At 40.9% G+C, this 60,948-nt stretch overlaps 5 protein-coding genes across 10 annotated transcripts in view; 4 read left to right on the top strand and 1 right to left on the bottom strand.

Moving 5' to 3' along the window:
• Positions 1 to 8,007: 8,007 nt before the first annotated feature.
• On the bottom strand, positions 8,008 to 19,996 carry LOC124149437. 4 transcript variants are annotated; one of them, XM_046521035.2, is made up of 5 exons: positions 19,806 to 19,996; positions 13,472 to 13,583; positions 12,424 to 12,479; positions 11,400 to 11,561; positions 8,008 to 9,670 (listed from the first exon to the last, which is right to left on the bottom strand). In XM_046521035.2, exons 2-5 carry the CDS (start codon positions 13,578 to 13,580, stop codon positions 8,546 to 8,548), a joined length of 1,452 nt encoding a protein of 483 aa, XP_046376991.2. In that variant the 5' UTR covers positions 13,581 to 13,583; positions 19,806 to 19,996; the 3' UTR covers positions 8,008 to 8,545. The 4 variants fall into 4 exon arrangements, with proteins under 4 accessions (XP_046376991.2, XP_046376999.2, XP_046376984.2 ...); XM_046521043.2 differs by lacking the exon at positions 19,806 to 19,996 and adding an exon at positions 19,604 to 19,766; XM_046521028.2 differs by lacking the exon at positions 19,806 to 19,996 and adding an exon at positions 15,605 to 15,900.
• A 3,166-nt stretch (positions 19,997 to 23,162) lies between these two features.
• LOC124149409 lies at positions 23,163 to 30,865 on the top strand. Of its 2 annotated transcripts, none has more exons than XM_046521001.2 (3): positions 23,163 to 23,339; positions 27,469 to 27,517; positions 30,616 to 30,865. In XM_046521001.2, the coding sequence occupies exons 1-3, from the start codon at positions 23,195 to 23,197 to the stop codon at positions 30,824 to 30,826; spliced, it is 405 nt and encodes a 134-aa protein (XP_046376957.2). In that variant the 5' UTR covers positions 23,163 to 23,194; the 3' UTR covers positions 30,827 to 30,865. The 2 variants fall into 2 exon arrangements, with proteins under 2 accessions (XP_046376957.2, XP_046376939.2); XM_046520983.2 differs by having other exon boundaries at positions 23,182 to 23,339; positions 27,466 to 27,517.
• Positions 30,866 to 36,018: 5,153 nt separating this feature from the next.
• Positions 36,019 to 41,325, top strand: LOC125371581. Of its 2 annotated transcripts, none has more exons than XM_046521017.2 (3): positions 36,019 to 36,203; positions 40,144 to 40,195; positions 41,081 to 41,325. In XM_046521017.2, the coding sequence occupies exons 1-3, from the start codon at positions 36,140 to 36,142 to the stop codon at positions 41,289 to 41,291; spliced, it is 327 nt and encodes a 108-aa protein (XP_046376973.2). In that variant the 5' UTR covers positions 36,019 to 36,139; the 3' UTR covers positions 41,292 to 41,325. The 2 variants fall into 2 exon arrangements, with proteins under 2 accessions (XP_046376973.2, XP_046376966.2); XM_046521010.2 differs by having other exon boundaries at positions 36,035 to 36,203; positions 40,141 to 40,195.
• A 3,392-nt stretch (positions 41,326 to 44,717) lies between these two features.
• On the top strand, positions 44,718 to 48,711 carry LOC124149404. Its single transcript, XM_046520962.2, has 3 exons — positions 44,718 to 44,875; positions 48,075 to 48,174; positions 48,326 to 48,711. Exons 1-3 carry the CDS (start codon positions 44,824 to 44,826, stop codon positions 48,543 to 48,545), a joined length of 372 nt encoding a protein of 123 aa, XP_046376918.2. The 5' UTR covers positions 44,718 to 44,823; the 3' UTR covers positions 48,546 to 48,711.
• Positions 48,712 to 59,280: 10,569 nt separating this feature from the next.
• The window catches only part of LOC124149399, a 3,982-nt gene continuing 2,314 nt past the window's right edge, over positions 59,281 to 60,948 (top strand). Inside the window, exons 1-2 of the mRNA XM_046520947.1 lie at positions 59,281 to 59,437; positions 60,616 to 60,742. Of these exons, the coding sequence (XP_046376903.1) occupies positions 59,371 to 59,437; positions 60,616 to 60,742 (194 nt within the window). The 5' untranslated portion in view covers positions 59,281 to 59,370. The remainder of the gene's footprint in view (positions 59,438 to 60,615; positions 60,743 to 60,948) is intronic.

The raw sequence follows: 60,948 nt of genomic DNA, 5'->3' as shown, positions 1-60,948 counted from the left end.
TTTCTGATACAGATGTGTGTGAGGTAATCAGATGAATATTATGACAGGTGTATTCGCATTAAACATCAAGAAAAGGTTATCAATAATAAATTCAATTATTTATTATAGTTTAACAGACATACTGAAACTTGCTGGCATCTCCTATTTTAACCCTTGGACATTTTTTGTAGTTCTCCCGCCTATACTTTTATACCCCTTGGAACGAGTTCGCTATGCTAGCACATGGGCATCTTATGCTCTACTCTTGATTTGACTTTTCAGATGAGGATGTTTGTATTGTGAACGCCTGGTAACAATGCCTGAACTAAACCTTAGGCGTCTTCATGATACCTTTTCGGTGTCTTCTGAAATCATTACGTCACATCTGCAAAATGTACATATTGAGTGTATCTACCTACCCAGGGTGTAATCTATTCATCTATCACACTGGTTATCGTGATTACGTTATTGCTTGGGTCACAATAGCCAAATCCGTGTCACCATTACACCTTCATTGTACTTATCATCTTCTGTTAATCTCACTATAATTCGTCATTATACTGTTATATGCACTTACTTGGCCCGTGTACGGATTACGTATCATGTCGGAAAGCGCACGTAAAATCTCCAATTACTTACTAGGCATTCACCTGATGAAGGCGCATGAAGTAAATCCGAAACGTAGTATAAAAAATAAAAGAAGTTGATCTGTAACAAAATGTTATTTGTTCATATTCTTCCATCTTCTAAATGCCTATCTAAGACTTCATATTTATAATAAACATATTATCATAGAGAACATATCTAAATAGTACAGTATACACTAAAATTACCAATTTTTATATTGAATTCGTCTTATTGTTTCACCTATTTCAAGTCATTTTAACGTACAATTATATATTTACTTATAAAGTCTTTCGGGCATATGTTTTTGAAATGTAGAAGCATTACACAACTTTGGGGATCTTCTCTAAAACAGACTATACACCGGAAAGACAGGTGCTCTAAGGGGGGTAACTCTGAATTGTTTACGTTTAGACGCATGCTGAACGATCTCCGCAGCGCAAGCACGTTACGTTTTATTTCCGCCCATAGTTATAAGAAGTTACACGCGCATACTATCTAAAGTGGCATCAAAGTTTAACATAGTGACCAGTCTAAGGTTTGTCTCTATTACTGCATACCGGTAACTTAAAGGGAAACAACACCAGCCGGAGCCATTTTAATTAGCCCGCGTCGTCACCAAAAGCGTCAGAAGCCAGAAGCGACCCAACAAACTGGGTTCCTGAGCGGCGTGGGGCCAACTGGAAATCCTTGTTGACAGCGAGGGGAAATCCCCGTGAATCCACGCATTTGAGTCTATGATGCTTACTCTACCCTTATGTATAATGTAGTTTGGTATACAGAAAATGGAAAGACTTACGCTCGTACCTGTCGCCCAATGTCATATGCATTGGCGCCCAATCTTTTTAATTTTATATGTTTTTAAAGGGGGGGGGGGGGGGGGGGGGGGGGGGGGGGGTACAGGTGGAAGTTTTACCTAATCCTCCACCTGTGTATTTGTCGTCATTCACTTGATGCTCAATTAATAACTTTATTACTGGTATAATTTGTTGTAGAACTGCAATATTAATGATTATTTATCTGGATTTAACAGTTTTATGATCAAGTTTTTTATCACCTGTTCTTTACCTGAATTCTTTGAAGGATACTATGTAGTTTTTGTAGTATATAATTTGATGTTGACCGATAGCTTCACCCTTTCAAGTACATGCATTAATCAGCAACAAAACACCTGTCTGTTTGGCTGTGCAGCTCTTTATTGTATACCTTTGTTATGATCATGATGCTATACGGTTTCTCATTCTTCGTTGCTCCGATACGTGTCATGCAGCACAGCAAGAACACAAGCCAAACCTGTTGAAATTATAGTATATAATATGCAAATTTTGGATCTGTGAAGATAAAGCCCATCCATATTTTAATACTTTCAAACTTGGAGTGTTGTTTCCCTTTAAGACCAAAATTATTAGACTGTGTACTTGTCGAGGCCACTCAATCCCCACACTCAACCATGCCTTGGTTTTGCCTGGTTATGTGTGGCAAGGATACCAAAGCCTGGTAATATGCACTGTAGTATTTTCAGCACTAAACTACACCTGTGAAGATATAAACAGTGAATGGTTTGGGGTGGTCAGCATTTCTTGTGATCCAAATCAAGGATATTGTTAACCACACTAGCCCAAATAACACTGTGTGAGAGAGCTATGTAACCACCTGAATCACATTAGTCAATTTAGGTAAAGGATGGCCAAGCTGTCTTGGAACCGCTATTTGCTGTGCAGAGTTCCATGCATTAGGTGTACCAGTGATTATAATGGTGATTTCAAATCCCAAATTGTTTCTACAGGTTTCTCTGATCATTGAAGGGGCGGTCGGGTAGCCTAGTGGTTAAAGCGTTCGCTCGTCCCGCCGAAGACCCGGGTTTGATTCCCCACCTGGGTATAATGTGTGAAGCCCATTTCTGGTGTCCCCCGCCGTGATATTGCTGGAATATTGCTAAAAGCGTAAAACCATACTCACTCACTCACTCACTCACTCTGATCATTGAAAGATACAGGTCTCTGTGGGTTTCCCCAATTACCAGGTAGTAAAAGATTAAGACATCTGTCATTTTGGTCTTTCCTCCTCATCAAGGTATCATGCAGTTATACAACTGCAATACTTTTTAAATTTGCATTAAGCCTAACTCAATCGCTCACTCATTCATAGGAAGTCAGTGCCATGGCAATCATAGGGAACTGCAGTGGGGACCTATTCTGCATCTGAATTCACATTGGGAAATCAAGATCATAACCTGATCTGTTATGAAGTCATAATTTGGGTTGTTTATCTTTAATCTTTGTATATTCGTGTTGTTGTTTTTAACAGAATAAAAATGGACAGTGACCAGGTCAAGCAAGAACAGCGTACATTCCTTCGGGAACGATTCCTGCGTATGCTTGGCGCCATCTCGGGGAAGAAGGCAGAAGTAACGATGGTGCAAAAATCTCAAGTTTCTGCCACCTTAGGACCATCAGACATCGAGTTTGAAAGTATGCAAGTGTCTGACCTGTACACGCCCCTAGGCCTGATGCCAGCTGCTGTACTCCGAACATCCGATATCGTGTCGATAAGAATGGAAAACTACCTCCCACATGACTCTACCTGAAGCAATCTGTTCACAAAGACTGATTTTAAAACGTACCTTCAATTACTGCTGAGGCCAGAGAAGTTTATTTTTGGTTGTTTTTTTATAAGTCAACCCTGAAATTTAAATTTCACAAATTAAGTAGACATGCTGTTTATTGAAATGTTTGTTTATGTATTGTTGTATCTTTTGTGAAGTTAAGTTTAAATTTTGGCAAGGAAATCCGTATCATATCAACTCTGACAATGTTTTCTTGCATCCTTTTCTTGGAATATACTTACTTAGAAAACTGGTAAAAAAAATGAAACAATATTGTCTGGCCGTGATGTCCGATTCCAGACTTGGACAAATCCAACCCAAACCATTCATACAGATTGTGTGACTTGTGGTGATGGTCATGTGATGATGAAGAGATGAAGCAGGAGGTGCAGCAACTGTCCTCCTCACCCCGTCCCTTATATTTAAACAAATAACCACTGTAAATAAGGGCCTTTCCAACTCAAGTTTTGTTTTCGTGCTGGAATCCGACATTTTGTGATGTGGAAAGAAATCTGACTGATGGATGACACAGAATACCCCATGAAACTTGAGATCATCAGTGTGGCTGGATCATTCATATTGTGTGGAAACCTGGGGTATTTCTTTTTTTATAACAGCTTTTATGCAAGTTTTATGATTTGAATTTATGCTTTGTCACTCAGTTTTTAATGTAATTTTTTCATATTCTCTTTTAAGATTTCTTGAATGATGGAAATTTAGGCCATTTAGTGTTTGCATTGATTTTCTGGAACATTTTACCCTTGTCTTTTACCTTTCACAGTGAAATTGAACATGTTTTGAAATTACAGCCATGATAGACACTGCTGGGACCTTATTATGTGTTCACCATAGTGAACCGTTATAATATATTCAGACTGTCATTTCCCGAATATGTCTTATAAAGTTTTCTGAATAAAGATAATGTGAAATAAAACCATTGTTTGATGTCATTCACATCTATAAAATACATGATTATAATTTGACCCCATTGAGATCCTAGGTGAAAGGACTGTCTCCGTGGTCTAGTGGTAGAGCGTCCACCCATAGAGCGGAAGGTCCGGAGTTCAATCCCCGGCTGCGTCATACCAAAAGACGTTAAAAGATGGTACTTGTTGTTACCCTGTCTGGCGCTCGGCATTAAGGGGCTAAAACAAGGACTGGTCGGCTCGGAGTCAGTATACTGTGTCTGAGTGGGGTATTCATGTTAAAGTGGGGCATGGTATCTCAGTGGGCTAGCACTATAAATCGGCATCAGTTGGGACTAGTACAAGCAGCCACACACACACACACACACACACACACACACACACACACACAATGTGTGCTCTGCTAGATGGTGTCAACTGATGCTCATTCTATCACCCACTGGTCTGCCTGGTCAGAACTTGAATATTAACAGGCCTTTGTGATATAGGTTCAAATATTACGGACTGTATTATAACCGCCCCCGTCCCAGAACACTCACACTTAAAATGAGTGAGTGAGCTGTGTTTTTCCTCTTTGTGTGGAACTATATGTATATGATATCAGGGTTGCAGTGATACAGCCACTTCTGTAATTCAAGCATCTCAGTTAACTGGGCCACCCAGTCTCCAGTCGTAGTAGGTAAAATGAATTTGATGTAGTCGGCATGTACATTTACTGGGACAAAAATAGTCAAAACATTCTCCCAAGGCATATCAACATTACTTAAATCCGTTTCTTGAGTTACCAATTTTTTAATGAATCTGTAATAAATGTTATTTTTCTGAATTCTTAAGATTGTATGCTGCCTAAATGATCTTAAAGAAACAAAGTGTGTTTTCGTGTGAATTTGCAAATATAAATACATGCATTTCGATTTTTTCAAAATGTGTGAAATGGGGATAAAATGGCAGCCCATTTGTGTAAAGTGACTGCAGTCTGGGACAATTGGACCTGTCATTGATTTGTTCATGCTCCTCTACGTCTACAACAGCTTGCTTGTGTTTGCTTTGCACATGTGTATATCGGCATTTTATTCATACTGAGATAAATGCGCAGAGCCGTGAAAACTCAGACCTGTAATGTCCTTATACATTCCTGATCAAAACCAGGGACAGGCTATGTGGTATTGATAGGGGAGAATGTGTAATGCATTTGGGATAACTGACAAGAGCGTGATTTAAGGTCTTAACATCTGTCCCCTGTGGAATTTGGGTCCCAAATATCTCACATTTTGTCGATTACAATGTGGATTGGGTGGGTTGGTTGGGTGGGTTGCCCCTGTGGCTGCAGTTGTCCGCATATGCCACAATCGATGTGCCTGCTTCACAGTCGATTAATCACAGACTGCCATTGTGAAGCTGTAACATTCAATGCTTACTGGTCCCGTGGGATTCTGTGTTAGAATAGGGCCCCAGCAAGCTGTACAGGACTTAATAGACGACTGATGAAGCTGGTCAATGCAAGCTCTGTAATTTTGTTGATGATTTGTTGACAACATACCCAGAAAGCGTGGATTGTTCATGTCAATATCTGTGAGGTGAGATGACATGGGGTTTAATGTCGCTAGCCCACTGAGATACCATGGCGCAGTTTAACATGACCACACTACTCAGACACAGGATATACAGTCTTCGAGCCAACCAGTCATTGCTTTTGCCCCTTAATGCCGAGCGCCAGACAGGGTAACAACAAGTTCCACCTTTCAACGTTTTTTTGTTTGATGCGGTTGGGCATTGAACCCCGGACCTTGTGCTCTCCGGGCGGACGCTAGCGGCGTTAGACCCAACTCACTCGCTACTAACATAAATATATATTCTTAATCGCGCGATCCACGTGAGATTAGCTTCGTCATTCCTTACATATTTATAAACTGTAAAACATTACATTGTGACATTGTGTTAAGTTTGAAAGTGGGTATACAGCCTTTTCCCAAATTAAATCCTACATTCAGCTGTTAAACAAATATCTTAAACATGATTAGATCTTAACTTGTTTAGACCCTAAACCCGTCAAAATCATCGACCAAGGAACGGGCTTTTGTTTGTTTTTTGGATCGAGACACAATTTATTATACACCTGGAAAAAAACACTTTCTATATATTTCTATATAGCCATTGTCAGAAATCCTACCCTGCATTAATTTTCTAACGAAATACTTTCAACTAACATTCTCAAATAGAAAAACTAAAATCGACAATCTAATGACGTGTTTCACTACCCTTTTATTTACTCCCAGTTAGCACTACGATAAACAGTGACATTGTAGCCACTTCTCTTAACTAGATGAATGTCATGTATATAGTTAGAGATGTATGGTTATAAATAACTGGTGATGCTTAACCTTTTTTCAAGTGTATAGTTCCTATACCCGGACGAATCTGTCAGTAGTAATCATCACTTGGAGACGATATCTCAATGTTCTCTGTATTACAGTTATTGTGCATCTTCCCGAGGCAAGAGAGTTAACTCACTAAAAACAGTTCAGTTTCCACGTGGAAACTGGTTGACGATTGATTGATCATTTAAAGTTTTATAGGTGTTCGGGCAACTAGGCCCATTTACACCTTGCCCATAATAACGGTTTGCTAAGTACCTGGATATTTATAAACTAGTAAAACTGCCACACGCCTTAAATTAAGCGAGATAACGTTCTGAACGTCATGACGAACAATATTCCTAGAACATAAAAGTCGAGCCAATGAGAAGTCAGTATTGAGAACTATGAGAGACTCCACCATTGCCTTACGCTGATTGACATACTTGTGGCAATGCAGTAAATAATGAGCCATATTATCAAGCTGATTGCACACTGTGCAATGTGCAGAAATGTCTTTATCAATAACACTGAGATATGCACCAAGACCACAATGCCCAAGACGAAGTCTGGTTAAGAATACCTACTCTGTCCAGTTATTTCTAGATATGTGTAATTTAGCAATAAAATAATCGATGCCATAGAGATGGCGTACTTTTAAGGATGATGCCCATCTCTGCTGCCATTTTGTTTTAGCATGTATCATACTGACGGTGCCATCTCTGCAGGGGAAGGTAAAATTGTATCATCCTGTTCTGATTCATCACATTCTAATGCAGTTTTTGCCAATTTATCAGCTTTCTCATTTCCAAGTATTCCAACTGGACTTTTACAGTTAGTTATCTCCCTTGCAACGGGAAGATGGTTATTATGATAACCCGTTCCACAAAAAAGTGAATGTCGATCACAGTTGCTGTGGGGGCGGTGGGGTAGCCTAGTGGTTAAAGCGTTCGCTCGTCACGCCGAAAACCCGGGTTCGATTCCCCTCATGGGTACAATGTGTAAAGCCCATTTCTGGTGTTGCGGGAATATTGATAAAGCGGCGTAAATCCATACTCACTCACTCACTCTACGTTGCTGTGAACAACATCACAACTATTTATCCCACCGGGTCTGTAAATAACCGAACTTGGACAGGTCAACCAGCGGCGAACAGCATGAATAACGATCCACACTGTTTGGAGGAGACGACACAAGTTTTGGTCACACTGTAGGGGAGTCCATACTGTCTCCCCGACCCTAGAGAATAATCTAAAACAGCCCAGATTCATTATATTAAGCATTGTTCTGGGCTCCATTCGGATTTTCCTTTTTATTTTGTAGATATATATTTATAAATAAGCTAACTTTGTTTCTGGAACTAAACGTTGGTCTAGGGAATCCACATGTAACGTCGAATCAGCTATAGCTCTGTCATCTTTGCCATCCTGGTTTGTCGCCTCCTAGTACTGGCGACATGATTCACTATTAATCTCCATGGCTTTATCTCTATTGAGAGTATATCAAACATCACACAATCTTTACATAAAATAATTTATTTCGCTTACAATATTTCCACAAAAGAATACAAGTTAAAAATATAAAAGCAATTAACTAAATGAAAGTCGCAAACTTCCTCGCTATAAAAGTAGGACTCCTCACTTAACCCTGATTTTCCAAAAACCGAAATTAAAGAAAACATCTGCAATATTTTGTAATTGATGTAAATGAATTGCCAGTTTAGTAAAATAAAGACAAATAAAGAATGTTGGTACGTTTGTTAAAACAAAACCAGTTGACCCTGATTTTCCCCAAAACCCAAAGCTGTGATGGAAATTAAAGAAAACATCAGCAATATATTGATATTGATGTAAATGAATTGCCAGTATAGTAAAATAAAGAATTGTGGAACGTTTGTGAAAACAAAACCAACGGGCTACTATATTGACCTAATTGTTAAGTAAATCAAATTGGAAATAACTGAAGTAAACTGATATTGTATTCAACATGTGTAAATTTGGGCCGTTTGGTCCTTAAACAGTGTACTTTAAGTAAACAATATATATTATCAAAGGTGATTACTCTTTCAAGACATCAAAATAATTGAATGCTAGGGGCGGTTGTAAGGTTTTGTCAAAAAGTTCTTTTGGTCTGTCGTCATAATCAAATAACAGAAAGTCCTTTGAATACTTCTGCCGTATCCGTTCCAGATCACCCAACGGAACTTGCTGGTAGGCTTGTAAGAAAGCCTCCTTCTTGTTTGACCTTGACTCCGAGGATGTTCGCTTGTATGCTCCAAGCATTATATTTATCAACTTAACTTCAGTTATCGAGTCGCTCTCAGCCGGTGTTAACAGATACTGTTCCTCCTTGGAAATAGATCCGGCTATCTGCATCTGTCTCCACAAGCGACGAATGGCCGCATGGAACGTTAAACAGTTGGCAAAAGCACCTCTATGTAAAAATGTCCTTGTGACATAGTCCACGAACGAGTCCGCGGTGTATTCTATTCCAAAGTCTTTAACCTCAACATGCTTACCTAAAATGTCCGCTTTATTCATGAGATACAGCGAGTCAGCCTTGAAGGTTTCCATCTTGGCGATGACGTCATACTTGAGACTGCATACATCGCACCACTCTGAGACTGGGATGAAGTGAGCGTCAAGTGATGCAGTGGGCGTAGAAATGATGGACTTGACAAATTCGCCAAATGTGACGTCATGACCACAAGAACGACTTTTCTCAGAAGAACCATTCCTGAATTCCGATAAGATTTTTTTGCCAAGCCCCCATAGGTATGTATTGGGAGCCAGTACTTTATCAACATATGCCGAGAAAATACGGCTGTACGGGTCACGGGTGTACATGAATTTCAACGAGGAATTAACGAGATGTTCAAGGGTGTCGTCCCTGTCTGTGAATTTATTTTGACGTTTTAACAGAAAGGGGCCTGAATGAAAATCTTCGTATGAATACTCATATGGGGAGTGTATGATGTCACCCCTTTGACTAATCACTGCCTTCCAAGTCCGTCGCCAGAAGCTGGACCCTGCCTTAGCAACAGAGCAGTACAACATGTTAGTTTGATCCATGTACCAGAGGGTACGGATGGTGGAGCGCACACCTTTGTTGCTTCCAGGAATGGTGTCACATGCTTTCTGGGCATGTTGGCGTCGTTTCTCGTATATCGTCTCAGACGGTTCCTTTATTAAAAACGGAAAATATTTCGTAACGTCATATATGAATGCATTTGAATACAATTTATACAACTTATATAGGTTTCCTTAATACATTTACATTTGTATACCAAAATCATGTTCAGTGTACGATTCATTGTTTCCTCAAATTCCTCAGGTTTTAATTACCACCCATCCCACCTACCCTTAAATAAATGAATGAATGAATGAATAAATAAATAAATAAATAAATAAATAAATAAATAAATAAATAAATAAATAAATAAATGTAAATGTACATACAGGATGCTCTGAGAAATAAAGTTGAAATTTTGATCTTGGATTTGTCCCCCAAATAAATCGTACACTGGGTGTATAAAATGCTTGACACAAAATTGGCTCCTCCGTCTGGCTGGCATACACCGACATAGGCACATGAATGAGATTCAAAAGGTAATATGCATATTCATAAAGCGTTGATCGGCTAATTACATTAGTTGTGCATCAATCTATTGCATTGATAGTAGTAGGTTCGGGCCAACATGCAGAACCAGCAGGTTTACATTCGTGTTAGTCTGCTTGGTCGCAAATGGTTTTGTTATAATGCGTAAGTATCGAGCATATCATTATTGCTCTCATTACACAACAACAATGTCTTACCTTACCAAGGTAGTTATAGCATTGTCTAGACCTACACAGGCAATGGGGGTTAACTCTCTTCCTTGAGCATCAGTATAGTGTTTATTGCTCGGATTAACCAGTTTCCGGAATAACCACTTTTGGTTATGTTCATTTCATAACGTATGATGATTCCCAACGGTGTCAGCTGGATTCCTAATGATTCAGCGTATGCACCATCCCCAAATATCTAGTGCATTGTATATCTTCTATCTCTTTTACATCATTCTTTAATGACAGGGCGATCGGGTAGTTGAAGCGTTCGCCCGTCACGCCGACGACCCAGGTTCGATTCCCGACATGGGAACAATATGTGAAGCCCATTTCTGGTGTCCTTCGCCGTGATATTGCTGGAATATTGCTGAAAGCGGCGTAAAACCATACTCACTCTAAAATGAAGAACACCCTGTACCCAGTGTCTGTTTCAGCTTCATTTCGGAAGTGACGTCACATCTCCATCCCTCAATTAGAAACGTCACACAAAATAGCTGTCGCTGTTTCTGACTCTAATGTCATTGGCGCCATATCATTTAAATCGGGCACCATACGAAGATCAAGCGGAGAATGGGTTCGGGGTATTTATCACAATAAAATGGAGATATAATAGCTTCGAAAACGTATGCATACATGTATTAATCGTGAAATGAGTACTATGTTACCTGATGTACCTATCTCTAGGCTGCTCACTATAAACTGACACGTGAAAATCCGGATTAGAATAGGTCTTCAGCAACCCATGCTTTCCGTAAAAGTGACTATGCTTGTCGTGAAAGGCGACTAACGACATCGGATGGTCAAGCTCGCTGACTTTGTTGATGCATGTCATCGAATCACAATTGCGTTGATCGATGCTCATGATGTCGATCACTGGATTGTCTGGCCCAGACTCGATTTATTTACATACCGCCGTCATATACCTGGATTTATTGCTGAGTGCGGCGTTAAACACCAAACAAACAGAAACAAACCCTATAATCTATTTTGAAACTGACTTGTCGCTACACAGTGCTACAGGCTGGTCCACAGTGTTCTAGCAGCACAGAGATGGGTTACCTCAGCGAGGCTTACGTGCACTTACTTTATACACTTCCTGCACGTCACCAAGGGCCTTGTCGAGAATGGTGTGATACAGTTTCATCAAATGCCCCCTGTCTCCCTTGTACGTCCAGTTATATGCTAGATCGAGGGTCTGATGGCGGTCTTTCGACAGAGCTTTTTCAATAACACCTGGACCATTAGCCTAATAACAAAAACAAAATTAAACAGCAAAAGTGGTAGTATAAAATGTTCGTTTGCGTGCTGACATGAGACGCTATTTCCTGTTTCACTTTCCTTTGTCGTGTCAGGAAACGCTGGTCTTCGGATCAGATACGAATTAGCTCCGATTCTTATTTTTTATAATACGTATCATTATTAGTTTGTCAAGACCATACAGGTTCATGTGTGGTTCTGCACTGCGTCACTTTGGGCTCTCCTCCCACATTACAGCAAACACGACTTGATATATATATATATAAAGTCACTTATATTTGAAGCCATAAAAAGACTTAGTATTTTATCATTTGGACTTCTCAAGGAAATATTATTGAAATATCATGATCAGTTCTTGCAACCTAGTCAGTTACTTAACTTGCATGGAAATTACTGTTGAGAACTTCTATACCCGAATAAAGGGACATTACTCCGTGACCTGATTCGTTAATCCGGACACCTGATTTGTTCTCCCTGGTGATTTGAACTGTGTACGATTCAGTCCATATTAACGAGGTTTGACTGTATATCAACTTTGGTATCGTAGAAAGTGTCAACCCCCGTTAATCCAGACGGTCCCTGTTAGATCGCCCGGACTAACGCCTATTGTTCAAACGTGGACGTTTCCAACCAAAATAGCCGGAAAAGCGAACTTTCCGAACGAACGGGCTTCAGTATCCATAACTGAGGAGGTATAAAAATATCTACAACCCTCATTGTGCGAACATTCATATGATTTCGTGTGACCGAAAGAACATCATGAGTCATGTGCGGGGCCAGTTACATCTGAGTGTGAAACCTTGACATACAAATTAACATTTTATACACGAAGTCGCTATTGCAGTACTTACTAGGAAGTCTGGAATAAGATGTTTGTCATTTGCAATACTCCAGACCGAGACGTAACCTGCAAAACAAATCAATGCATCTTCTTGATCACCAGATCATGCCTGTTCATTCAAACAATAAGAAAAAGATGTAAAGAAATCTACGGTGGCCCATTAGGGACATGAAGTCTGTTTTTCAATATTTTGATATTTCAATTACTTTTATCGTATCCTTTTGCAAATTAACACGATTTGTCATACAAATATGTGATAAATCATGTAGAAAAACAACCGAAAACATAGAAAATGTACTTTCAAGTAGCTATTGAATCGCTGAAATGTGAAGCGAAAAAGTCCAAAACTAAAATAGAAATGTCAAAAACAAAAACGAAAAGGTCAAAAACTAAAATGAAAAAAAAACAGAAACGTATTTCCAAAGCGGTGAAAAGTATTTCCACCAGTTTCCGCGGTGGAAATACTTTTCTGTATTTTCATTTTAGTTTTTTACATTTTCGCTTTTGTTTTTGACACTTTCGGTTTTGTTTTTGACAGTTTCGTTTTTGTTTTTGATATTTTCATTTTAGTTTTTGACATTTTCGCTTCACTTTTCAGCGATTCAATATCTTCTTTATGCATGATTTATCACATATTTGTATGACAAATCGTGTTAATTTGCAAAAGGTTACGATAACAGTAAGTGAAATATCAAAATATTGAAAAACAGACTCCATGTCCCTTATGGGCCACCGTAGAAATCACCAAGTTTTTATATTTACATATTTAGGAGTAGATTATGTTATTTTCCTGACACTGGTTACGTGTGTTCAGTTCTATGTACAATGGAATCTATTTTAACCGATACCCGAGTATTCCGATCAATACATGTATGATGTTTGAACCTCGGAATAAAAATAACTCAACACTGAGCTGGAGTTAGTGGGCCACCCCTGCACTTTCAGGAAGGTGGCGGATGGAGGATGTGAATCTTTTTCGTATATAATACTACATACATACATATATACACACACATATATTACTTTCTAACTGGAATATACAATATCTTTCTACTTACGGTTAGTCGAAATATGCACAATGACAGCGACTGCCAGTAAAACTACAATCAACCTCGTCACTGTAGGTCCGCGCTGCCTCCAAAATCTACATCGTCGCAGACAAACCATCTTCTGAAATAGGAAATAGTTGTCAAAAGTTAATCCGTTGTGCGTGAAACATTATAGGCTAAGCGTTCCCTCGCGTAATGAGGTATATATAATCTCAGAGAACACGCTGTGCCATGAATTGAACTACCAGTTACTCTCGAAAAAATCGAAAACGCTCCTTTGTTTATGCCCGTCACACTCAGCGCTTCGTGAGCAAATATGAGTAAGTTTGTGGAGTTAATGCAACACTTAAAACCTACAGTAACATCCTTTCACTGTACCCCCGAACGCAGGAATATATTGTGGTTTTGCAATGTAGGTATGTCCGTCATGCTTCTTGCACGCAATGTATGTGTTCAAAATGGTGGTGGGTAAATGTCGAGTGGTGATCTTTTGGACTGCCCTGCTTGTGTCAACATCGACAGCTGTTTCTACACTGGGGACGTTTTCGATTTCATGAGTGAGATGTAACCGGCGTTTACGCCGCTTTAAACACTACTTCAGTTATAAACTACCGGGCAAAAGAAAGTATACACTTGAAGGTTAGATTTTCTACACTGGTGACGTTTTCGATTTCATGAGTGAGATGTAGCCGGCGTTAACGCCGCTTTAAACACTACTTCAGTTATAAACTACCGGGCAAAGAAAGTATACACTTGATGGTTAGATTTTCTACACTAGTGACGTTTTCGATTTCATGAGTGAGATGTAACCGGCGTTTACGCCGCTTTAAACACTACTTCAGTTATAAACTACCGGGCAAAGAAAGTATACACTTGATGGTTAGATTTTCTACACTAGTGACGTTTTCGATTTCATGAGTGAGATGTAACCGGCGTTTACGCCGCTTTAAACACTACTTCAGTTATAAACTACCGGGCAAAAGAAAGTATACACTTGATGGTTAGATTTGACCAAGACATTATCAAAGTTATCGAAACGTTACTAGGTTGATACCGGTCGCCGAAACACTGCACACTAAACATCTAAAACACAACGATGATACCCGTATCTAATAGACCATTATCAAATAACCATTTCCTGTTTGTTTTATTTAGCTACCATCAAACATGGATGTATACTTTCTTTTGCCCGGCAGGCCATCACGGCGTGTCAGCTAAGTGATGCAGGTCCCACGGAGCCGCATCTCATGCCTAAAACCACGGATCATAATCGAACCCACTATCAGCGGATCCTGATCTATGGGACGCTATTCTGCATATTACATTTATATATCAGTTATATAGATATAGTTTAGTTATATATCATGCCGGTAATTGAGTATCATAAATGTTCCACTCGGCTCCACGCAGCCCTGGAATCTGGCAGGAATCCATATTTGAAATGGTGTCGTGAATCTTATATATTTTACTACTCAAATAGTGTCCTTTTGCTTTTGTCTTCAAACCAAAGGGTATTCCTTGTTTCTGTTCACAGAATAATCTGTTTTCAGAGAGGACCTGACGGGATATATCAAAGTATTGATTTCATTTTGTTTTTCATTTTATTTTCACAGATACTGATACCTTTGGCAACAATGCTCACACTCATGCCTCCATTGAACGTAAAGTGCTAAGGGTCTGGCTTAGACACCAGTTTTATAACTTCCTTCCATCGTATATTAGGTTCTCGAGGCTAGAGTGATGTTGTGGAACACCGCAATACAAAGACCAGAAAATAAATGTCGTTCATGTTAAATCTCAACCGAGATCGTTGTATAATTAACGGACTAAGAGTTGAACATGTGGAATCAGATAGATATCTTGAGCTATTGTTAAATCAACACTTAGATAACTATGAAAAAGACTTATAGAAAGCTTTGCAAAGGTGGTGCTCTGAAATCGATTTTAAATTCCATGTTGCAGGAGGCATAACTTGTCATGTTTAAGAAATTGTATGAAAATCTTTAATGGTTGTTTCAACTTCACCAAAATCAACAAAATCATAATAAACACCGCACAAGAATCACGAATCGTTCAAATAAATCAACTTTTCTTAATAAAATAAAAACAAAAGTAACTAAATTTCAGTATTTATGTACATACCCGATGTCCTCCTTACACCAATAACGCCTTCTTTACTTCTGTGCAATCTGTTCATACATGTATTAGGCTATGTCACAAGTAGTATCAACAGCAAGCACAGTTTTGAAGTGCTGTCTCTGAATGCTGGTCACACGTCACGACTGACAATCACACTATGCAACATGAATCCATGACTTATTGACTGTATAACCAAGCTGTGTCCCTCAATTGATTTGAACACGCCCCCCGTTGCTTCGTGATGTCCGTGACCCACAGCCACAACCGACATGCTTTCCTGGTGTCTTGTTTGTTGTTTAACGCCATACTCGGCAATATTCCAGCTGTATGGCGGCGGTCTGTAAGTAATCGAGTCGAGTCCAGTGATTGATAGATCATGAGCATCGATCCACGCAAATGGGATACGGTGACATGCATCAACCAAGTTTAACGAGGATGACCATCCGAGCCCCTTAGTCGACTCTTACGACAAGTATCGTCGCCTTTTACGGAAAGCATTTGTTGCTGAAGACCTATTCTACCCCGGATCTTCACGAACATGACCATATGTAACGACCAAGTCAGATCATACCGATATAACGATATGGTAAATATCGCATAAAATGCAGAATGGGGACACACTTCAGCGATCAGCATACGGATATCCTGTCCGTTTTTTGTCTATGTCGTTTGAATTGCATCTTCCCGAGGCAAAGGAGTTAACTGACTATAAAAGTCCAGTTTTCACCCTTGCCGAACGAGGATGGAAGTCCGTTGCTCGATCGTAGCGCCACCAGTGGCTATTACGAGTTATGTCCCTTCTACAATGAATGTCCCTCCCACTGACCAATGAGATTCCACCATATTACTTGAATTTGCTTCAAACAAAATGGCGGCGACCAGTAAATCCGGTCTGATGGATCTATATTGTTATAAAACGCGTCTTGCCCCGCGAAATGCATCAACTTACTTGAGTGAGCACCTTGATTTAAAACGTGCAAAGATTTTTAAAAAATATCTGAAGACGCCCAGTTAACGGTACAAATGCTTTGCAATTCCTGCAATCGACCGAAATCTGCAAGGCAGTTTACCGGATGTCGATTTCGTTACACGATTTTGTTGACTCTACATAGACTCGTTAGTCCAGCCGAAACAGAACTCCGAAATTCCAGCCTCGTTCGGCAAGGATGGAAACAGGACTTTTATAGTCAGTTAACTCCCTTGCCTCCGTAAGAAGTTTGAATTGAGTCAAAGAGCAGCAACAACAGAGTATTCTTCTTGACCAATCCGAAGCCAGCAGACCCTACCTCTGGATAATTAATCATGATAAGGCCTCACTTGACGTGTTACCATCAAGCATCTGCCTAATGAAGCAATGAAAAGAAGAAAATAATAAATTGCGTCAATATCACCACATGCCATCACCAACCTCTTTTCTTTATCAACAATTGAACGCCTCCGTGGCCAAGGTGACAAAGTTGGTGGTTCGATCCCCCGGCCGTGCCATACCAAAAGACGTTAAAAGATGGTACTTGTTGTAACCTGTTTGGCGCTTGTCATTAAGGGCTACAACAAGGACTGGACAGCTCTATGTCAGTATACTGTGTCTGATTTGGTTTCCCTGTTAACCTGCGGCACGGTAGTCCTACGCCATGACTGTGGAATTTATATATATGTAGATATTCTTTTTTACAAAATCCTAGGCATGTCTACATAAAACTAAGCCAAGTCTAGTTTCCCTGAGTCCACATTGAAACAGCAGAAGAGGAAAGGTTATTTTGAAGGGAAAAAAATATAATTATTTTAAAGAAATGTTTTCATTGAATAAGTGTTAGTCTGGCGGCATGGTATCTCAGCGGGCTAGTACACGAAATCTTACTTATCACTTATCACTGAGGGAAATGCGGGCTGGAATTGGCCCTAGCAGCCAATGTTTGGCGTATGAGGCGACATATGGAACGGATTGTACAAGACGTAGGCGGTTTGATTACTCAAATGAGGATCAGTATGTCGATGTGACCCGTCCTTAACACACTGGTATAATTTATGTCAATACGTTGTCATAAATCATTCAAAATTTGCAATATGACAAATAGAAGTTCGCAATATTCGCAGAACTTTTTTCATGACAGCAGGTGTCCTGGCGCTCAAAGTTTCATATATATGTACATTTATCATTGTTAAAAATCTTTCTTTATAAGAGTGAGCGAGTTGTGTTAAAAGCCACTTGGGACAGTTTTACAGGTTCAGCGGGTCTCGGCTTAGCCCGCTTTGGGGAATCGGTGACCTTCCAATTGTCAGACATCCCACTTGTCAGACATCCCATACCAGGATTAGTCAAGGATGGTTAGTTCAGTAATAGGTACCTGTTTACCTTTTATTAAAGTGGAACAGACCGAAAAACTGACATTTTGATGAAATTACAGGAGAGGTTTATTATGAACTTTTAATCTTCAAATCATACAGAAATAAATTATTTTGAGGTATTCACCAGAAATTTGAATTATTTACAGGATATATTTATTCAACTTTAATGTGGAACATATTTCACTATAACCATTCATACAGCGGACGGGAATGTTATCATTTTACATAAGAAATAATGTTATTACTTTATTAGAAAGACACTATATACACAATATATAATGAAACGTGTGATTTTACAGGATATATTTCATTACACTATTGCCATATATAACGTGTTATTATTCTACCTTACAATGTATTTCATGAAAATAATGAAAAACAAACTCAACGGTTAAAAGATTTTTTTATTAATTTTGACTGTGTTTCCTATATTCTATATCATTGTAAAAAACTACTCCTTGACTAACACCCGCAACCCGACACAGATCAAACGCAACTTAGAAACACAATCATAATCTGGTTAATCTGTATCACTTAACGAGCTTAATAGTTAGTGGGTAAGACCAGGCAGCAACACAGTTACACTTGGTCACACTTGACTGGTCTGTCTGATGTTTGGTTAAAGTTAAACATTTCAGTATCAGTTGAATATACAGTGCCATGTATATATGTTTCAAAATGTCAAATAATATATTTTACATGGTAAAGTGGATTCAATAACATGTAACATAATGTTTACACTAATCACATTTAGAACGCATTGTTTTGAATTAATGCTATTTTCGGAATGACTAAGTAATGCTATTTTTCGGAATGGCTGACACTTATACAACAGCCTCCGCAGCTATGACTTGCACGATTTAGCAGAGCGTCCATGTTTGGCGTTATCTCCTTTTACTTTTCCCGACGTTTAGTGTACAGGAACACCAGTCAGGTCATGCAGAACAAAGTTGTGAATATTTTATAGCTAACGTTGTTCAGCAGATACTGTGTTCTTATCTGCCTATCGTTAATGGGCCAAACATCAGCTTCATCGACTGAACTGCGTGAACCATATACACACCAGCCAAAATGTTTTAAATGTGTGAAAAGGGTGCCACCGGTGGGGCAGGATACGTTCACCTGTTCGCGGTCTCCAACAACCAATGCTTGCCGTAAAAAGGTGACTGTGCTTGTCGTAAGAGGCGACCAACGGGATCGGGTGGTCAGGCTCGCTGATTTGGTTGATGCATGTCATCGTATCCCAATAGGGTGGATCGATGCTCATGAAATCAATCACTTGACTGTCTGGTCCAAACACGATTATTTACAGACAGCCGTTATATAGCTGGAATATTGCTGAGTGCGGAGTTAAACAACAAACGAAACCAAAAAACACTATTTAATAATGGTTCATAAACACATGATATGATACAGTCGGATTCGTCTAGTGGACTCAGTTTTAGCAGACATTTCTAATGATTGGTGAGAGTTTTGTCTTTTATTACTCTTATTTCTACATTGCTACCATAGTTCCCCTATTTGAAGACAATGTAATCTGTGTCCTTTAATGTGGTGACCATAGACACGTTAGAACGGTAAACACATTGGTTAAAATAGGAGTTGTTAAAACCATTTAGACGTCACACACCACCACCCCAAAACCCCACCACTCACCTTCAACTTGTAGAACCAAAAGGTATGGACCCCTTTAGAGAAATCCTCGACCCGCCACAGCGAGTGACCACTGGAAGCGGTGATACGTCACACAGATGAACGATTACTGCTTCGGTCGGTGTAATCGTCGCAATCACTTAACGTTATTGATTACAGTCGACCTTGCGTGAATTGCTATACATTAACAAGCGCCAATACTCACCACAATGTATCTTGTCACTTGGTATACAAACGTTAGAAGGATATAGCAAAACGAGCCATTATTCTTTTATGACGCCGGAAGAGTTGGTGACGGATGGTATCGACGGAAGCTGTGCGGTGATGACATCAGACCTGAATACTTCCATGTGTGAAGTGTCACGCACAATATGTATGGCCTTCATCTTTAGCGCCTGTTTCATCCCGTTGTGTATGTTATAAATAATCAATAGAATTCCGCATGCGCCACGCGCCGTGACTGTTTCCAGATGAGCTTTCTGATTATTTATTGTTTACATTTCTAAGATCGTTGTACATATTTATTTTTTATAGGGCTTTGCGCTTTTGTAAATGTTTTTGAATAAGGATGCATAGATCCATGGGTGGATAGCGCCTGGCAGCTATATTTATATCACCTTTACATGGCCTCAGTTGATGATTACACTTGTTGTTCATAGTGCAGACACTGTGAAGCTCGTTGTACATTCAACCATCACTGTAGGGCCTCGTACAGGTGAAACGGTTTTGTTGTTGTTTTGGAAAAATTCCTACAGCTCAAACTTTGTCAGCATGGTTCACTGGGTAGGCTGCGCATGCGCTACTCTGGGCTGAAACTGTATGCGTGTACTCCTTGCCGTTGGGTGGGACAGTCAATGGAAAGACGTAATCCATGGATTTCATCTGTTGGCATCTGTTGACTGGTTGAGGTCGTTTAGGGAAATAGGTTTATATTAAGTCTGTGCTGGTTGTGTATTGTCATCTGGATACATTGCATACATCAAGGGGTCAGTTTTATTCTCTTTGGTCTTTAACTCTAAATACAGCTGAAATAAGTTTTGTAAAAGGTGAAGTTCTTTTAACTATAAGGGATGGTTATAATGATACATTAAATATGTGGGGTTTTGGGATATATTTAATTGTAACCAACACTATGGATAAATAAATTTTCATGCATTTGCGTAAAATTAGTTGATCAGATGTCCTATCAATAGTCACTAAATGAGTTAGAGAGTGGGTATGGCTTTACATCGCTTTCAGCAATGTTCCAGCAATATCACAGTGAGTGAGTGAGTTGGGTTTAACGCCGCTTTTAACAGTATTCCAATTATATCACGGCGTGTCAGCTTAATGTGGGAGTAAAGCACAAAGTGATGCAGGTCTCAGACTTTTACGGGTATGGTGCTGACAAACCTAGAAACATATTCGGGGCGAACCGGGATTCGAAACCACAATCATAGGTTCTGGCGTGTCCAAGGGACGCAACTCTGTACAGCGAATCTAGGCGCCTTAGACGACTGGGCCACCCATGCCCCCTAGCAATATCACAGCGGGGGACACTGGAAAATGGGCCCATAGGCGAATCGAACCCGATTCTTCGGCGCGACGAGCCGACGCTTTAACCACTAGGCTCCCCAACTGCCCTTCACGAAATGAATGCTTCAGGGTGGTGCTTGTCATATGCTAGTCAACGTTTGGTAGGGATACTGAGGTATTACATACTGTTACAAAACCCAAAACAGCAGCTTAGGGGAATGTCAAAAATTACCTATTATTTGTAATGATACTGAAAATGAGTCAGTTCTAGGACAATAGAGAATGCTGTTTGTACGACAACGTCACCCAGCAATCAGCCACATTCCGTCCCTGCCTTGAGTTGTGTGTTGTACCTGCTAGAACACACAGGTTCCGGTGCAGTGGTGGTAAGCATGAATTAGGTCTTCAGTTACATTTATTCAGTTAAAATATGTTGTATAATGCTGAGGTTTGTTTTAATTAAGTTGCCCAATATTGCAGGAAAACGGAATGTATTTAACACCACTGGCTATTTAATTAGTGAAATTATACAGAAAATACGTGGTTTCACAGAATCGTAACGATATGTGCATCGGAACTGTAAGAAATACGAATTCCTTCTATCGTAATGCACTTAGATACTAAACAGTTTATAACCGCCACCCCCACCACCTGTGACGTCACTCTCACCTTAAGCCAATCCTCCAGCGTTAACCCCCTCGTGCATATAAGTTCCGTTGTTTGTTTCCAAGATGCTGACAGGGAATATGATCAACATGACAAACAAGGTTTTGTCTTTAAAAGCATGGAGCGTCGCAGGCAAGGCGCGATTAACGCACAACAACGACGCACAACAATGGTACGAAATAGAGATCAGTGTTGTGACACTGTCAAGGCCAACATGCACACGGCACCCGCGTGTTTACAATATCTGTCTGTAGGCACCGATCACAGGAATGATATACCGCTAGCTTTTACCCAAAACATGATCAGTGCAATAAGACACTACTCTGTGGGCACGCAATATCTGTGGTTAACACACACCTCTGTGGGTCACTAAAAACCTTTGTAAATCTAATCTCTGAAATGAACATATTTTACAGATAAAATATCTTAAATTATCCTAATAGAATATAATAGAAAGAAACTTTTTTTATTTTCAGTAATGTAGACTTGCCAAATGATACTGACTTGCATGGGCTGTATTGGACATATATAGATAGATATGTATTACATCGTCGACAGTGAGTGAGTATGGTTTTACGTCGCTTTTAGCAATATTCCAGCAATATCACGGCGGGGGACACCAGAAATGGGCTTCACACATTGTACCCATGTCGGGAATCGAACCCGGGTCTTCGGCGTGACGAGCGAACGCTTTAACCACTAGGCTACCCGACCGCCCCAGACTTGTGGTGAACACACGACACTGTCCCGTAAGTCCCCATGATCCCCTGCGAGGTGGCCAAACTTTGGTTACTGGTGGCTTATAGTCCATGTTTAAAACTGTATAAATAATATTGTTATGCCAAGTATGTTTCATATATCTGTTTTTGAATATGTTTGTATTCATGACTAAACTGTGTATATATCAACTTGTTCTCGTCGCTATATGGCTGAAATAACGCCGATGCAACGTTAAGTTTTCACTCACTCACACGACACTGTTGGGCACGCAATTGACCGGTTTGCTGTAGCTGCAAATGTTTGCAACTTCTAACTACTTTAGCATTTGTGACCGACCGGTCGTGATTATCATTAAACGGATGCGTGTCCCGAATGATGATGTTAATCCACACAACACAGTTTGTGTCAACACAAGATCGGGGGCATGCCATACATTCACTGTCACTGTCACAGTCACGCCCTTCATTACATGTCATATCAAAGCTACTAATAAAGCCGAATAACATTTAATTTGAATGGTTCACAATTAGATACCAGCACACCTTCATAAGTGTCTTTAATTATTGAATCTCTCGTTGAATGTGACGAGGGCGACATTTTGTTGACGCGGTGAAATATCCTGGCCTCAATTGTCAGTAACGTGGAAAGGTCGTGTCTTGCACCCATTAGTCTCATGTCTGCTATAAATTGTCAATGTGTGAGCTTTGGGGCCACATACGGGAATATTCACTGAGAAGGTTCGTTTTCTGGGGTGTTGCGATTTTACAGTCAAGAATGAGCCAACTTGTGCACGTGTTCGCGTGTCTCGTTGCCCTCGCGTGCCTCGGCCATGCATTGGGTGAGTGACTTCTTTATTCCATACCTTCAGGAGTGAGTGAGTGAGTTGGGTTTAACGCCGCTTTTAACAGTATTCCAGTTATATCACGGCGTGTCAGCTTGATGTGGGAAGAAAGCCCGAAGTGATGCAGGTATCAGACGTTTACCACTTCGGTGAAACCCACGAGCACGGGTATGGTGCTGACAAACCTAGAAACATAATCGGGGCGAACCGGGATTCGAACCCACGATCATAGGATTCTGGCGTGTCCAAGGGACGCAACTCTGCACAGCGAATCGCGGCGCTTTAGACGTCTGGGCCACCCGTGCCCCCCTTACCTTCAGGAAACTGTCATGGAATTCACTCTGTGTGGGTGTCATGTTGATGGCTAGTATAAATGAATTTGGGCTTAGTTATTATTGCTCACAGGACTTGTGTGTTTAAAAAGTATATGTTCATAATATTGTGAGACCGCCTCCGTGGTCTTGTGGTAGAGCGTCCGCCCGGAGAGCGGAAGGTCCGGGGTTCGATCCCCGGCCACGTCATACCAAAAGACGTTAAATCATGGTACTTTTGTTACCCTGTCTGGCGCTCGGCATTAAGCGGCTAAAACAAGAACTGGTCGGCTCGGAGTCAGTATACTGTGTCTGAGTGGGGTATTCATGTTTAACTGCGGCATGGCATCTCAGTGGGCGAGCATATAAATCGGCATCAGTCCGGACTAGTACAAGCAGGCCAGACACACACACGTCGCTATGTAAATGCAATAACAATGCCGGACGCGACGTTAAACCCCATTTCACCTCTCCATAATATTGTGAAATAACAGGGATTTTTTTCAGACCTTCTCTCAAAACCATGTTCCGTTCAGTTGGCGTATAGAAGTACGTGAAATACGCAACTAGCTATAGACAGCAAATAATAAAAGAAATTATATAATTGATAAAATCATCAATGCGTATTAATTACATTTGAAATATGATTAATATCAAATAGAAATAGTGTAACACAAATATAATATTGTGTTTACTACTCTCATTTTCTTATGTCATTAATGAAGGGGAATTTGATGTAGAGAAATATCTGAACAATTATAAAGTGGAAGTCCCATAGGTATGTACAACTTTGCAGATCGTAACATCAAAACACAGTAAGCGGCACGTAATTTCACCACCCTCACTTAGATACTTTCTACGAATGTTATGATTATTTCTCTCGGGAACTGACTTCGTGTTTCTAGGATAATTAATTTTATATTCGCAACAAAATCGCAACCCATTATTCACATTACTTGCTCTATAGTATTTGTTAGTACCTGAGCGTTTTAGAAGCCAAGGGACACAATAGGGTCACGTCAGTGCTGTTCAAAATCGTTTCAGTTTACGAATACTAAAAGCATGTAAGGCTGTAGCCTTTCTAGTTTAAAACCTGAGAGATCTTTTTGAGACGGGAAATATTTATCGCGATGTGTCTGATATCGGACGACAAACCAAAAAGCAAACCCAGCATTATTTGTAATTTAACGGAATCTCCACGAGTCGCAATTCTAGAAGGGCTATTGTGCATATTTTCATTGAAATTAATCATGAATACTTCTGTTCGCATAATATAACGTAAGCGCATATCGGTCAATGAACCAACCTTTTTGAGAAATGGCTAATGAGTCTTCAATTGGTATAGCCAGTGGGTTATCTCTGCACTGGGCTTGAGGAAATATGTCTACACTACACGCTTAGTGTTAAGTTGTAAATGATTTGCGATCGTGAACAAAACCTATCTTGTGTTGAAATGTTCAGTGATTTGAAAATACAATCAATAAAATTGCCATCGAGTAAAATTCTTCAAGTGCAACTTGGATCTTGCTCCTTTAGTAGAATATGGGAGGGGTTCAATTACCCTTGCATATATTCGGTACCATGAACGTAATTTTGTGCTGGTGTCTTTGTGAGTTCTTTTCGCGATCTCGCATTCCCGCGATCTCGACCTTTGAAAACGAGCAAAAGATTACCAAAACACGAGACTTATGGCCAAATCCCGCGTTCTCGCCATCTCGCATTCTCGTGTTTTAGGCACATTTAGCTCGTTTCCAAAGGTCGAGATCCCGAGAATGCGTGATCGCGAAAACGTCCCTTACAGTATTCCATAAGTTCTTGAATCTGTTACAAGTATTGTCATAACAATAATAATCATAAATTATATCTATGAAAATGTTTCAGAAGAAAAATTATTTAATACATAAAAATAATATAAAAGGTTGATTAAAACACTATTTCAGTTGCAAACCGCCGGGAAAACGAAAGTATACACTTGAAGATTAGATTTTCTACACTGGGGACGTTTTCGATTTCATGAGTGAGATGTAACCGGCGTTTACGCCGCTTTAAACACTACTTCAGTTATAAACTACCGGGGAAAAGAAAGTATACACTTGATGGTTAGATTTGACCAAGACATTATCAAAGTTATCAAAACGTTACGAGGCTGTAAGCAGTCGCCGAAACGCTGCAAACTTAAGGTCCAAAACACAACTTTGGTACCTGTATCAAATACATCACCATGGAATAACCAATTCGTGTTTGTTTCATTTAGCCACCATCGAAGATGGGCGTATGCTGTCCTTTGCCCGGTAGTGTAGTTTAACGGGTGCCAGCTGTCACATTGCCTCATCTGCCGGCCTCAGCATACGTAATACCAACAGCTGTGCAGCATGCATTAGATGTGGGGAAGGTTAACAATCCACGCTGACTGTCATAATTGGTTGATTGCTGCTCGTCCTGTTACCACCAGCAATTGTATGCCCCAGACCGATTGTTAAATTGATATAAACATCCATCTATTCTAATTTCGTAAAACTTGGTAGTGATACGCCATAACGTGGGTATTGCTCTCTCTTTAATTTTTCACTGCCTGTATAAATGTGCGTAATTGTCCGCTTTCTTAAAGATTGAAGGGGTCACGGGTGGCCCAGTCGTCTAAGGCGCCGCGATTCGCTGTGCAGAGTTGGGCACGCCAGAAACTTATGATTGTGGGTTCGAATCCCGGTTCGCCCCGATTATGTTTCTAGGTTTGTCAGAACCATACCCGTGCTCGTGGGTTTCACCGAACTGGTAAACGTCTGAGACCTGCATCACTTCGGGTTTTCCTCCCACATTAGGCTGACACGTCGTGATATAACTGGAATACTGTTAAAAGCGGCGTAAAACCCAACTCACTCACTCACTCACTTAAAGATTGAATGATAGTCTCACCTGTTATATTCTGGTTGAGTGATTTGTTTATCAGCTGTTTAACGCCACACTCTGTCATTTTCTAGCTGTATGACGACCTGTAAATATTCGATTGTCGACCAGACAAACTAGTGATTGATAGCATGAGCATAGATGGCCCTTCGTCGGGGTAGGGTGACACGCAATCAACCATTATTGCCTGAATGAGTGAGTTGGGTTGAACCCCATTTTGAACAGCACAGAAGTTACGTCCCGACTACAGTAATGCCCGCTATTAAATACAGGCCTTAAAACATTAGATATCACTTTACTTAAACTCTCCTCTGTTTATCGAGCAACAAATAGGTAACGGGTGTGAGATGGCATGGGAATTAGAGGGGAAAGTGAAATGCACGAAGACCTTCTATAGTGCCTATAAAAGGCAGCGTGATTTGTATTCTCCCCACGGAGTCGAGAATAGAAACTGAATGTACATACACTTTATCCCTAATGTATTTCAGGTATATCACAGCAGGGACAAAAGAGTGGGAATCGAACCCGGATCATTTGTATGACGAGCGAAAGCTAGGCGACCCGTGAAGATTCCAGGGTAGAATAGGTCTTCAGCAACCCATACTTGCCGTAAAAGGTGATTATGCTTGTCGTAAAAGGCGACTAACGGGATCGGGTGGTCAGGCTCGCTGACTTGGTTGATGCATGTCATCGATCCCAATTGTGTAGATCGATGCTCATGATATCAATCACTGGATTGTCTGGTCCAGACTCGATTATTTACAGACCGCCGTCATAAAGCTGGAATATTGCTGAGTGCGGCGTTAACCAACAAACCAACCAACCAACCAACATCTACCCTTAGGCAATAAAGGACATATTTATCTTTGTCTTTCATTATCAGCTCCTGTTTTACGTTTCATTTGCAGCAGACGACAACTCAGAGGAGATTAATGGACACGTCCGAGAAATGATCGACAGGTAACAAATACAGTATTTGTTTTCAACCGTTGTATTTCCTTTCCTTGAAAATGTGCGATTTATTTAGACATATTTCAAGTTTATTCATTCGTTCATTGTTGATGTTTTACTAAGGTTAGAAAAGTGCCCCGGATAAAAACAATAAGAAAGCTATTCGATTGTTAGAATTCTTGAATTAGTCGTTCTTAATGTAACTTCCTTAGGGGCGGTCGGGTAGCCTGATCATGCATACACCCAAGTTGACTGTTCAACAGTTTTGTATCTTTACTCAAACATATTTAAGTTGGGAGAAATTTGTGAATGGTCTGAAAGAAATGTCAGTATTAGTGACCTGCAGTGTAACAATAGATTTTTATTGTTATTGTCATTTAACAACATATCATGTGACAAACCACAGGTCAGGATAGTGCTGTGGGTACCCCTGTCCTACTCAGGATCTACCCAAAAAGAGTTACCTGTCCCAGCCCTAACTCATTTCTCACCTGCGATACTCGCCTGGAGGGTCGGTCGGGTAGCCTAGTGGTTAAAGCGTTCCCTCGTCACGCCGAAGAACCGGGTTCGATCCCCGACATGGGTACAATGTGTGAAGCCCATTTCCGGTGCCCCCCGCCGTGATATTGCTGGAATATTGCTAAAAGCGGCGTAAAACCATACTCACTCACTCACTCTAATGTAACTTCATTAAAGGAAAATGACTTCTTGGAGCTGATTGTTCTTGAAAGAATACCCCTTGATGAGCTGTTTTACTGATGAACACCAAATGTTCATGCAGCCTAGAACTGTCCAGGTGCTTAAAGGGCAAGTAAAGTCTACACAGCAACTTTGCAGATTGTAATACTTTAGGACATACACATGCTTGACCAATATAAATTTGAAAAGCATAAACAGAGTAAAGCGGACAATAAAAAACGACAGGCGAACATTGTGTTCAACATTGATTGTTTTCGACACGAGTTTTGATTAATAGCATCTCGTGTTTAGCCACACGAAAGCGACGCCCCTAAATAGAGTTTGATTGGAAGTCGATTACGGAGTGTGTGACGTCAGGACATTTTAATACTCTCTACGAATATTTTGAATTGACTGAATGTATCTGGGAAAATACATATTCGCAACAAACATCGAAATCATTATTTTTGCAAAGAAGTATGTGCCATTGATCAGCCCAGGGCGACGTAATAAATGCAACATCTGCATGCATCCAGACTGTCGGGGCAGCGTGACGCACTGCGTGTCACATATTGTATCAATACAAGCATATATACTGGAACATATTCTGGCCCGGAATTTCTTTGGAAGGGTAGAAGGAAGTTTACATTAAAATTATATAGTTCACTAGTTCGCTTCAAGTTTACCAAGGTCTGCAAATATTGCGAAGTATATATATATATATAAAGCACAGTAAAGTTCTAACTCTCATGCACAATATGGTAATAATTAAATACGTGGAGTAAGATTGAACAGTTTTAATACATACATACATACATACATACATACATACATACATACATACATACATACATACATACATAAATACATATATAGAAAAAAGCACAGTAAAGTTCTAACTCTCAGGCACAATATAGTAATAATTAAATAAGTGGAGTAAGATTGAACACAGTTTTAATAGGCTAGCGCTTTCAACTCGTACCACCATAACTGAATAACCGACAGGAAGTAGTAACATATAGTTACGTGACGTCATAACATATCTGGAACAATGCCCATAATATCAATCACTGGCCCAGAGTCTGAAAATGTAAGGCACTGCAACTTTGAATGAATAGTTACGTCCCTTGAGCGTGCCACGATCCTATGATCATAGTTTCGAATCCTATTTTCGCTCTGATTATGGTCGTTGGTTTGTCAGCACCATATCAGAGCTCATGGATTTGACCACGAGCAAAACGACCTTTCCTCCTAAGTGAAGCTGACACCACGTGAATTAACTGAAATAATGTTTCAGCGGCCTTACGTTTCTCCTCCTGATTTACTATTGTAGTGGAATAATATTTAAAATACATCACCCAACATATTTAACGAGCTTGGATTCCACGAGGCATTCGCTATTGTTTGAATAGTTCTTTCTTACTTTCTACTCATTGCAACAACAAAATACAATCACTCTATTACTAAAAGCGGCGTAAAACCATAATCACTCACTCACCCCTATTGAGGTATGCTCCGATCTTTACGCAGAGGTATCGTGTCAGAGTAAAATACAGTTGGAATATTGTCCGAGGCGTAAAAGAGATAGCAATATGAACTATTTTTCAAAGCGGCATTAAACCCAAAATGACTTTCATATTGCTACAAGCGACATAAAATCATCCCAACAAAACTACTGGCAAGCTAGGATAAGTTGAGTTGTGACCTGACAATTAACCCCGTTTGACAATGTGTGAGGTCCCCCAACTGATATGTACCATTGTGAGGAAAGGGGTAGCGGGTGGTCCGTGACAAGTAGTACGATGGATATGTGCGTGTCCTCAGAGAGAGAGAGAGAGAGAGAGAGAGAGAGAGAGAGAGAGAGGCGGGCCAATTTTCGAGCCTGAGAATGCCCACCTAGCTTTGACATGTTTATTCGATTGTAATTAACTTCTAACAAACGATTTTTAGAGACTTCTGTTATCGCCTTGTCACACCGACCTCTGACCCGCGAAGATCCGGTGTAGAATAAGTTTTCAGCAACTCATTCTTGCTGTAAAAGGCGACTACATGTATGCTTGTCGTAAGAGACGACTAACGGGATCGGGTGGTCAGGCTCGCTGACTTGGTTGATGCATGTCATCGAATCCCAATTGGGTGGATCGATGCTCATGATGTCAATCACTGGATTGTTTGGTTCAGACTCGATTATTAACAAACCGCTGTCATATAGCTGGACATCGATCCCAAACACCCCAAACTCTTAAAGTCTTTTGAACATCACGTGTTTCTTCGGGAGCGTAGTCAATTTCATCGTCATGACCTGCACGTGTACAACATGCGAACACCCTCTCTACCTGTAACAAACCTAATATGTTTGCCCAAATTCCGTGCACGGCCATCTTGTCTTACGCGTTTTGTGAGTTACCAGTGCTAATTCCTTGTTTCAGTGTAAGCTCCGCCGCGAGACGAGCGAGTGACGGCGACGTCAGTGACGGGAGTGACGTCAAGCGGGATGGGCAGGTTCTGGGTTTCGGGGGCCGATGTGCTTGGTACAACGACAAATGTTCTGGCTGGACCACCCACTGCTGTGATCCCTGGAAGTGCAAGTACAAGAAATGGTCCCATCGCTTCTCCAGGACTGGGGGTCGCTGCCTCTAGACGCTGATGTACTGGACTTAATAAAGCTTCACAAAATTAGTACAATTATGTCTGTTATTCTATATCAAACATTAAACAATCATAATATATTCCCGGTCCGTCCGGATCATGTTCATAAGTTTGTCAAATTCGTACGAGTGAGTTTCACCAAAGTGGTAAACGTCTTAGATGTGCATCACTGTTTCCTACCATATAAGCTGAAAAGCCATGATATAGATAAAATACATTTACATCATACTCATTCACTACCCTATATGAATGAATGTGGGGGAAAAAACTATAGTTGTTGAATCCGGGCATGCCCAGCTTCTGCATTTCGTGCGCACACGTACACCACGTGCAAATAGCCAGTGTTGCGTGAGCACACGTTCTCCACGTACAAATAGCCAGTGTTGCGTGCGTATACGTACTCCACATGCAAATCGCGAGTGCTGCGTGCGTATACTCGACGTGCAAACTGGTGTTGTTGAGTGAACAATTGAATCACATGGTCGTCATTTGATCAAAATGGTTCGATGAGGAAGGTGACAATGTTTTATCTCAACTTACTGAAAATGAATTTTAAATTTGAGGACGTCGAGATTTTAAAACTCAATCTTAGTCAGGAATCTACGCGATTTGTGGAACCTCTACGCTGTACACTGGGCATATTGAAGTTGTATTTGGACTCCATACCAGCAAGCGGCCTCCTTCGGAGAACAGGCTGAGGTATTCACAAGAAGCAAGTCGGACTTCACACACATCAGAGATAGTTTTGGACCTTCAGACTGGTAAGCTGAGGAAATAATGATGTTAAGACTTATTTCGTGTCAGTGGTTGAGCATGTAGCGAAAGCAGTAACCAAGTCGGGGATAACCACCAATCGGCGTATAATAACCCAATCGACGTGTGTGAAGACAGTGTACACGAATAACACATGTTGCCTACCATTGGTACATAAATAGAACGAGGCATCTTAGTGTTTAATTGGAGAGCAAATCATGGAAGAACACCAGGAGGAGGCTAGTGGCCAAGACAAAGATACAATAGAGATGAGATAATACTATAAACTACAAACGAAATGATATATGAAACATCACCTGATAATGAAAACAAAAATACACTTTTATGAACAAGACTTACGTTGTATTGTCCAACCATCACCCTTTCACATCCGGGCTTGGGACCGGCAAAGGCGGGTTAAAAGTTAAAACCTTAGGTCATAATTGCACATCACATGCACGACACAATGAACTATATCACAGTCGATGAGCACAAAAGGAAATATTACAGATGACTCAGAGTACGCTAGTGTCACTGTCACTCCATCTTCACTGAGGAATCATGAAGGTACTTGATGTGAGTGGCGTGCAGTCAAGCAGGTGAGGAACCTGTAAATATAGAAAATGCATTTAAACAGATTCCGGAAACCTACCGATATAAAAAAAAAAACGTCGGCAAACACATGCAAAAGGACCTACATTGGTGAAAACTCATCACAAGGGACCAATGCAAAGAACATTTGTAGCAAAAAAGATCCAACACCATATGCTCCAGAAAGCGAACTCTGATGAAGAAGGTATGATTACATAATGTAAACATTTCATACGTAAAGAAACGCACATCAATATTAGTAGTAATGTAAAAGCATACATCACCTGATGTCTCAATCCATCACCTCCAGATGTAGTGCCAGTCCTGCCGTGGAGGCGAAAGTCCTGACGCAGAGTGCTGCCACATCCTTCGATCCAAGGTCTTCAATCTGTTACATTTCTGCGGTGATCATGTCAACCAGTTTGGCATTTGTCCTCCAGGTGACATCTTGAGACTTCTCACGGTCCCCTGCCAAAATAAACACACGTGGTAGCTTGTCCAGGCATCCCAGTTTGCGACCTGACAAAATGGCATTCGCATACGATTTATTGTCTGTACACCTTCCTGAGAACATACATAGTTCTGAATCGAGGGGCTGTCCTGAGGGGGACGTGTGCGGCACTGTCTTTGAAGGCTTGGTCAGATCGCCAGGCTGTCGCAGACGATGTCGCCAGTGACGGATCTCAGTGTCATGGTTCAGGTGATGTCGTCTGGGCACCTCCAGACAGATGTGAACGGATCTGTAAAAAGTTATGGATATAATGCTGATGTTTGAAAGAAAATGTAATTGCGTGAATCGATACTCATGATATTAATCACTGGACTGCCTTGTCCAGACTCGATTATTTACAGACCGCCGGCGTTAAACAACAAACCAAACAAAAAAAACTGTCGTAGTCTTATTTGATCTTCATCCAAAATGGAGGCATGATTTTCTAAAAATATTTTTCAAACAAATAATCTGCTTTACGTTGAAACATTGACATTTCATTTTGTTTTAACTGTGATTCAATCGAACCTTCGAATATACGAAGAACGCATCAAACATTTCCCGTCGCAACTTTTGAGTCAATAGTCTAAAATATAATTTCTATATGTTTATGCTGAAAAAAGTGTGAAACAAAATAAGTATCGTTACTTTGTACGATCTGCGACATTTTTCAGATAGTTTCGAAAATATGTCTTATCTTAAACTTAAGATATATTATCTTTGAACGTTGTTTAAGATTAATCTGGACCCAGAAACGGGAAAAGATGTACACAGCCAATGCAGTTACAGGGAACATGGATAACAGAACATATGGGGGAACATGTATACAGCAACACAGATGTGGGACTTACAACGGTCGAAGCTTATTCCTTGGACGAATTCGCACAGCTTCTGTTTGGAGTTATCTCCCTTTACTTACGACACCGTTCAGTGTACAAGCACATGACTCTCAGTCATGTCACGCATACAGGGAATGTGTATATTTCAGATCTTACATTGTTCAGCGGACATTGTGTTATCATCCACCTATCATTGATGGCCAAACTTCAGCTTCAGCGACTGAGCTGCACAAACCAGGCACAGACTTGGTGTACATGTGTTTGAGGCGGCTGCCATCGGTGGGCCAGGAAACGCTCACCTGTTCGCGAACACCTGCTTGTATCACTATCTGATTGTGATTTATTGATACATGCTCATAATATAAGTCGGAATAGTTCAATGGGGTGTGTTTTAACAGATTCCATATGATTGTGGAAAGGGTTTTGTCTCTTTATTTACACTTATTTCCACATTGCTACCACCGTACCCGTATTTGAAGACCATATGATCTGTCATAGACCTACTAGACCAGTGAGATGAAAGCTGACTCGTTTGTTAAAATTGAGTTGTTAAAACCATTTAGACGTCACACACCCCCACCCCAAAACCCCACCACTCACCTTAAACTTGTAGAACCAAAAGGTATCGACCCCTTTAGAGAAATCCTCGACCCGCCACAGCGAGTGACCACTGGAATCGGTGATACGTCACACAGATGAACGATTACTGTTTCGGTTGGTGGTTTTCACTCATTACCTTCGTTTGGACCACCACCTATAACCGTTTAACAATTCTAGAAATCATTGATGACTGGCATGATGGCGCCAAGTTTGATACTTTCTATACTATAAATAATCAGCACAACTACATCACCGAAAATACGCAGTGAACTACGCTGTGGTGCACGCACTATCTGTGGTGAACACAATACACTGTGGTGCACGCACTATCTGTGGTGAACACACTACACTGTGGTGCACGCAATATTTGTGGTGAACGCACTACACTGTGGTGCACGCTACATCTGTGGTGAACGCTCTACACTGTGGTGCACGCAATTTTTGTGGTGAACACACTACACTGTTCTGCACGCTATATCTGTGTTGAACACACTACACTGTGGTGCACGCTATATCTGTGGTGAACACACTACACTGTGGTGCACGCTATATCTGTGGTGAACACACTACACTGAGGTGCACGTAATATGTGTGGTGAACACACTACTCTGTGGTGCACGCTTTATCTGTGGTGAACACACTACACTGTGGTGAACGCTACATCTGTGGTGAACACACTACATTGTGGTGCACGCATTATCTGTGGTGAACACACTACACTGTGGTGCACGCACTATCTGTGGTGAACACACTACATTGTGGTGCACGCCATATCTGTGGTGAACACAATACACTGTAGCGCACGCACTATCTGTGGTGAACACACTACACTGTGGTGCACGCACTATCTGTGGTGAACACACTACACTGTGGTGCACGCACTATCTGTGGTGAACACACTACACTGTGGTGCACGCACTATCTGTGGTGAACACACTACATTGTAGTGCACGCCATATCTGTGGTGAACACACTACACTGAGGTGCACGTAATATGTGTGGTGAACACACTACTCTGTGGTGCACGCTATATCTGTGGTGAACACACTACACTGTGGTGAACGCTACATCTGTGGTGAACACACTACATTGTGGTGCACGCATTATCTGTGGTGAACACACTACACTGTGGTGCACGCACTATCTGTGGTGAACACACTACATTGTGGTGCACGCCATATCTGTGGTGAACACAATACACTGTAGCGCACGCACTATCTGTGGTGAACACACTACACTGTGGTGCACGCACTATCTGTGGTGAACACACTACACTGTGGTGCACGCACTATCTGTGGTGAACACACTACACTGTGGTGCACGCACTATCTGTGGTGAACACACTACATTGTAGTGCACGCCATATCTGTGGTGAACACCCTACACTGTGGTGCACGCAATATCCATGGTGAACACACTACACTGTTGTGCACGCACTATCTGTGGTGAACACACTACACTGTGGTGCACGCAATATCCATGGTGAACACACTACACTGTTGTGCACAGACTATCTGTGGTGAACACACTACACTGTGGTGCAAGCACTATCTGTGGTGAACACACTACATTGTGGTGCACGCACTATCTGTGGTGAACACACTACATTGTGGTGCACGCTACATCTGTGGTGAACACACTACACTGTGGTGCACACAATATCTGTGGTGAACACACTACACAGTAGGGCTCGCACTGTACTTATTGGCAGTCTAAGTACTATGATATTGATGACAGACCGGTTGTGACTATCATTAAAGGCATTTGTTTCCCTTGATGATAAAATCTTCAAAAGTGACTTCAATTATAGATATGACCTCTAGCTGAAAGTGACGAGACCGACATTTTGTTGACGCGGTAAATTATCCTGACCTCGATTTTCAATTTTCAGTAAAATGGAAAGGTCGTGGCCTGCACCTATTACTCCTACGTCTTCTATAAATTGTCCAAGTGTTGTGAGATTTAAGCCACATACGGGAATATTCACTGAGAAGATTCAGTTTCTGGGGTGTTCCGATTTTACAGTCAAGAATGAGCCAACTTGTGCACGTGTTCGCGTGTCTCGTTGCCCTGGCGTGCCTCGGCCATGCATTGGGTGAGTGACTTCTTTATTCCATACCTTCGCGAAACCGTCATGGAATTTACTCTGTTTGGGTGTCATGTTGAAAACTTAGAATGAATGTAAATTGGATTGTTGTTCGATACCGTTTGATACCTTCTTTTTAAACCATGTTGCCGTGAGAGGTACGCGAAACCAAGAACTAGAAAGCTGTATAATTGATAAAAATATGGAAACATATCATTTAAATTTGAACTGGATTAATCTAATAATGCAAACATTCTAGTCGCTAGAAGCTGCAAGTACTTCTAAATATGGGGAGCCGTCGGGTAGCCTGGTTGTTAAAGCGTTCGCTCGTCTCGCCAAAGACAATTGACAAATCCTAGAATGGGTTCAGGATGTTTAGCACAATAGATTGGATGCAGTGAAATCGAGAACGGACGTGACTGTAAACTTGCATAGTGTCCTTATCACAATAACTTGATAACTTGTGTGTGCCCACACTTCTCTGAAGTCAAGGCTATCCATAATAGTCGAGTTACCTGAAGTTTCTTCGACAAAGGCCACTATTCGACCATCATGACGATAAGGATTCTTGCAGGACAACATGTATAGTGCATGGTTAAAGCGTTCGCCCGTCACGCTGAAGACCCGGGTTCGATTCCCGACATGGGTACAATGTGTGAAACCCATGTGTGGGCCCCCGCTGTGATATTGCTGGAATATTGCTAAAAGCATCGTAAAACCATACTCACTCACTCACTCACTCACTCACTCTAAATATGGAGTTTAAATTTTCGTCATTGTGTGTCTGATATCGGCGGAGAACCAAAGAGCAAGCGTGTCGTAAACGAACGTGTACTGCGTCGTAATACTTAGTGATCAGAACATTAGAAAAGTAGAAATAATGCCATCCAATAATATAGTCTTCCAGCGCAACTCGGACCTTGCACCTGCATGTATATTACGAAATCGCAGAGATTATTTCACCCTTGCAGACAGGCTGCTATATTCGGTACTATGAACTTATTTATGTGGCTTTGATTGTTGCTCGTGTTTTTGTGTTCTCTATTCTCAAATAACTTGACAGTAAGCTCCGACGTTCATACAGTTTGGCCCTCACTCTGTGAAGGTTCATACTCCAATGAAAGTGAAAGTCAATTAGTAATTAAATACATAATTCATGAATAAAGGGGGTTGATTAAAGTTTAACCAGTGTAAGCTTTGGCTTTCATATTGTCTCATCTACGTACCTCATGACGCAAAAGCGACAGCTGTCTAGCATACATCATTAAATGTCGCGAAAGGTTCCCGCCAACAGGCATATCATAACGCCCAATCCTGTGTCACCATCCCCAATTTTGCACCCAAGATAAATTGTTATCCTCATCAACATTTTGACAGGGAATATAATTGATTGTTAAACATCCATCAATTTTATTTTTGTTATACTTGTTAGTGATAGGAGCATTGCTAATGTGGACGTGGCTCTCTCGTTAACATTTCACTTCCTGTACACTGTAAAACAATGTGTTAAGAATGTAATTGTGTAGATCTAAACATGTTTAGGAATGTTTCTAAAATCCTAATCGGAATACACACTTGGTGTGTTCTATCTAAACACGTTTAAACAATTTCAGATTTTAAACACGTTTAAACGAGTTTAAATGGATTGCATATCATTAGGCAAGAAGTCGGACATGGACAAGATGTACAAGAATATAAAATTGAAAAGTAGATGTGCAAATCAGATTCACAGGCATAAAACAAATGCCATCAGGATTTTCAACAATCTTGGTACAATGTCAACACAAGATGTTCAAATAAACCAAGCTAGCTTAAAGGTGACTAGGAAAGTTGACGTCTATGACGAATCAGTCTCCGTAGCACAACCAAGAGGTTGGCAGGTTCGTATCTCGCCGAGGTTTAAAAGTGCTGCGTCCATGAATGTGTTGTTGCTGTGTGACACATAGCATTTCTCGCAGGCAGGAAACGGAAGCTAACAATAAAAGCATATCTGATTACCTTAACTGTCCTTAACTTGTTTAGTTACCCCCCAAACGCAAAATAACTATGGAAATCGACCTTTCTAATTTCCTTCAATGAATGTATAAGTATCAAGTATCAGTAATTACCATGGCAGCGCACAATAGAGTGGTAGTAAAATATTCTCTGACAGTACATAATGTGATTGCAGTGTCCAGAATCAAATACAAAATTACATTTGTTGATAGCAGAAGTCAGTGATAATAATATATATTTCACCAAGCGGCGACAGTAGTAAAGCTTTCTAGAAAGGCTGGGCAGGGAGTCAGGGATGATGAGCGATCCTCACATGAAAGCTGGTCCCAAGTGTAATGAAAATGCGCGAGAGATACGTAAATACGTTCTTATCCCACTATATATACAGCCTAACAAGCTACTGGAAATTTATGTACAGTGCCCTCACCAGTCTAACGGTACTAGAACATTGAAGAAGTTCCAATAACATACTATAATCGTCCGAGGTATACCGGACCGGAAGTTTACACACCACACGAGCATCTACATACAGTAACTTCCTGACAACTGATCACTGTCCAAACTCAATGCAATCAGCGTCTAACGAATCCCAAAAGAAACAATGCAACACAGCTACAACCATTGTTAAACAATATAATACACTGCCATATAACACAAGGTATCAAAGGGGGCTTTCCCACATTTAGACCCAAAACACATTTACAGTATACTACGTTTATAACGAACACGCTTATAACGAACTGATGGATATAACGAACTATTTTTGGCCCCGCCCATTTGCTGTATATATTCTGTGTATGTGCTTATAACGAACTACGGTTATTACGAACTTAATTTAGTGGTCCCTTAAAGTTCGTTATAACCGTAGTTTACTGTAGCTGTACACGTTTAACACACTCCCAAACATAACAAACTTTTGGGACGACGAACGTGCTTAGTTTTGTGTGTAGGATCTGAAGACATTTTCTACAGTGCATAAATGTGTGCATTTGCCCAATTTCTTTCTTCTCTGTTCTACTTTGGTTAAGTGATTAGTTTGTTGTTTAACGCCACTCACAGCCATATGACGGCTTGTAAATAACCGAGTCTGAACCAGACAAACCAGTGATTGATATCACGAGCGACGATCAAACCCATCACCAAACCTGACCATCCGATCTATTTTGGCGACAAGCATAGGTTGTTAGGGACAAATTCTAGCCTGGAATTCCTACTGTGGTGAAAAATTGATTGAATGTAATGTTTGTTCTTTCTCCCGTCTTGCCACGAGTAGGTGTGTTGGGTTTAACGCCATTTTGAACAGCACATCGATTTCGCCACGGCATTATCGGTGGGAGGGTGAACGGTGAAATACAGATAAAATAACCTGTGATAGCTCCTTACATTGTAATTTGACTCTGTTTCCCGATGGGGGGCACGGGTGGCCGAGTCGTCTAAGGCGCCGCGATTCGCTGTGCAGAGTTGCGTCCCTTGTGCACGCCAGAAACCTATGATTGTGGGTTCGAATCCCTGTTCGCCCCGATTATGTTTCTATGTTTGTCAGCACCATACCCGTGCTCGTGGGTTTCACCGAAGTGGTACACGTCTGAGCCCTGCATCACTTCGGGCTTTCCTCCCACATTGAGCTGACACGCCGTGGTGTAACTGGAATACTGTTAAAAGCGGCGTTATACCCAACTCACTCACTCACTCACTCACTGTTTCCCGGAGGAATGAGAGGAAGATGTGAAATTCCCGCACAATCTTCTATAATGCCTAACAGGCAGTTTGGTTTCCACTCTCCTCAGGGAGGAGATAGCCACAGCACAGGCGAAGTCAAGAGTGGGATTCAAACCCTGGCTTACCGAGGGAAAATTTAACCACTAGGCTACTCCATCTACCCTTATGTAACATTGTTCATGCTTATCTTTGTCGTATTTTCATAATCCGCTCCTGTGTTTCTTTTAATTAGCAGAAGACGACAAGTCAGAGGAGATTAATGGACACGTTCGAGACATGATTCATAGGTAAGAAACAGATATGTTTTTTTTTATTCAACCACCGTGTTTCTTCCTTTGGAAAGCGCGATTAATTTAGTCACATTTCTAATAGATTAATCATAAGTTCATTACAGAATTTTTTCGAAGCTTAGATCAGTTCCTCTGAGGTTGAAAACAAATTTTCAGCAGTAAGAGAACAATATGATAGTGATACTTCTTGAATGACATGCATTAACTAACCAAATTAGCGACCCTGACCACCCGATCCCGTTAGTCGCCTCTGACGACAAGCATGGGTTCCTGAAGACCTATTCTAACCAGGATTTCTTCAATCGTATTTTGCTTTCACTAAAGGCAGTGCAATTAATTGCACAAGGTTGCCTCCCTTAATCATGCCAGGATTCTCTATCGTGGCTCCGATTCGACAATCACCCTGATTATGAATATTGGTTTTGTCAGCACCGTCCCCGTGCTTGTGGGTTTAACCAAAGTGGTACATTTCCGTACCAATGATTGACGTACGAGGCGAAGACATGAATTGTGACATTGTTGATTGCGTATTATCGTAACTCGACTGTGTGAGACGTTGCTCATAATATCAATCACTCTATAAAATACTGACATATTGTTCAAACCGGCATAAAACATCAAGTGGTTGTCAAAATGCTACAAACTACGTAAAACCACCCCAACCAATCTATCTAAAACCAGATCCTAGTTCTCGCTACCGCTGAACAAATTGTAAGGACATCCAATCTCCCGTCAGAACGACCTGCTTCCGACCAATCAGAGCGTGGCTTACCAGATCAGGAGAGTGACAGTTGGAATGGGTTCTCTAATAATGCACCCTCGAAAAAGGTTAACTGAATTAAACTGATTGCATACCAACTAACTCATAATTCCTTGTTTCAGTGTTAGTTCCGCCGCCAGACGAGCGATTGACGGCGACGTCAATGACGTCAGGTACGCCAAGCGTGATCGGCAGGTGCTGGGTTTCGGGGGCCGATGTGGAGGGTACAACGAGTGGTGTTCTTTCTGGGGCACCCACTGCTGTGATCCAATGAAGTGCAAGTACAAGAACTGGACCCATCGCTTCTCCGACACTGGGGGTCGCTGCCTGTAAACGCTGACGTCGACTTAATAAAGATTCACAAAATAAGTACAATTGTGTATATTGTTGTGTATCAAAGATTAAACAATAATAATGTATTACTCCACCTTGAAAAAAACTTGGCTTTCATAATGGAGTGTGTTTATACTTGATTCTTTTGCAAATATTATTTTATATGCTGGTTATCGCACACACATTGTACAATATAAACTGCCGGGTAAAAGAAAGTATGCCTACACGTTTGATGGTGGCTAAAAATAAACAACAAGAAAGGGTGATTTGATGGTGATTTATTTAATACGGGTATCATAGCTGTGTTTTGGACTTTAACTGTGCATTGTTTCAGCCTGGTAACGGTTTGATCACTTTTGTATTTTTTTGTTCAAATCTAATTTTGAAGTGTACATGTGTATTTATACTTTCTTTTGCCCGGCATTTTACAAGGATTTCGGGACATGTCTGGGCAGCATATGACTGTTATGTTTACCCGTTGAGTCGTCTAAGGCGCCGTAATTATCGTTAGAGTTAGAGGCCTGCCAGGAACCCATCATCGTATGTTTGAATCCCTGTTCGCCCAGATTCTGTTCATATTTTTGTCAGCACAAAACCTTTGTTTGTGGGTTTCACCAAACTGATAAACGTCTAAGATCTGCATCACTTCAGGCTTTCCTCTCACATTATACTCGCCGTGATATAAATGAAGCACTTCTAAATCATCAAACTCACTATACCAAGAAGGTCAACGGACGTCACCGTGATATACGATTTTCTGCGCGTCCCTTAAGAGTCAGAAACCATTCGTCGTTTTTCCATCTCCCCGATTCGCCCTGCTTATGATGCTTGGTCCATAACCACTGTCTACGTTCTGTTGGAATTGGGGTCGAAAGCCTAAGTGTGCACCCCTGCGGGCCTTCTTCTAACGTCAAGCTGACACACTCCTGATACAGATCAAATGGTATTCAAAGGGGCGTCAAACACAACCACGCCCTCACTCACTCACTTCATTCAACCACCCGTTGGTGTAGTTGCCACGCCCTGAACAAAGGTTGGATTCCCTTCATGACACACGATGTGAGCATTATAGATGACCACAGAGCGTATTTCCCCCGGAGAGCAACTAGCCTTGACCAAACAATGCCAGCCATCAAGGGAATCGAAAACTCGTGATTCTGAGAGTTGATTCCACGTCGGCCTGCAAGTTGAAAATTGTCATCTTTTTAAAGTTAATCATAACACGAACATAATAGGCCAAGCCGCTTTTAGCAATATTCCAACAATATCACGGCGGGGGACACCAGAAATGGGCTTCACACATTGTACCCATGTCGGGAATCGAACCCGGGAATCGAACCTCAAGGCTACCCGAACGCCCCTATTTATTTTTTATTTTTTTGAAGGACTTTACTTTAATAACATGCTGTTGCATGATTCAGACATGCATATGTTGCAAGTGTCAGAGCACAAGATGTGTTAGATTCAATATTGTGACGCCCTTCGTGGTGTATATGCCCATATATATATGAGAGGTTTAGCTTATTTACCACTGTTGGTTTAAAGAACACACGAACACATGACAAGATGCCGAACAATCAGCAAAGATATAAGGTAACCTTCAGGGACTGTCTTACCAAAATGAATCCAATACAGGTACAGGGAACATGTATAAAATACAGATAACACAAATCCGGTATAATAACACTAATTCATATACGAGTGTGGGTGTATACCGCCAAAACAGATACAGGGAACGTGTATAACAACAGAATATATACGGGGGAACATGGACGACACTGTAAAAAATATGTTTAGAATGTAAACACAGAGAAGACATGCGAAGGATTGTGTTTAAATCCTAAACGGAATGGACATTTGGTGTTGTCTTTCTGAACGCATCTAAACGCATGACATGAGCTGTCATCTCGCAGCATAAATACCACCAAAACACTACGTAATCTAAAGATGTTCAGAGTTTAAACACGTTCAAACATGATTCGAATTTATAACATTATAGCATTACAGTTACAGGAGAAAACTGAATAGCAACGATGCACATGCGGGAAATGCGAGAGAAAAACTTTGATTTGCTGTTCACCACGTGACATCCCATCCCATGCACATCCCTTTATATTACTGTACATTACATGACATCACCTGTCACCTCTTTCTAATACTGTACATCACGTGACACCACTGCACACCCTTTGTATTAATGTACATCACGTGACATCACCTGTCACCTCTGCGTAATACTGTACATCACGTGACACCACTGCACACCCTTTGTATTACTGTACATCACGTGACATCACTGCACACCCTTTGTATTACTGTACATCACGTGACACCACTGCACACCCTTTGTATTACTGTACATCACGTGACATCACTGCAGATCCGTTTCTATTACTATGCATCACGTGACATCACTGCATACCCTTTGTATTACTAAACATCACGTTACATCTCTGCACATCCCTTTGTATTACTGAACATCACGTGACATCACCACAGGCTCCTTTGTGTTACTGTCCATCACGGGACATCAATGCACTCCCTACTGTATTACTGTACATCACGTGACATCACTGCACATCCCTTTGAATTATTGTACATCATGTGACATCATTGTGTCATGGAAGACGGTCGGTTCAGGGTCGGCAGCGTTATGGTATGGGGTAGGATTACAGCAAGACAGAGAACCCGTTTGATAGTGGTAGAGGGGAATCTCAATGGACAGCGCTCTTCAACAACGTGAATGTCATCCCCTGGCCGGCTTGCTGCCCTGATCTCACCAATCGAGCACATGTGGGATGAGATGGATCGGCGCCTCCAACATCAACCACGTGTTCCAGGAACTTTGAAACAAGTTCCAGCAGATATGGACAGATATCCCACAGGACTTTGTGCGACACCTGGTCCATTCCATGAGACGAAGACGTGTTGCTTGCATCGCAACCAGAGGTGGACACGCACGCTATTGACTTGTAAATTGACATTTAGACATGTTCATGTCTTTTATGAAATCACGCATTTTCTGAAGTCAGTATGGCAAATTAAACTATTTGAACACTAACAGGAGTCTTTTATCTGTTGCAAACCGAAATTTGTTTCACATTTGGTAAATAATATAACTTTGCACTAAATCTTATCCAATGTCACCGGAACTTTTGTTGTTCAGTATAATAATATGATAATCCAAAATTACAGAATCGCCTTAGCCAATTTATTATTGTGGAATGTATTCTATTAATACATTTTAAGTTTATTTGGAGACATGAAACTATGGAAATAAATGTTTAATTCCGAAATGTATTCACATGTGTCCTTTATGGTCAAAGGAAGCTTTGAACGTTAATTAGGAAACGACTGCATACCAGCACCACGTCTAAATGTTAACATGTTTATGTTGTTCAGGCATACTTTGAAAGGTCACCTGTACTTATGAATCATGACATTATCTTCTGAATATGTATACCACACTCGCTGTATAAATCCCATTCACTGTCCAACTTGAGCTAAGAAGGTCAGCCCCACAGACAACAGGATGAACTGTATCACACTACTTGCATGGGTTGCGATCAGCTGTCTTTTGACACGTGAGTAGCACTGTACTGACTCAGTCAACGCCCATCACGATTAGGCTGTGCATTGGCAAAGTTTTGTTCTTGGCGAGTTACTTTGGCACGCTGATGGGACTACCGTTTTCAGTATTTTCTGCATTCACAGAGTAAATTGCAATTGTTTTATGAACGCAAAGGTCGTTTTCATATAATTTTTTATGGTGTTTGATATTTAAATTTCCTCATTTTATTCCGATAAATCAAATCAATAAAATAAAGAGTTGGAGTGGATGTTTATGCCATGTGTCAATTTGGTTTATCCTCCGCCTCAAAGTCCCTGTGATCATTATTTTGAATGAGGGAAAATCGCTGTTATTTCAATATTTCCTTCCATCATACTCATTAGGCAAAATAAAAAACAACCACATTGAATTTTGACCTCTGGTGGAGATCAGAGGACACTTCCTTCACCGCCTGAATTCGGAAATTTGGACCTGTGCAAAAGAAAACTGCCACAGAACGCCATGTGCCCTCCACCCAACACACTTTTGGATGGAGATGCCAAATGCTCAGAAACCACAGAATGTATGTAATGTGCACAACGATATCAAGCAGGGCTTGATATCTTTTTCTTTTCGAGATACAGAAATCATATATCGCTGCTCAGGGTCCTTGCTCACTTTCACCAAGAATTTAGGAGCCCTGACGCTGATTGTCTGATCAGAAAATTAACCTGATGCGACTTTGTCTGGAGTTGTCAGAGAAGTGTCATATCAGAGTTAAATGTCTTTTGTTAATTTTACAAAAATATTATTTTTATAAATGCTGCTATTTTTTACTTTTTGCCATATTCGCCTTCTTGGTGTGTATTTCGTTTGTGTTTCTTATCTCACTTTGATACTGTCCTGCTCAGAAATGATAAAACTCATAAGGTCCAACTGAATATGTGAGTGAGTGAGTGAGTATGGTTTTACGCCGCTTTTAGCAATATTCCAGCAATATCACGACGGGGACACCAGAAATAGGCTTCACACATTTTACCTATGTCGGGAATCGAACCCGGGTCTTCGGCGTGACGAGCAAACTGAATATGTAACATCCAGCAGTGGACCAAAATGTAGAAATTTTCCCATATAAAAAGACTGAGCATTATAGACAGTATGCCTGTAACATTTGTCTCCATTTGGACTCCATTTGTCCATTTGTGATATGACTGTTAGTTATTGATTAGTTGTGTAATGTGAAATGTCCATTTAGCACCATTTACCCTTGGATAAAAATACAGCATAAATATACTTGTATTGTCAACAGACATAATTATATTTCAACATCATTACAAGTTATGCCATGAATGAGAACACAAAAAAGGTATTGTGTCTTTGTATTTGTATTGATATTGTATATTTTTGAGGATGGGATCAGTTGTTCAGTATTTTATCAACCATTGTAACGCATCTGGGTAGCCTTGTTTGAATTATTTAAAACTCTAACCAGAGCAGAAGCGTGTTAATATTTAAGTAACTGCGACCCCAAACAAGTTATGGCTGGCAAGTTCGCAAGCTAAAATTACGTATTGAACACAAAAATATACAAACAATAAAGATTTAATTACTATACAATATCTAGCACTTCTAAACTATTGCAATGATTACAATTACAATTACTTCTAATTTACAACATTTAATACTTACCTGAAAGTGATGGAAGCTGATATCTGTAACCCTATCTGAAGTGAAAACAAACATGGATCTCTCTCTCCTTGTGCAATAACGTCATAATCAATCATCAATCTCACTAATTGGCGCCATTTCCTATTGTATCAACCATCAAGACTGAAATCAGCACATGCAACTCCTTTTAATACTTCAGAATGTCACAACTGTCAGTCAGTATTGTCAGTATGCCAGTCATGGGAATCAATGCACTTCATGAGACCAACTCATGTGATACCTCTGATCACAAGGAATAAGATTTAACACCACTCTTCCCAGAGCGCCTGTCCTAACTGATTCTTGTTTTAAGGGTGACCTGGTGGTACTCTAATTTGACACCAAGGTAATCCCACAAGAGGTCTAGAGGTGATATGTCTGGTGATTGTGCTGGTCAAGGCAAGATGTTGTATGAGGCCTTGTGTTATCTTGTTGAGACAAGGTCTGTCCTGTTCTGTTGCAAGAACGGTAGTGCAGCAGGGTAGAGAGGTTGGTCAATGTACTGACTTGTCTACAGATGCTGCATCGACAGGACTAATGATGTCCCACTGCAGGACTAATGGTGCCCCACTGCAGGACTAGTGATGCCCCACTGCAGGACTAATGATGCTCCACTGCGGGACTGCAGAACTAATGATGCCCCACTGCAGGACTAATGATGCCCCACTGCAGGACTAATGATGCCCCACTGCAGGACTAATGATGCCCCATTGCAGGACTAATGGTGCCCCACTGCAGGACTAATGATGCCCCACTGCAGGACTAATGATGCCCCACTGCAGGACTAATGATGCCCCACTGCAGGACTAGTGATGCCCCACTTCAAGACTAATGATGCCCCACTGCAGGACTAATGATGCCCCATTGCAGGCCTAATGATGCCCCACTGCAGGAATAATGATGCTCCACTGCGGGACTGCAGAACTAATGATGCCCCACTGCAGGACTAATGATGCCCCACTGCAGGACTAATGATGCCCCACTGCAGGACTAATGATGCCCCACTTCAAGACTAATGATGCCCCACTGCAGGACTAATGATGCCCCATTGCAGGACTAATGATGCCCCACTGCAAGACTAATGATGCCCTACTGCAGGACTAATGATGCCCCACTGCAGGAATAATGATGCTCCACTGCAGGACTGCAGGACTAATGATGCCCCACTGCAGGAATAATGATGCTGCATTGCAGGAATAATAATGATGATCTGGTGACTATCATTCGTCTACAGCCAAAACTCCTTGTGACGTAACCATGTGTTGCTCCTTGATATATTATACCAACAACTTGTACTTTGTAGGGTTAATCTGGGTGTGAATGAACAATAAATCGCACTTTATATACTCATATCTGTGTCCGTTAGCATGCTGTAAGTGCTGCCAAAGTTTCACTTCCAACTCAAATTTCATTGACACCCCCTCCACCACCACCACTACCAGCACCCCACCCCACCCCTTATATCAATTGGTTTGCCCCTAAGTTCATTCTTCAGTTGATACTTTTCATTCTTTTCTTTCATTTAGAGGCAGAAGGGGCCAGCTTTCCTGGTGTGCTGAAGAATGAAAAAACCTCACGAGAAACTCAGGATGAACTGCAAGAGCAGATCCATCAACTGATTGATGCGTAAGTACGACATCATGTTTCTGTATTTTTCTAAATTATAAATCAATTTGTTATTGATTGTGAAGGGAGAGTAAACAGTATTTATCTTCGAGCAGTTTCATTCATATTCCATAGAATAAAATAGGGCTATTTAATACATTGTGTTTATTAGGGTTGACACTGCTGAAGACGACGTGGAACGCCCAGACAACCGACGTGATATAGATTGGCCCTGGGAGGGTGACTGTGGTGCGTTGCTGGAGAATTGCAGCTACTCCGGCCCCTACTGCTGTGAGGGATTAACCTGCTTCAGACCCAACCTGCAGTGGAGGGGCACATGCAAAATCCTCTCTGAGGTGGGAACCGTCGCGCCATTAGTGAACACTGACTGAACAAAACATTATTTTTGTTAAAATTACGAATACATTTGGCATTTAATTTTTGGTATGGCCATTTCCATTGACGTGAACTACTTTTTATATGGATTGAAATTGAATTCTTCATGGGAAAATGGTGATCTTTCCTCCCTGTCCTGTTGAAATAAATTAGTTGCACCCCCGAAGGATTGTGTCCGTTTGGTGTGACCTTTTGGGGAGTGGGTACTGTGCGCTCTTCAGGTTCACAGGTGTTTGTCAGGTATACATTTCGGGTTTCTATTCTCTGATCTGTGAGCATTCATGTATTTTTGTGTTTCTCCTCTTCCACACGACCTTATTTAAAACACCGCTCAAAGGGTTAAAAAAGGATAGGAACTCTACTTATGGCTTTGTTATTTCCATCCTTAAAATATTCTCCTTTTCCCGTCAGAAAGTATAAAGTGTCTCCCAAACGCTCGCTCCTTCTCAAGCTAAACATTTAGGTGAGAAACACACAAAATAACATAGATGGCCTTATATAGAAGAGGAATAAAATCCCAGGAACATGGAGGCTTCCAGCTTATACTAATGGAAGAAAAAGACTGACCTGTGAACAATTTTCGTCTACTTTTTGGAATAACACAACTGAAATGTTTATAGTTTTATCTGGCATCTGTTTTTATTCTTCATTCCTTCATTTTTTCCATCAGCATATACTTTCCAAAACATTATCATAGAAGTAACAGATGATTACAGAAAAAAAGAGGTATCCAGTGATGACGGATTAAACAAGGAGGCACTAGGTGTAACATGACAATCAACAGAACATGTAACGGTGCAAACAACCAAGAAAGAGGACAGAGATGTGTAGTCAAAAGATGAACGTTTGAGATGACTGGATCAATAATGGGTCATGTCCACAGGACTGGTGGGACCTTCGATTACAGGGCGTGGCATGGTCCGAATCACCATGCACGTCTCCCGATCATGTGCCGGATGTCCTTTGTGGAGGAAAGGTCACAACACTGGCTGGACATTACATTGTGGTGATGTTTTGCTGCCGGAGGTAGTCCGTTTCGATACAAGAACGGTAGAAACGAACGTTATGGTCCTGAACCACGAAACGTGCAAACGGCACTGCTAATGGCGCCAGTATATTGTTTTGATAGTACTGTTCTTTCATGGACGATATGCGATTCTGGTAGTCATATTCATCCTGTTCCATATCATACTGACCAACCATATGTCTTGTTGCCTTATGTTGGCGTTCGCATGGCGCTAGTTTGAACGCCTCCAGATATGTCCATGCCTATCCAGACAGACAGTCTGAAAACATTACCATCGGTGTTTCCCCAGATTCTATGCTCCAAACACCATTGGCGTCTGGCTAGAATGTGTCTATTTGTTAACGGTGGTACAACACGTGGTCGCCGAACATGTAGAATAGTCGGTCAGTACTCTGTTAACAGCGATTTCGATTGCCTGTTTAAGCTCCATTTCTGTTGTTGACCTAGGGCGCCCTGTGCAAGGCCGATCATTAACATTTTGTGTCAGCAGAAACCTGTTCTAAAGTCTGCAAAAAAACAGAGTCACTGACCAAAAAACGTTGAACATATTGCTATTAGCTGCCAATAGACTCGTAGAGATCCGGGGTAGAATAGTTCTTCAGCAACCCATGCTTGCCGTAAAAGGCGATTATGTTTGTCGTGGATCGCTGCTCATGATGTCAAACACTGGATTGTCTGATCCAGACTCGTTTATTTACAGACCGCCGTCATACAGCTGGAATATTGCTCAGTGCGGCATTAAACAGCAAACAAACAAACAAACACTAGCCTTTAAGGGTTCATCACGCTGCAGTCGAAGCATTTCAAATCTGATCACAAATACTGCAATGAAGGAAGAGCAGAGAGCTTATACGTCACTGTCGATAGTGAAACTCAACAATACTAATAGCTCTTGTGGGAGAGTGAAGTGGCAAAACATATACATGTACCCCTGGCCATGTGCACTGAGAAATTGCATAGTCGGGTATCTTGGGGCGTTAGGTTTTGATTCCGAAACCCTTCTGTCCCTGGCTGTCAGCTGTTCTTTTTCTGACGACCGGAAACATTTTTGATTCCTCTACCTTTTTGGCAAATATATAATTAAACTTCGCTAATTCGAACTCCACTGTCCCGTTGTGGTCCTGGAGTGTGTCAGTCAATATAGTTTTTCGCCGCTTTTAGCAATATTCCAGCAAGTCACGGTTGGGGACGCCAGAAATGGGTTTCACACATTGTACCCATTTAGGGAATCGAACCTGGGTCTTCGGCGCGACAAGTGAGCGCTTTAACCATGCACTATACACGTTGTCCTGCAAGAATCCTCATCGTCATGATGGTCGAATAGTGGCCTCTGTCGAAGAAACTTCAGGTAACTCGACTATTATGGATGTCCTCGACTTCACAGAAATGTGGGCACACACACAAGTTATCGAATATTATTGTGATAAGGACATTATGCAAGGGTAAAGTCTCGTCCGTTCTCGATCTCACTGCATCCAATCTATTGTGATAAATATCCTGGATCCATTCTAGCATTTGTCAATTGTCCTTGAGTGCTGTCCTAATATTTCTTTCTACACGTCACAATACTTTGAAACGTTAGTATCACTCATCTGAGTGAGTGAGGGAGTGAGTGAGTGAGTGAGGTTTTACGCCGCTTTTGGCAATATTCCAACAATATCACGGCGTTTAATATCTGAGTTTAAGTTACACGGATATCATAGCTACCACAGCTTCGTTTTCAGTCCCATTCCAGTGGAAAGCCGCTTGAATAGCTGTCTAATGGAACTGCAGGAGACATTCTGATTATTGAAACGAAGGTATTGTATCGAGTGGTCAAGGGGATCTATCATTATTGAATGGAAATCTAATACCCTGAAAAACCGAGGATGAGTCAAACTTTATTAACTCGATATATTAAATTCGAACTTAATTTACTCGATATATTTTTTCAGATCATGTAACTTTATATGAACGTTCGATATAGCCGGTAAACCAAAGTTATGTTGGACGGACTGAATAATCTTTCAGCATTGGAGATTTCGGTTCCATGCAATATGTGCCTGTACGAGGAGATTAATACCGAGGCGGCGTTAAGCTACAAACAAACAATAATCTTTCAAATAAACCTTTGCATTCATCTGTTGACATATTCCAAGTATAAAGCACAAAACAAAAATCGGTTATGATATAGCTTCGCGTATTAAAACAAAGTGCAGACAATCCATTTCAACCAATGTCGAGCAGCAATCTTTGCTACAGGAGTGTACCGGTCTACACACACAGTTCCGTCTTGATGGTAATACAAATACATACATTCATTTCATGATTTACCATTCACCAGTTTCTTGTACACATTGCTGAGTTCTCCAAACCATAATATTGCACTAGACTGTGACATTCGTACATGTGACATTCGTACATGTAGGTGTCATAGTTATCACTACAAACTCTATAAACATACTAGTAGGAATTGGAAGATACGGTGCCGTTTTCGCCAGTGAAAGATTCCAATTGCGTCAATATGGTTCCCATTTCGTTTGGGGACGTATTGACGCAGTGCCTTGAACTATGGTCATTCACCCCTGCTGCCCAAACGCCGTATTGTTTACTTGTTAGTTAAAAACGTCCAGGTACTCAAACTCCAAGAATTTGTTCTCTCAATTGCACAAACATGTGCTTCTACTTTCAAGACAATTATATCTTTCTTGAAAGCAAGTAGACCGATCTATTGCCTATGTTTTCCTAAATCGACACAGGTACACGTTCTAAAATACAATACAATTTCAAGAAAATATTCTGTGATATCAGTGTCTAAGAGAGTTCCGTGTTTGAGAGTTGCATCCATCTCAATGAATGAGTGAGTGGGTGGGTGGGTGGGTGGGTGAGTCGGAGTGAGTGAGTGAGTGAGTGAGTGAGTGGGTGAGTGAGTGGGTGAGTGAGTGAGCTTGATCAGTATTCCAGTTATATCTCGGTGTGTCAGCTTAATGTGGGACGAAAGCCTGTAGTGATGCAGGTTTACGGCGTTTACCATATACACAAACACGGAAGTGGTGCTGACAAAGCAATAAACATTATTATAGTGACTCTGGGATTCGAACCACTATCATATGTTTCTGTCACACACAGCGAATTGTGGCGCCTTAAACGACCGGGCCACCCAGTCGTAATCAATACAGTTCTAAATTATTGAGCGTAGACTTTCGGACAGCTAAATGAATTACCTAGCATTAATTAACCATGTGCCCATCCAGTAACAACAACTGCAACTGGGGACTCTCTGGCCACACCCGCATATTGAAAGAATTAATGCTGCTACATTTTTGTACTATTGTGATGCAGATTATCAATTTTCATCTCTTTACCGTCACACATATGTCAGAAATTAAATCATAACTTTTAACTGTTGATGCCAACTTCGACCTTTCAAAGCAGAAATTACAGGATCTAAAAAAGATCATTTTCTCTCCTCTGCAACTGGTAGAACAATAATGTCGTCAATTTGTGTGAATAAAGTTACTAATTGGCTTGCACAACTCTCAGCATGGGGCGTCTGGCGTTAGCAGTTGTGTGTGTCCTTGAGCTTGTGTCCATCACATTAACGCCACAATATTCCAGCTATATCACGGTGGCTTGTAAATAAACACTGTTCGGGGAATACGACACGCAATCAGCACAGTAATTGAGGTTGAATATGCGATTCTCATTTCACGTCTCTACGACATGGGTGAGTGTATGTGGTAGAGGAAACCACACGGGACTAAAACACTACAACATGTTTGAGATATAGAGATCATTATTACGAGCATGTATTACGAGCATGTATTATTGCGAGGGTAATACATGAATCCTTACACGAGTTTCATTAGAAAAATGCACTGATCACCACCCCTGTCCTTGAAAACCACAATTTGTCGAATGATGTCAACAATCTTCAGCTTTTACGTCATTTCAGTGTGACGTCATTCCAACCTTATGTCACAATAAGAATCGAATGACGGAAACAATAGCGTCCGGATGACGGAAACAATACACTCATGCGCGAGAAATGATATTTGCACGAGTACACAAACGATTTTTATGAACTCGGTTATTACTAACCTTATAGGTAATAATATTAAAAATGTCCTCGTGCAAGAACCTATCAATCGCGAACACAAGGATTTTGTTCAGAGAATATAATGTTATGGTTGGAAAAAACGTCTTCATGTATACATCCAATGTGTGTCACTAAGATAAATAGGGGCGGTCGGGTAGCCTAGTGGTTAAAGCGTTCGCTCGTCACGCCGAAGACCAAGGTTCGAATCCTGACATGGGTACAATGTGTGAAGCCCATTCCTGGTGTCCGCCGCCGTGATATTGCTGGAATATTGCTAAAAGCGGCGTAAAACCATAATCACTCACTCACTCACTCACTCACTTAGATAAATAGATAGTGACATACAGTGACAACCTACATGTGGATCTCTGTACTGCGGAACCTCCACAGTCCGGACTAACTTAGTCCCAGCAACCGCATTCTAATTGTGTAACACTGTTATAGGGACATAAGTGTATTCTCATTTCAATATCCTTTACGGGTCGTTAATTTAAATATGGTAGTTCTTGATACCGTTCTTGACACTCGGCATTAAGGGGAATAAAGCAAGAAATGGTCGTCCGGAGTCAGTCTATTCCATTTCACCCTCTCTCACCTGATCCAAGGGGCGGTGTGGTAGCCTAGTTGTTAAAGCGTTCGATCGTCACGCCGAAGATCCGGGTTCGATTCCCCACATGGGTACAATATGTGAAACCCATGATATATGCACGAATATTGCGGAGTAAAGCAACACTCACTCACTCATCTGATCTGCTGAATTACTGTTCAAATTAATTCATCCATTCACGATGCAATGTGAACATTAAGATCTCTCTGTTTCCCAGAGAATGTAATTCCTAGCTCAAAAGGCTTCAATATATCATCTTACATTTTTTTATGAATCGTGCCTGCTCGTTTTAATGACCCTCTTTAATAACACAACATTTTGTCCGTGTGAAAATCATAAAAATAGTATAACAAACTTACCATCAGAAAGTTTTAAAGAAAGCCAACAAACGATACCCAAAGGCTAGGCGACTTAAAGTAACACGTGATCTACTTAAAAATGGAATTTCCTCATAGAACACAAGTAATATAATTGCCACTAAAAACATATGTGTAGAAAAGAATCCTGCGCTAGATACTGTACGAGAATGTAAGAATCGTTTTAGTTTTAAGCATCCCTTGTAACGAATGTTTGATAAGTCACTTTAAGTGGTCCTGCCCTTGTATCTGTGGTTTTTGTGGTTTTCACATGACTCCTTTTCTCACCCTGTGGTAGTTTTTAATTTGCGCCTAGACCAGTTAAAATAAATTTGAATGAACAAGGTAAATTGTAAATAGGAAAGACTAAACTATTGGTCATTGTGGTAGCCCTTTATTTTACGGTTCGTTGGTCACGCTGAATACCTGTCCGATTACCAATATGAGAACAGTTCGTGAAGTGAATTCTTGGTGCTTGGACGTATTTCTGAAGATAACCAGCGTAAAGCTCCACTCACTCAAAATGTACATGCTGTGGAGAGACACAACGACTAGCAGGACAATACAGTCACCAGAAGCATGTTTTCCATGCATTTAGTTTCGATATAGAACAAATATCGCACTGATAAAAGAACATCAAAGCTCAGTCTCCAAAGATGACTTTAAATCAGCTCTATCAGACCACATCCTTGACAACCCAAGCCACAGCATTCAGTGGGAGAGAGTCACAACCCTCGCAACAAACCTCAAAGACTTCAAGATCAGGAAACTACAAGCTGGGTTCAACTAAGGGAGCTGGGTATGGTGGATGTTTGTTTGTTTGTTTATGTGATTTTGATTTGGTAGATTATAGTGTTTTTAGATGCGTTTTATTAGTTCCGTTTTGATTAAGAATACGTCTAAGGCCTTGAAGTTTTCTGGTTTATTTTATGGGTTTAGTATTGCTTCTAGAGTGAGAGCCTTGTTTAGATTGAGGGTGGTTTGTAATGCGGTTCGATGTGTGAGGTAGTGTGTGCAGTGGATGAGTGCATGTTCTGGGGTTTCTAGTTGTTTGCAGTGTGGGCAGTTACCTGTAGTGTGTTTTTTTATTTTTTTTCAGGTGGTTATTTAGGTTGGTGTGTCCTGTTTGGAGTTTAGTGATTACTCTGTCGATTTTTTTTGATGGATGGAGAATTTTTGGTTTGGTTAGTGGTTTGCTGAGTACTTTTTTGATTTGGCTATTTGAGTTTAGATATAGGTTATGCCATTTTTTGGTTATTTTTTGCTTGTTTACGCTTTTAATTTCTGATTTTGAGATGGGTAAGTTTAAGCTTATTTCTGGGATTTTGAGGGATAGTTTGGCTGCCTTATCGGCGTTTTCATTACCGTATATTCCTACGTGGGCGGGTATCCACAAGAAGGTAATTTGTTTGCCTGCCTTAGTTATGTCGTTGGAGCTTTTAAGTATTTGATTTATTAATTTAGGTCGTGTTTTTGGTATTTTTGTTTTGGAGGGCTTGCAGTCCACTTAGGGAGTCGGTAAGTATTAGGATTTTTTTGTGTGTGTTTTTTTGGATTCTTGATGATGGAGGGCTGAGGCCATGCCCATTAGTTCTGCCGTGAATATTGATTGGTTGTTTGGGAGTCGGAAGGATTGTGTGGTTGTAGTTGGTTGTGTGGTATGGACTCCGAAACCTGTGTGTGTGGAGGTCGGGGTGAAGATATTTGATTGTTTGCAGTTTTGTTTAAGATTTTTAATTTGGTGTTCATTTAGGTGGGTTGTTATTCTTTGGGATATTGGGGTAAGTAAGGGGTGTTTACGAGCTGGAGTTTGGTTTTTGGGGCTGATATTTTGGTTTATTAAGTTTTGGATGAGAGGGTTTGATTGGGACGCGGCCCAGAAATTTAAGCTTAGCTGTTCCCTGCGTAGACTTAGTGGCATTTCTCCTGTTAAGGCCTGAAGTGAAGTGTAGGAGGTGCCATGTTGGGTGCGTGTAATTAGCTTGAGAGCCTGATATTGTATTGAGTCAAGTTTTTTAGATAGAGAGTTGTTTAGGGTTTTGTATATGGCGCAGCCGTAGTCTAGTTTTGATCTAATTAGTGATATGTAGAGAGAGAGGAGGGTATCTTTGGAGGCTCCCCAGTTAGAGCCAGTTAGGCATCTTAGGGTGTTTAGGTCTTTACTGCATTTAGTTGTTAGGTTTTGGATGTGAGCATCCCAGGTGAGATGTTCATCGAAAATAAGTCCTAAGAATTTGGTTTGTTTTTGAAATTTGATTGTTTGGTTGTTTAGCTGGAGGATTGGGGAGGCGGGTTTCATGTTTTTATGTTTGAATACTATTCCTGTTGTTTTTTTCTGAGTTAAGGGAGAAGCCCCATTTGTCAGCCCATTGTTGTATTTTATTAAGAGATTTTTGGAGTAAATTTTGGGCCATTTTAATGCTTTTAGTGCGGATCCAGAGGGCTCCATCATCCGCGAATTTTGATGTGTTTACTTTAGGGGATAGGCTCCCGAATAGATCGTTTTTCATTATATTGAAGAGGGTGGGGCTGAGGATACTGTCCTGTGGAGTGCCATTTTCTAGGGGACAATGGTCCGATAGTGTTTGGTCTATACCCACGGTTATTTTACGATTGTTTAGGAAGTCCTGGATGTAGTTTATTATCTGACCTTTGAGTCCTATTTTTTGAAGTTTTTATATTAGGCCGTGGTGCCATACCATGTCGAAAGCTTTAGAGAAGTCTAAGAAGATGCCTGTGGTATATTGTTTATTTAGTTGTCCTGTCTTAATATCTTGCTCTAGTCGGGCGAGGTTATCTAGGGTTGAGCGGCCAGGAGTGAAACCGCTTTGATCTGGGTTTATGATGTTATTTTGGGTTAGGTAATGTTGTAATCTATTTTTAGCCATTGATTCCATTACTTTGCATAAGTTTGAAGTTAGGGATATTGGTCTATATGAGTTAGCTTGATTAGCTGGTTTATTAGGTTTAAGGATTGGAACGACTAGGGCCTGTTTCCAGGGAGTAGGAACCTGTCCGTTTAGGTAGATGAGATTGTATAGTTTGAGTAGTGCCTGGAGTAGTTTTAGGGGGAGTTTTTTGATTATTTGGTAAGAAGTTAGGTCTAATCCTGGGGCTGTGCCCTTTTTCCTGTTTCTGATTACGTAGAGGAGCTCCTCCATTGTGTAGGGTTGGTTTATTTCCAGATTGTTATTGTTTGGTTCTTTTGTTGATTTTTTTTCTGTTTTAAGTTTGTCTTGGAATTTTTGGCTGAAGTTGGTGTTACTGCTAACGGCCGAAAAGTGGTTGGCGAGATTATTTGCTTTTTGGGCGGGGTTGGTTGAGTTGTTAATGCTAGGTTTTTTTTATGTCGTTCTAAGCCTCTAATGGCGTGGATTTTGCGCCAGACCGTTTTGGCATCTGTACGGTTATTTATACCTTCGCAGAATTTTTTCCAGTCTCTGCTTTTGGCTATTTGGACTAGTTTTTGAACCTGGTGGTTTAGTTCGTGGGCTATGTTTAGATGTTTGTAGTCGCGTTTTGCTTGATTGAAGGCTGATTTACGTTTTCGTCTAGTCTGTTCTATTTCCTCATTCCACCATAGTACGGTCGGTTTGCCTGTCTTAGATGTTTTGAAAGGGATGGAGGTTTTTTTGCTGCGTTTATTATATAGTCTGTTAGGTTTTTACAATAGGTTTCTGGATCATTATTTTCTATTTCGTTTAAGTAAGCTTCGTTGCAGATATCTTGGAATTGGTCCCAGTTAGCTTTATTGTAATGGAATTTTGGTTCTTGGTTTTCTGTTTGGATTGGTGCGTTTGTATTTCCTATAGTTATGTTTATGGGGGAGTGGTCACTACCTAGCGGGACGTCGTGCACTTCCCATTGAGTACTTTGAGCTACCTCTGCGGTGCATATGGTTAGGTCGATAGCCGACATTTTTTGGTTTATCTTATCGTACCTCGTGGGTTGGTTGCTATTTAGGAGTACTAGATCGTTTATTTCTATCCATTCGGAGATTAATTTGCCATGGTTATCTATTTTATCATCTATGCTCCATGTAGGATGGTGAGCGTTAAAGTCTCCTAGGAATCAACCGTGACCAAGGCTATTACATGCCCCCGGCGTACCATCAACTCATCAAAGACCCCAATCAGCCATAATCCCGTTGTTTATATTACTGGCTTCATCCTTTGTTTATGTCACTGACTTCACCGATGATTGTCATCACTACCCTTGTGTGTACATAACAGGTTTCTCTACTCCAGGATGACAATATCTACTCTACTGTATAAACGTTGCCTCCTACTTGTATATATACTTGCCCACCACACTCTTTAAATCACTTGCTTGATAACGGTGTTATTGAACCTACACCGAAACGTCGCTCTTAATTGTAATAAAGAAGTTGTTTATCCATAAATTCTTATCCTTACTTAATGTCATGCCTTGTGTTATACCGACAGTAATTATACTCAGTGGCCGTACGCCTGGATATAATTGACACATTTCGACACATGCATAAACGTTTACATTAACAAATATACGCACCTTGAATGTCATACCCATATGAGAAAATAGCTCCTAATTTTGTGATTAGAGATGAATGAACTTTGACCTATAAGTTGTTCACCTCTACCCTCCAATTTCCGACATCCGCTTAAATGTCATGAACTGTCACGTGACGGCCCTTAACCCGGCCTCTGCGAAATATGGCTATATATTCTGATGAATTTGTGTGAAACATTACTACGGCATTTGACTATCTCTCGACATGGGGCGTTTGGCGTTAGCAGCAGTGTGTGTCCTTGGACTTGTGTGCATTACGCATGCAGCAGCACGTATGTATGAAGTTGCACCATGTGCATAAAACGTGCACTGGTGTTGTGCATTTAATAATCGTATTGGTTTCAGTGAAGGATATTTCTGAGGTGTTGTCGTGACGTTGTAGCGTTAGTACATGAAGCATATATACACTGCAGGGCAAAAGAAAGTAGACTCCCATGTTTGATGGGGGTTGAACTTAAAACACACATAACGGTTATTCGATGGGGATGTATTTGATACGGGTATCATAGTTGTGTTTCGGACCTAAAGGTTGCAGTGTTTCTGCTGTTTTCAGCCCAGAAACGTTTTCATAATATTTGTGTTTATTTGATTACATCCAATTTTTATGTGCATTCTTTCTTATGCCCGACAGTTATATACATGTATATGGAATGCTGTCAGTCCTTACTATAACGAATACCCCACGTGTACACGGCATATGTCATTTTCAAACCAAATGATCACCTAGTTCGCGATCTTGTACATAAGTATTCACACATTATTCATGAAAAACACTTGACCATGCAGGGGCGGCCGGTTAGCCTAGTGGTTAAAGCGTTCGCTCGTCACGCCGAAGACCCGGGTTCGAATCCCGACATGGGTACAATGTGTGAAGCCCATTTCTGGTGTCCCCCGCCGTGATATTGCTGGAATATTGCTAAAAGCGGCGTAAAACCATACTCACTCACTCACTCACTTGACCATGCATGCCTGTTAGTGGAGTTTTGCTATACATTGGGTATTTCGAGGGCGGTCGGGTGGCCTAGTGGTTACAGCGTTCGCTCGTCACGCTGAAGACATGGGTTCGATTCCCGACATGGGTACAATGTGTAAAGCCCATTTCTGGTGTCCCCTGACGTGATATTGCTAAATATTGCTTAAAGTGGCGTAAATCCAAACTCACTCACAATGTGTATTTCGAACGTCAAAAGACCTTTGACATCAGTTAAGCTTAACACAGACTTAAGATAGTCGTAGCGTTCAATCATTTTGTGCACTTCGGCTCTGGTGATTACAAATGCGTCGGGGTGTACATAACACATGGATCGTCATCATGTCCCGACGCATTGGATCGGTGCTCACACTATTGACCACCAGTTTGCGTGACCTCTGTTATTTACATAGCAGTCATTCGCCCATTGTTCACACTCTTGTATTGCTCAGCCAACACTCTGTTCAACTTCTGTTTCAGCTAGAGCAGGAGATGTGTCACCTTTATTCCCCTTCAAGTTTTTGACACGTAGCCTGAGTGAGACTGAACGACAAGCTCGGGACAGCCACGACGAACTCCAGGAGGAGATTCAAGATGTCGTTGAAAAGTAAGAATAATGTTTACGTGTTTCAAAGTTAATAACAAGTTGGCACACTCAGTGCGTTTATTCGTCCCAAAATCAGTTCACTGTATCCGAACTCAGTCACTCCGGGAATATTCATAACCCGTTCAGTGAATTTAGACATGAGATCGTTGTGACGGTTATTCGTTATATTTAGTTTCGATATATCCATCTGTTTCGACCTGATACTG

This window comes from Haliotis rufescens, unplaced genomic scaffold (genome assembly GCF_023055435.1).
Source record: "Haliotis rufescens isolate VD_foot unplaced genomic scaffold, xgHalRufe1.0.p SCAF_1, whole genome shotgun sequence".
Lineage (NCBI taxonomy): Eukaryota > Metazoa > Mollusca > Gastropoda > Lepetellida > Haliotidae > Haliotis > Haliotis rufescens.
Note: the sequence above shows the minus strand (reverse complement) of the source record. Positions and strands in the feature narration are given on the sequence as shown.

Coding starts and splice junctions, on each gene's coding strand:
- LOC124149437 (XM_046521035.2), bottom strand. CDS start 13,580: ATGGTTTGTCTGCGACGATGTAGATTTTGGAGGCAGCGCGGACCTACA. Junction 11,562..12,423: donor ATCTTATTCCAGACTTCCTA/GTAAGTACTGCA, acceptor TTTTGTTATTAG/GCTAATGGTCCAGGTGTTAT. Junction 9,671..11,399: donor ACGTGCAGGAAGTGTATAAA/GTAAGTGCACGT, acceptor TTTTTAATAAAG/GAACCGTCTGAGACGATATA.
- LOC124149409 (XM_046520983.2), top strand. CDS start 23,195: ATGTGTGAGCTTTGGGGCCACATACGGGAATATTCACTGAGAAGGTTC. Junction 23,340..27,465: donor GTGCCTCGGCCATGCATTGG/GTGAGTGACTTC, acceptor TTTCATTTGCAG/CAGACGACAACTCAGAGGAG. Junction 27,518..30,615: donor GTCCGAGAAATGATCGACAG/GTAACAAATACA, acceptor TCCTTGTTTCAG/TGTAAGCTCCGCCGCGAGAC.
- LOC125371581 (XM_046521010.2), top strand. CDS start 36,140: ATGAGCCAACTTGTGCACGTGTTCGCGTGTCTCGTTGCCCTGGCGTGC. Junction 36,204..40,140: donor GTGCCTCGGCCATGCATTGG/GTGAGTGACTTC, acceptor TCTTTTAATTAG/CAGAAGACGACAAGTCAGAG. Junction 40,196..41,080: donor GTTCGAGACATGATTCATAG/GTAAGAAACAGA, acceptor TCCTTGTTTCAG/TGTTAGTTCCGCCGCCAGAC.
- LOC124149404 (XM_046520962.2), top strand. CDS start 44,824: ATGAACTGTATCACACTACTTGCATGGGTTGCGATCAGCTGTCTTTTG. Junction 44,876..48,074: donor GATCAGCTGTCTTTTGACAC/GTGAGTAGCACT, acceptor TCTTTCATTTAG/AGGCAGAAGGGGCCAGCTTT. Junction 48,175..48,325: donor ATCCATCAACTGATTGATGC/GTAAGTACGACA, acceptor TGTGTTTATTAG/GGTTGACACTGCTGAAGACG.